General features: G+C 41.3%; 3 protein-coding genes across 8 annotated transcripts in view; 1 reads left to right on the plus strand and 2 right to left on the minus strand.

The window, feature by feature from the left end:
• Positions 1–2,298: 2,298 nt before the first annotated feature.
• On the minus strand, positions 2,299–26,034 carry CDCA2 (cell division cycle associated 2). Of its 5 annotated transcripts, none has more exons than XM_058194633.1 (12): positions 25,705–26,034; positions 16,198–16,669; positions 14,806–14,939; positions 13,654–13,768; positions 13,186–13,376; positions 12,108–12,198; positions 10,547–10,746; positions 10,351–10,414; positions 9,487–9,557; positions 7,905–8,012; positions 5,803–5,992; positions 2,299–3,799 (listed from the first exon to the last, which is right to left on the minus strand). In XM_058194633.1, the coding sequence occupies exons 2-12, from the start codon at positions 16,568–16,570 to the stop codon at positions 2,892–2,894; spliced, it is 2,445 nt and encodes an 814-aa protein (XP_058050616.1). In that variant the 5' UTR covers positions 16,571–16,669; positions 25,705–26,034; the 3' UTR covers positions 2,299–2,891. The 5 variants fall into 5 exon arrangements, with proteins under 5 accessions (XP_058050616.1, XP_058050614.1, XP_058050615.1 ...); XM_058194631.1 differs by having other exon boundaries at positions 16,198–16,673; XM_058194632.1 differs by lacking the exon at positions 25,705–26,034 and adding an exon at positions 20,472–20,794.
• Positions 26,035–26,406: 372 nt separating this feature from the next.
• Positions 26,407–50,900, plus strand: KCTD9 (potassium channel tetramerization domain containing 9). Its single transcript, XM_058194675.1, has 12 exons — positions 26,407–26,454; positions 34,249–34,370; positions 38,116–38,159; positions 38,245–38,341; positions 39,451–39,509; positions 41,067–41,195; positions 42,506–42,573; positions 43,300–43,395; positions 44,658–44,807; positions 47,338–47,443; positions 48,808–48,941; positions 49,088–50,900. The coding sequence occupies exons 1-12, from the start codon at positions 26,407–26,409 to the stop codon at positions 49,202–49,204; spliced, it is 1,170 nt and encodes a 389-aa protein (XP_058050658.1). The 3' UTR covers positions 49,205–50,900.
• A 19,763-nt stretch (positions 50,901–70,663) lies between these two features.
• Positions 70,664–71,816, minus strand: part of DOCK5 (dedicator of cytokinesis 5) — a 180,050-nt gene continuing 178,897 nt past the window's right edge. For both annotated transcript variants that reach the window (XM_058194703.1, XM_058194702.1), the window contains exon 52: positions 70,664–71,816. This exon is cut by the window's right edge and continues 2,884 nt beyond it. The gene's annotated coding sequence lies outside the window, so the exon portion shown is untranslated.

Raw genomic sequence — 71,816 nt, forward strand, 5'->3', positions numbered from 1 at the left:
ACAGCATCCATAAAACTGAAACGCAAAAGGTGAAATGATTTAAGGTAATGTGCATTTCAGACAATCAGAACTGGAAAGGAACACTACGTTTTGAAATGACATGTATTTATTTTCTGTCTTCTGGTAGCAATAAAAGGCTCTGGGGGTCATTGACTGCTTAACCTACGAAACTAAAATATGCAGAAACTTTTTTTTTTATTATTAAAGACAAATATCCTTCCCAAGTCTTCTGAACTGGAAATGTCAAAACTTGATCCCCCACAAAACTAGAAATTAGGAATCAGAGCTATGTTTTACTGTTCTAAAGGCAGCTCCAATCCAAGCAATGCCAAGCTTCCTGGACTGGTAAATAAAAAAACAGTAGCACATCTAGCTCCGTGTACAATTGTAGTGAATCAGGGTGGTGATGAGAAGGTAGCAGATGGAAGAACTTTGATCATAAGTGCTACAAGAATAGCCTCATATCACTTCTAGTAGAGCAAGGGAGAAAGACATATTCTATCTTCGTTAACATTATATACAAAGCAACATGTCCAACAGGGCAGGGGTCTCCAACCGTGGTCCCTTTAAGACTTGTGGACTTCAACTCCCAGAGACCCTCAGCCAGTGTTGCAACATGTCCAACAGGGCAGGGGTTTCCAACCGTGGTCCCTTTAAGACAGCGGTTCTCAACCTGTGGGTCGCGACCCCATTGGGGGTCAAATGACAATTTGCCAGGGGTCGCCTAAGACCATCGGAAATATGGGAAGTATACTTGCGAGTCAAAGAATCGCGCTCCAATGGTTGACTCCACAAGCCAGCTGCAGGCTCTTCAAATCACTAGCCGAATTCGGCTTCAGGCGCGATGAATTAAAAAAGAGAGAAATCTTTGCTCTGATGTCTCCCTCTCAAGCCAGCTGCAATCACTCCCAATCGCTAGCCTAATCTGGCTTCAGGTGCGATAAACTTAATAGGGGAGGAGTCTCCACTTTAATGCCTCCGTCCTCAAGGCAATCGCAAGCAGTTCAGATCGCTAGCCAATACGGCTTCAGGCGCGATAAATTAAAAAAAAACCAGTTTGCCGCTTTTTTCCCCCTTCTGCGGCTGCTGAGGCGCTGCCTAAAAAATAATAATTTTACGGTTGGGGTTGCCACATCGTGGGGAATTGTATTAAAGGGGTCGCAGCACTATAAAGGTTGAGAACCTCTGCTTTAAGACTTGTGGACTTCAACTCCCAGAGTCCCTCAGCCAGCTTTGCTGGCTGAGGAACTCTGGGAGTTGAAGTCCACAAGTCTTAAAGGACCAAGGTTGGAGACCCCTGCAATAGGGTATTTTACAGATATTTCCAGCAATTGTGAAGTCTGCTATTTAAGGCTTAAGGGAAATATAATCAAAAGCAGTATTTTTTAACTTTAGTGACTTTAAGATGTGTGGACTTTAACTCTCAGAATTCCCCAGCCAGAGTACTGACTGAAGGATTCTGGGAACTGAAGTCTACACATCTTAAAATGGCTAAGGTTGAGAAGCATTGATCCAAAGCATGCTGGCTGGAGAATTCTGGGAGTTAAAGTCCACACCTCTTAAAGTCGCTAAAGTCTTAAACATTTCTTCTTGCCACTGTCCCGCAAAGAAATAAGGATTATGTGGATTTTATTTTTATTTCTTCATATTCAACAGTAGGTGTGAAAAGAGAAAATCTCATTGATATAACAAGTCAGGCAAAAAGAAACCGGGATCTAGTAAAAGGTTTCCTGTTACTCTTTAAACCCATAGCGAGCTGCGTTCAGATCTTGCTGAATTGAAGCCCAATGCCAATCTGGCCCCTGCTATTTTATTTCTCAATGCATTTCATGTCTGTATAATCAACATTCTCCATCTAGGAATAGCTTTGAGGTTTCTAGGTGATGAAAAAAAGGAAATAAGAATAAACCAAAACAGGGGGGAAATAGGCCAAGCATAGCTAAACTCATCTATAGCAAATGATCAGCTAGAAAGTATAAATTAATTTCTCCTCTAAACATGCCCCTGCTGCTTTTCATTCTAGTTTAGCCAGAAAATACTTAATCACACTTTAGCTTATACGTCAGTCTGGTTGCAATTCAACCCAAGTGATGTCTTTCTCCTTAGATGTCTACTAAGTCAACAGTCGCGTTAAACGGGGAGCTTAATTTCTGAAACTGATGCTCAAGACAATTAGAACAATTGCCACCTTGATTGCTACAAACCCTGCCCTGCTTGGAAAAGGATTAAAATACATCTGTATTCACCTAAGTTTTGTCACTTCACTAGTATTTTTTTTTTAAAAAGCAAAAACAAAACTCCCAGTGTGATTATATATAATGCTTTTCACAAAATTAAAGATAAAATCACTCTTTAAAAAGTGGTTAGAAACACCGTCACTACAGATGCATAAAACTCATGCACAGCTATACATCTTGAGAAAGGAGGAAGACAGAACACTTGGGGTTGCCCTGCCACCCAAGAGTTGTAGCACCCAAGATGTTCTTTTAGTACTTTAAAATGTCCACTTCAAAATGTTTGGAGACCTGTTTCCAGTGATATGGGCTTGATTTTAACTCTTATCCACATTTCTGGAGGAACTCCATTCAACAGTCGGTAATAAGAACCACACTTCCTACAACGGATCAGTTTTCCAATTACTTCTGAGTAAAATCTATTTGATTGCCATTCCTTTCTCCGTTTCTGTTTTTAGTTCCCTTAGTTTTTCTCTTTACTTCTTTTTGGAAAAAACAATGGAAAGGGAAGAAGTCAAAGGGTCTATGCATTCTTTAAAAATACATCTGAATGCTTTGTGAAACTTGAATGCTTGAATGCTTAAAAGCTTTGTGAAACTTGAATGGCTCAAGCAAACTCTTTCACACATTCCCCTTTTGGACAGCGTCAATCTTAATTTAAACAAGAGTAGGTTGATTCTGTAAGAATGTACTCATTTCAAAGTTTTTCCGATAGTGACAATCACTTTTGTAACCCAGACTGGCTCTTCTATTCCTTTGAACGTTGACGGTGACACCTTGATCTTTTTCAGCATTTAATGCACAGAAGCTCCTTCTTCTTTTTGGTCCATAAGGGCTACTCGCTGCATGCTTTGATTCTTGAGGACCAGCAGATGACAGCCTTTTGGGGACTTTGCAAGAGATCTCAACCCAGGCCAGGCCCACACCTTCTGCATCTTTCAGCCCCCTCATGCTGCGTCTTACTTTTTTTGTTACATTCCTGTTTTCCTCAAAATGGTTTAAGAGTGCAATGTCATCTGCTGTCCAAGAACAAGGTGGCAACCCGCCCAGGTTTCCACCAGGAACTCCAGTGCTGTTTCCAGGACTTTTTGACTCAGCGCCCTCGGTGCTCAGAAAGTCTTCCATCAATCTTCTGCTGCTTTTTGGGCTCCTTTCAAAGTTCACCCCGTTGCTTTCACTCATTACCTCCGTTGCAAAATCTACAGTGAAAAATGAATTTTCTTTAGCCTTGATATTTTTACTAGGTCCACAGATGTTCAGTAACTCCACCAGCTGCATTTCTGTCCGACCTGACAGACAGTCGCTTCCTACCACCTGTTCATTTCCATTTAAAGAACTCTTCAGTTTTTCAGGAGAGATTTTTTCAGACACGCATCCAGGAAGCCATTGTTTTCTATTGTTCAGAGCAAGTTCTTGAAGCTGAACGAATGAACTAGCTAAGCCGTCTTCTTCCTGAGGGCTAGAATGTTGATCATGGCAGTCCACTCCTACAGTGTAAGGTAGACTCTTTTTGTCTTCAGCCGTTTCGTCGATAAACTTAGCATGCAGGTCACTTAAAGAATCGTCTAAAACAAAGTTTCAAATGAACAAGTCAGAATGTGTTGTCATCTAGTTGTACTAAACTAGATTTAACACAAGGTACTCAACCCCATTGCTTTAAAGACGTTTTGTCTTATAATATCCTCCTCCTAGCTATTTTTACCACTGGCTATGAGAGTTTAACATGCTATATTCTCCTGTTTTTACCAAAGTCAGTTCGTTGCAATCCAGCCCTTTTTGAAATAGCTTCCTGACTTATGTCTTCCTTGTTTACTTTGCCTCTTTTTGAAATATTTTATTATCCTAGGCAAGCAGTCCTGGGTCATTCAGTACTTTACGTTCATTTACTAGTGAATGTAAAGTATATAGAGGGAGTCCTTGACTTATAACTATATGTTTAGCGACCATTCAAAGATACAATGGCACTGAAAAAGCTGCTTACACCCAGTTCTCACACTTACGACTGTGTCCTTACAGTCATGTGATTAGGATTGGGATGTTTGTCAACTGGCATATATTTTTGATAGTTGCAGGGAGGTTACACAATCACCATTTGCAACCTTCCCAGACCGGAATGGGACAATTGTCAAAGCCAACTCGCTGCAGCCAACACGCCATGTTTTGTGACTCCAGCCCCTGAACATGTCCTCATGGAGGAGAGTGACTCGGCGAGTGAGGGAGAGGAGCCAGCAAGGCCTCCCTCACCAGGACCCTCCTCACTGGCACCGCCCCAAGTTCCAGCTGCAGGCCAGGAGGAGGAGCTGACAAGGCCTCCCTCTCCCGCACCCTTCTCCTCCCTGGCAACGCCTCAAGTCCCAGCTGCTGACGATCAATCCTGGATTGATCCGAGGCAGTGACGAAAAGATAAGAGTGCACAGCAGAGGAAAAGGTGTGGCAGGCTCAGAGATTGCTGAGTAACTGAGCCACACCCCACAGGGTATAAAAGTGGGTGGAGCTGCCATGTGGCCCTTGTGACGGACAAAAAGGCTACCAAGGGTGCACTGCAGCTTGGTTGTTGGAAGGTTAAAGGACTTTGTCAGTGAGTTTTGGCAATGGATCTTGGACACGAGATAACGGACTCAGAACTTGGCAGGTCTTTGCACGGTCACTGCCAAGTATTTCCTCACCTGAAGAAAATCAGGTCTGTAGCAAATAAAAAGACTGGGAGACACGCGTCTTGTGTTTGCTCTGTGAAGTGGGGAGGGGGACATAACACCATGGGCCAACTCACCATGGGACAATTTAACAATTCTATTGACTTATTTAAAATATTTTTTTTATTTATTTTTGCCATTCACATTTCATTCTGTCCCTCCTTTTGCATCCTTTCTTTCATGATTCTATTCCACCGTTTCTTTGATATTAGTGTAACTCCTGTCCCGTAGTGAGTTGGCCGCAGCGACTTGTCATAGACCGTTCCCAGACAGCATCCAATAAGCAACGTCAATAGAAGAAGCCAGATCTCCTTATCAGCCACATCAAAAAAGAGCAGTAAAATCAGGCTCAGCCATGGGATGACTCTTCTACAACTGCATCACTTAACAATACACTTCTAATTCTAATTGTGGTGATAAGTCAAGGTCTACCCGTAATGCATATGGCTGAGCTATTTTTAAATAGACTGGCCAACACATCCTAAGATTTTGTTGGTGGAAACAAATTTGCTTATATTACAAAATCTCCATTACCTATGCATATAATTCACGTTTGTTTGTTTTTTTCTTTTCTTTGCTAAATGAAAATCCATGATGCTTAGGAGAAAGATGCATTCTGAAAAATACTCTGACAACACAAACAGCATAGACAATTACTATTTATTGTATATCTAAAACTGTCGTCAGTAGTAGTTCTATTGCAATTGCAATGAATTATAATGCCCACCCACACTAGATAGAATTCTAGTTCCCGTCTCTGGCGTTTCATTATTTTAACCTTGTCTGTGATCTATTCTAACATAGCAACGGGAGGAGCATTGTTAATCCACTAGTTAAAGAAAAGATAAAGAAAGGCAGCCTGTAACTTTACATACCTGAGGTGAAAACGTTTAATGTTGGTGTATTTGGATAAGAAAAACAAGAGGATGCATTTTCTGATATTTCTAGGATAGGACTTAAGAGAGGTTTCTTCGATACTCTCTCGCGCGGCCCGTAAAATACTTTTTGCTCCTGTTTTTTCTTCTCTCTCCTCCTCTTTTTCCCCGCCACTTTGGGTTGGACAGCCTGAAAATAAATGGGAAGACACCCCATTAATCCAGTGCTAGTCAATATTTCTAGGCACTTCGTTATGGATTCAGAAAATAAATTTACATATGAAATCATGTCATGAAGTGGCTTGGCTTTTTATCTTATTATTATTATTATTATTATTTATTAGATTTCTATACCACCCTTCTCCCGAAGGACTCAGGGCGGTGTACAGCCAAGATAAAAACAAACAATACAATATACAATTAAAACAAGAATTAAAAACTTATTACACAATTGGCTTAAGACTTTAAAAATGTTTAAAATTCTAAAAACCCATTAAAATTCATAATATAAATTTAAAAACCAACAAAATTTAAGCCAGCCCCGCGCGAATAAATAAATGTGTTTTCAGTTCGCGGCGGAAGGTTCGAAGGTCAAATATTTGGCACAAACCAGGGGGAAGTTCGTTCCAGAGGGTAGGAGCCCCCACAGAGAAGGATCTTCCCCTGGGGGCTGCCAGCCGACATCTTGCTTTCTTCTTAACCTTATCACAATAAGGATTAATATAATGCACAGTTCAGTTGACTTGAATTGTAGCAAGGGATATAGATAATAACAGAAGATAATAAATATATTATCTTCCTGTAGATAATACAGGTAGTTCTCCACTTACAACTATAACGGAGTATGGCAATTATTATGACTTTTTTTATGGTGGTCGTTAAATGGATGTGGCAGTCATAAAGCGAACCCCTTATTTGCTACACTTACTGTTTTTTGCTAAATCGGAAGTAGCTGGCAATTTCTGACAAAAACATCATAAATGGCGGTCAAGTGATTGCAGGGCTCTGCAAATGGCCATAAATGTGGGCTGGTTACAGGGTCACCAAAATGCAATCAAGTGTCCATATGGGCCCCTCTCCCCAATGTCTTTGAAACTAGGTCATAGTTTGGAGTAGCTCATTGTGACTTTGAATGGTTGCTAAATGATAGAGTGTATAGACAGAGCTATATTTGTAGAGCGCCAGTTTGGTTCAGTGGTTAAGGCTAGAAACCAGGAGACTGAGAGCCTATGGAGATTCTCAGTCATCCAGGTCATGGTTGTCCCAAACGTGCTTTTTCAAGAGGGAACTGGATTTTTTTCTTTGATGACGGTTCGCTCCTCATCCAAGAAGCTTCTTCAGCTCTGACCGGATGGTGGGGAATGGAAGGATTTATACTCCTTGCAGACGGCTGGTCATTTGCATTCTTTTAGCAGGTCGTTAAGGTCACCTGGAGGTTTATCTGTGTGGTTATCTGTTGTAGAAGTTTGTATCCTTTCAACAGGTCCAAGGCTCCACACCCATTTACACCACTCAGGTGACCCTGAGGACACAGATAAACCTCCAAGTGGCCTCAACGACTCTCTAAAAGAATGCAAATGACCAGCTGTCTTCAAGGAGTAAAAATCCTTTCATTCTCCACCATCCGGTCAGAGCTGAAGAAGCTTCTTGGATGAGAAGCGAACTTGTCTTCAAAGAAAAATCCACAAAGCCCAGTTGCCTCTTGAAGAATAAATAATAATAATAATAATAATAATAAAAAAACCACCTTTGAGATAGGAGACTGAGAGTTCTAATTCCATCTAAGGCCGGCTGGGTGACTCTCTGCCCAATTCACCTCACAGGTTTGTTGTTGTGGAGAAAACAGGAAGAGGAAGGAATGTGAGGTATGTTTGCTGCCTTGAGTTACTTATGAAATTAATAAAGGTGGGAGGTAAACCAATAAATAATCAACAAAGTGTTTAATAAATGTATTTTTAAAAAAAAAACTGACCTAGGACAATGTGTGAAGGCAACCATCACAAATACCACTATGAGAGTCGCCTTGAGATGAGATGGACAGCAAATAAGTCAAACAAGCAAACGACTATAAACTACATACATCAATAATGTAAATTACTTACTGGATTTTTTTTGGATTTGGTTGAAGTTTTGGCTTTCTGCAATTTGCTGACCTGATTCTGGGCTTCAGTTTTGATTGCAAGATTTTTTTCTTCTGCTTGCACTACACACTATTGGAAAATATCTGTATTAAAACACAGGGCCTGCTACTGTACGTAAACGATATCTTACATACGGAACTATAAAAACAGGAATGTGCAAAGAAACAGTACCATGCAACTTGGAATTTTCAAAACAGAAGAGATATGCAGTAGATTTCACATTCTCATCTATTGAACGTTTGCCAAATAGCCTTAGTGAAAAATAAATAGAGGTAGTCCTAGACTTAGGACAACAATTGAGCCCACAATTTCTGTTGTTAAGTGAAACATTTCTTAAGTGAGTTTTGCTCCATTTTATAACATTTCTGGCCACCGTTGTTAAGTAAATCACTGCAGTTGTTAAGTTAGTAACCCGGTTGTTAAACAAATCTGGCGTCCCCATTGACTTTGCTTGTCAGGTCACAAAAGGGGAGCACATGACCCCGGGACACTGCAAGTGTCATAAATATGAGCCAGTTGCCAAATATCTGAATTTTGATCATGTGACCATGGGGATGCTGCAAAGGTCGTAACTGTGAAAACCGGTCATAAGTCACTTTTTTCAGTGCTGTTGTAACTTTGAATGATCACTAAATGAACTGTTATAAGTCGTGGATTATTTCAAACAGGTATCTGTAAAGAGAATGGAAACTTCCAACAAAGCTGTTCATTTATATCTTTTAATCCAGCGGTCACCAACTGGTGGTCCATGGATCACTGGTGGTCCATGAGAAAATGTTGGTGGTCCACAGAAAAATTATTTGCATTTTTTTATATTGCAGGGGTCCTCAAACTACAGCCCCTGAGCTGACTATATGCAATGAACATTTGTGCTGCTGCAGAGAGTCTCCCCCTTCGGGGTCTTCTTGTGTGGGTCAGAGGAAGAAAGAAATTCCGACTTGAGGTCTGCTTCAGCCTCCTGGTGCAGGGCTTTGGGCGAAGGCTGGAGGGAAGTGCCACTGGTGGCAAAGAGCTGGAGGGCCTTGTTCCAGTGGGACTGCACCATGGCCTGGAACTGGCTGACTATCTCAGCCTGCTGAACCTCCAGGCACTGGTACCTGGCCTTGCCCTCCTGCAGGTCTTCCCTCTGCTTAGAAGCCTATGCTCATAGTCCTCAGTGAGGTGCTTCTGCTGAGCCTCCTTCTCGGCCAGATCCAATTTGAACTGAGTCAGCTGTTTTAACAACCCTTTCTTGTGGTGGCTGCTTAGCTCCAGCAACTGCTTCCTGTTGGGGCCCTAAGGAGCCCAGATGAGGAGGCGAGGAGTAGCTGGGTGGGGAGGGGCAAGTAGAGGCCGGCGAGACAACCCTTGATGTGAATGACAGTGAGTTGGTCACACCCACCCAGTCACATGACCATCTAGCCATGCCCACCCAGCCAGTAATTAGGCAGTTTATATTAATGGTCCATGGGATTTAAAATTATGAACTTAGTGGTATCTGAGATTTGAAAGGTTGGTGACCCATGTGTTAATCAACTTGTGAAATATTCCTTTTTATTTATACCTTCCTTTTAGCCGAGTTTCGAGTGGTTCTAGTCAAAGGAGCCTGACGGTCAGGAGAATTAGTTTTTCTTTCTAAAGATGAACAAAAGTTAAGTCAGACACAAATCTTTGGCTCTTATTTCAGCAAGATGTATGGTAATTGCTTTATTAGAAGCACGTGCAACTTATTTTTAAAACCCAAGAATAGTTTGAAATAATATATTTTTAAACCAGAAAAAAAGAGAATGCAAAAATTACATGGGCGTAATGGCTGGGAAAGATCAGCATAAGAAAATAAAGTTTAACAGATGCCTAAGGCACATGTGAGAGGCAGTATGGAGTAATGGTTAAAGCACCAGACTAGAGACCAGGAAATTGTGAGTTCTACTCCCACTTTCGGCATGCAGCCATTTGGGTGACATTGGGTCACTTTCTAAGCGCTAGGAAAAAGGCAATGGCAAACCACTTCTGGAATCTTGCCGAGAAAACTGCAGAATTTTGTCAGACAGGAGTCAAGTGATTCGTAGATATCACAAACACACACGGCACACACTGTATGCACATGGCACAGCACAACACAAAGCAGAGGCTATTCTGTGAGACAAATATTGCTGCTAAGCTATTTCAACACCAATAAGCAGTTTCTAAGTTACTGTGCAGAAGGTAGGCTAATAGAGTTATCTGTTTAATCAATCAATTAGCTGTTTAAATTGCCAAAGGAATTCAAGGCAGTATGCAATAATAAAAAATAAAATAAAATAAAAACACTCTGAAGGAACCTGACCCTATGCTGTTTAGGGTTTTATATATATTAACACTAATATTTAGAGTCTAGCAGACCGATACTAAAATACAAATTGTAAAAAATATAGGAACACATCTTCACCTTCAGGTTCAAAAGATCCAGTACATATCGGTGTGGCCATTTCCCCTGGTGATTCTTGAAGATCCTTTAACAAGCAAGCAACATTTCAAGCATTAAGTTCTTGAGAGACCTGAAGAAGGTTCTTTAATTGGTTTCAAGGTATTTGTTGAAGATTTGCCAGAGAAAATAAACGTATAGTTAATAATTAAACACCAACCTTCAAGCCTTCTGCTACGATTTTGACTGGTGTTTTCTTCAGAACTGAACGAAGGGAATTGGGAAATGAATGGCCTTTTCCCACAGGTGTAATGGGTGGTTTGCTTTCATCAAAGGTTTCCAAGCTCTGCGTTTCTGAAAACCGAACTTTCTTACTGCTGGGTTGAGAGGTGTCGCTTCTGCTCAATTCTTTGTCTTCACCTCCACAGTACAACAAAAACCACATTGCAAGCAATTATGACAACACTTAGTCAACGATAAGCCACAAATAACTCCACAGAACATGTGTCCATTGCTAAAATAAGGTTCTCCCTTTCCTCTGCAGCTTATAAGCAATAATGTGCTTAAAAATTTGTGATCAGCCTTCAGGCTGCATTTAAATTCAATAACAGTAAACAACTTTTGGACTCAGGTGACTAGAATTTAGTGGGCAGCTTCCATCAGTGACTACAGAGTAGTCCTCGACTTAACAACCATCTGTTTAGTGACTTTTTGTCAACCCTGAAGTGAACCTGGCTGGAGCCATCTTGGAGGATCAGGGCTGCCACACAATGGTGGGAGGGGGAAAATAGTTAGATGGGGTTTTGTAGCCAAAACAATAAAGTTTTCCTGTGGGAACCAAGGACATTCTGACAGGTGGCTGGCCAGAGGAGGAATGAAGTAACCAAGCAACTGGCCAGCACCTTGATTGGACAACGGGACCAGTGACTTGGGGGAAAGGGAAAACTTTTATTTTTTAATTAGGTGAAAGCCGCAGGAAATTTCAGAGTCGGCTTTCATCAGTTGTGCCAATATGATGTATCCAATAAATTGTTCTTTGAGGAACTCTCCTTCCTTGGAGTTTTGTTTTCTATGGGTGCATTACTTGGAATGCTGACACTTTTGAAGTTACGATACTGAAAAAAAGTGACTTATGATCATTGTCACACGACCGCTGCAGCATCCCTATGTGATCAAAAATAACAGGCGCTTGGCAACTGACACATATTTGTGACGGTTGCATGGGATCCCCTTTTGCGACCTTCTGACAAGCCAAGTCAATGGGGAAGCCAGTTCACTTAACAATCATGTTACTAACTTAACAACTGCAGTGACTCACTTAACAAATGTGGCAAGAAAAGTCATAAAATGGGGCAAAATTCACTTAACTGTCTCGCTTAGCATCAGAAATTTTGGCCTCCATTGGGTTGTAAGTCAAGGACTACCTGTACACGAACATTTAATTTAACTAATTTGTTGTTATTAAGTAGCCATTTCTAATCGGGCGTTGCTGAAGATATTGATAGGAACAACTGCAGATGTTGTTCAATATATTTGGAAAATGGACTGTTTCTAAGAATTGGTGGGATGCATTAACTTAGAAAGATAAGTCAGCATTCAAAACTATTTGTGAACCATTCTCATATTTGTGGCCAATATTACAAAAACACAATTAATGAGATTTGCTATAAAATCATTCAAAAAGGATACTACAGTATTGTTGTCTTTGCTTTCAACCAGAAAGAAAATCTATACACCTTTTTATATTAAAATAAAGCCTTAACATGCAAGTTCATTCTTACCACTCTCACTCTTTGATTTGCCCGTACTTGGAGTAGCTAACAAAGATACACGTGTAGATTCCACAGCATTCACTGGTGAGACCAGAACAGCCTGAGAACACACAAGTCAAGTTTCTATTCTGACACATTATTTTAGTTATGATGATGAAGAATGGTCATCTTTGGGGTTTGGGGATGTAGCCGTTCAAAACAATGCAGAAAAATCATTGGGGTGGGGAAATAGAAAGGCTGCTGTGCTACCAATCCATTCACTGGTTGTTTGGCTTCTAAGATTAAGGCCATAGGAAAACTTAAGAAAAGGAAATTAAAATCTGCTTCATTTCCTACACTTAGATTAGATCAGTGTTTCTCAATTGTGACAATTGTGACAGTTCTGGGAGTTGAAGTCCACACCTCTTCAAATTGTCACAATTGAGAAACTCTGGATTAGATTAACAGAGTTGGAAGGAGCCTTGTAGGTCATCTAATGCAGGGGTCTCCAACCTTGGCAACTTTAAGACTTGAGGACTTCAACTCCCAGAGTTCCTCAGCCAGCTTTGCTGGCTGAGGAACTCTGGGAGTTGAAGTCCACAAGTCTTAAAGTTGCCAAGGTTGGAGACCCCTGATCTAGTCCGACCCCCCGCCCAAGCAGGAGACCATACACCATTTCTGACAAATGGCAATCCAATCTCTTCTTGAAAGCCTCCAGTGATGAAGCGCCTACAACTTCCAAAGGTAACTTCTGTTCCATTGGTTGATTGTTCTCACTGTCAGAAAATTTATCCTTGTTTCCAGATTGAATCTCTCTTTGCTCAGTTTCCATCCATTATTCCTTGTCTGGCCTTCGGGTGCTTTGGAAAACAGATTGACCCCCTCCTCTCTGTGGCAGCCCCTCAAATATCAGAACACTGCTATCATGTCTCCCCTGGTCTTTCTCTTGCCCAGTCACTGTGTTTTAGTCTCCAGTCCCCTAATCATCCTAGTTGCTCTTCTCTTCCATGGAGTAACTGAGACTACATCTTTGATAGACTGAAAAGAAACACAGTTGGCAAAGACATACAACGCTACCTAACTCTATAGAGATATCTATAATTCGTACCTTAGACATAACATTTGTGCCAGACAGAAGGGGTTTCCACGATGAAAATCTGGGACTGTGCATCTGGGTATCTACTGATATAACATCTCCATTCATACATTTATCATTTAAATTTTCTTCAAAAGCGTTATTCGTATCCTCCGGGGACCATGTCTGGCTCAACGTTGATTGCTCGTGCAGTCTTGTGTTTGCTGCATTCAACACAGATATAAACCTTATTAAATAATATCCATTGTAAAGGACTGAGGTTTTTCCAGCGATACAAGCTTCTACAATGCAACATTCAGTTTCTCTCAGTGCAATATCCTTCACCTCCCCAAAAATAAATAAATCGTAATTTAAGCCAGAAAACCAACCCCCCCCCCAAACACCACCACAGTTTGGTTAAAATATTCTGTACTTCTTTAACAAATTGCTGTTCAATAATAAAATGCTTCTTATAACTGAGATTAGATGTGGGTTACTTACAAGTAGAAGGAATATGGACTGCCTTTTCTTCAGTTTCTTCAAGGGCTTTAAATGAAGATTGGAAGGCAGATATTTTGTCCTTCAGCAACGTGTTCCAATGTTGACAAGGGCTGGACTGCCCAAAATACAAGGAAATATCCAAATAGGTATTATTACATAATAGTTTTTCTTTTCCCCTACTTCCCCATGGTATGGCAAACTTGAGAAGTCTCTAAATAAATTTACTTATGTTGAATCATATAGAGCAGGGGTCTTCAACCTTGGCAACTTGAAGACTTGTGGACTTCAACTCCCAGAATCCCTCAGCCAGCAAAGTTGGAGACCCCTGATATAGAGGGTTTGCCTTATATACAACTAATCTAAATATTTAAGTTTTATTTCAGTAGTGTCACATTATTTCTTACTCAAAGTCTGTTTTATATACATATACGTCTATGTATGTAATATTTATGATAGATTTTAAAACAATTGTTGGTTGATAAACTACATTTCGCTGGCTTCATCTACAACATTAAATTGTAAGCCATGATATACGGATCTCTAAAATTAGATTCATATGCTATTCTAAAGGAAAATTGAACAAACCAAGTTATGGCTTAGTACAAAACCCAAATCCAGCCAGTAAAACATAAAATGCAGTTAGATGCTCCAGGACTTTTGAAACGCCTTTCAGTTCCAAAGCAATACTCCTGTCAGCACCTACTTGGAAAAGGGAATAGGGTGAGACCTCCTGCATGGAAGCAAATACACCATCGCCACCCAGTGGCAAACTGTAAGTTTAATAATCCATCAATATCTGAATTTACCTCTTAAATCAAAACTCCAAAACTAGATCCCTGTGTTAATGTCAGCAATTGAATCGTCAAAGCATGGTCTTCTCAGCACATACTTTTAGCCTATGCTACATTTCAGAAATGAATCAATACTTCTCACAAAGCTTCTGAAACATTTTGTCAAAATAGCCAAACTATTTTTTCCCCCCAACTGGATCCGATTCTATCATCCATGTCCAATGTGGATAGGGTTACCTGATCTGGGCTACAAAAATCTATTTCTTTTTTCTTTCCTATCTAGCAGTTATCTGGAGTTTGCCATCCCAGATATTAATCTTTGCTCATTTCAACCAAACACACTTTTGCGCATCACACTTACTTGTGACAAAGTTTCTTGCGCCTTCATTCTCCTTTGCCAAGCACTATATTTGATGAGAAAATCATTTTCTGGAGAACCTCGTGCTCCTATTGTAGACCGTCGTCTTAATTTTCTCAATACATGCTTGAATTCCTCTAAAACAAAGGCAGGCTATAAGAAACACCCAATGAAGATAACACAGAAAAAGCAACTCGAAAACCCACTTTCGTTGAGGGAAAACCTTTAGTATTCTTCTTCATTTCGGGATGATAAGAGTTAAAATACCCACAACAACACAATCTTACTAATTTTCCAAATTCAGACACTCTTATGCTGTGGGTCTCTCTGAATTTAGGTGTTTGTTTGCAGGCATTTCAATAGCTTGCCCTGCCAGCGAGATTAAGATTAACTCTGGACAGACAGTCAGCATTTCAACTGGCCAACTATTAGCATTTTAGATCAAGCCAAATCTTAAATTAAGCCGAACTGCTACAGCTGTGATGGCAAACCTATGGCACGTGTGCCACAGGTAGCAGGTGGAGCCATATCTGTGGGCATGCGAGCGTTGCCCTAGCTCAGCTCCAGTGTGCATGAGCGCACCGGCCAGCTGATTTTCAGCCCTTCCAGGCCCACCGGAAGTAAGGAAACGGGCTGTTTCCGGCCTCCAGAGGGCCTCCAGAGGGGAGTGGGGAAGGCTCTGGAGCCTAGGAAGGGCAAAAAAAAAAGGGCTTACTGGGCCCACCATGCCATTGTGTGCCAAAAGCAGGGGGAGCGCAGGGGGGTTGTGCGTGTGTGTGTGGGGGGGGCGCAGAACGCATTGATTTATGGGTGGGGGCACACATACGCGCAACCCCCATGCGCTCCCCCCGCTTTTGGCACGCGACGGCAAAGAGGTTACCAATCACTGTGCTAGAGTTTAGACAATTAGTGGAAACTTGGTATACAGACAGAGCAAAACAGTAGACACATAGAGATAAACCACATTCACATGCCATTCAAAAGGGAGAGTTAAAACACCTAGAAAGGAAACGAAGAACACTAGACAACATTCCTCACCCCCCTCAGAATCTGATTAAGGATCAGCACCAGACAATCAAGCAGAAAAACATCCTCTAATCAAGGAGCTTCAAAAAAAGAAACTGCACCCTCATTGGCAGGGCAAGCAATTGAATATGAAAAGGCAGCAAACCCCACACTCACTCGCACTGATGACATTACCCAATTGGGTAGTAAAATATCTGCAAGCAAGCAACCGAGCTCCGAGAGCACAAAGGACCGCACAGTTCATATTCTTTTCTATTGGAATCCTAATTCCGCTGCATGGCAGAGGTAAAGTTACGAATATACTATTGTTCAGAATGCTAGCTGCTTGATGGTATTTTCCTACCCATCCCTGATGTTCATAATCCTTACCTTTACTCTGGCTTGTAGAAAGCTCTGGGTTAATTTTATAACCAACAGCCGTACTGTCAGACAAGCCTCTATATGGTGTAACTTGGTTGCTTGCAATTTCAACATTTGTGTTCTCTCCCGATTTCCTCCTGGGAGTTGTTAAATCTTCTGTATCATTCATGACGATAGGGTGATTGTTTATCAGGGTGCTTCCCAAACTCTCACACACGGCACTGCTTGTACACAAGATTGCTGCTGGAGCATCCGATGAACCACTTTTGAAGAGAGAGTCCATTTCCTTCATGCTATTGATTGGGCTTCCATGCCCCAAATACAAGTTGCACTGAGTATTGGAACACTCGAAAAGTACCTTTTTAATATTCTGATTCTCCATTGGGAATGCCTTTGCTGTTGCCAAGTCATTGGTGATATTGCTGCTTTCTTGACAAATAGTTTGGTCTTAAGCAATATTGTACTACAGAAGTCTGGATATCTTTCTTTTGAAAGAAAGGGATAATGTTAGACAAGGCAGATAACTAGTCATTTGCCTGGTTACCTATACAGCACATGATCTGCTCCATGATTAATAGTCTTCAGAAGTCAAAGTTCAACAAGACATAGAACAAGCACAATGCCCCTCCTTTCTTTTTACTCTACAGAAAACCTCTCCAGGCAGAGTCAAAGTTTCCAAAGCTTCCTTCTATGGGCCCAGATCCCTTTTGCATGACAATTGTCTTGTCCCCTGTTCCTGTCTCCCAAACCAGACCGGGACATTTTAAGGCTCCCAAACCACATTGATGGGCTGTCTGCTTAAATAAAGCCAGATCATGACACATACTTGAAAGTAAGTCCGGAAGACTGTAATTGTGGAGTCTGTCTGGCAAGAACAAAGACTGCTAACAACAACAACAACAACAACAACAGTAGTAGTAGTAATAACAACAATAATAATAATAGTAATAGTATCAGAGTTGGAAGGGACTTTGGAGGCCTTCTAGTCCAACCCCATGCCCAGGCAGAAAACCCTGCACCATTTCAGACAAATGGCTATCTAACATTTTCTTAAAAATTTCCAGTGTTGGAGCATTTACAACTTCTGCAGGTAAGTTGTTCCACCGATTAATTGTTCTAACTGTCAGGAAATTTCTCCTTAGTTCTAGGTTGCTTCTCTCCTTGATTAGTTTCCACCCATTGCTTCTTGTTCTACCCTCAGGTGCATTGGAGAATAGTTTGACTCCCTCTTCTTTGTGGCGACCCCTGAGATATTGGAACACTGCTATCATGTCTCCCCTAGTCCTTCTTTTCATTAAACTAGGCATACCGAGTTCCTGCAACCGTTCTTCATATGTTTTAGCCTCCAGTCCCCTAATCATCTTTGTTGCTCTTCTCTGCACTCTTTCTAGAGTCTCAACATCCTTTTTACATCGTGGTGACCAAAACTGAATGCAATATTCCAAGTGTGGCCTTACCAAGGCATTATAAAGTGGAATTAACACTTCACGTGATCTTGATTCTATCCCTCTGTTTATGCAGCCCAGAACTGTGTTGGCTTTTTTAACAGCTGCTGCACACTGCTGGCTCATATCTAAATGGTTGTCCACTAGGACTCCAAGATCCCTCTCACAGTTTTCACATATTATTCACAGGTAGTATTCTGGGTAGTTAGAAAGCTGATAAAAGTAATGAGTTGGGCAACTTGCAGGCCTCAGCTAAAAGTTAGGAATAGAGATGGTCTGCAGCAAATAAGATAACTCCAGGGGCATTCATTAGCCAAGCCTTAGGAATAGGGACAGCTAGAGACCAATAGAACAAATTGTAGAATTATTATTAAAATATTTATTAGATGATATTTCTTATTATTCCGCCGTCTTCTTGAGTGAAAATGTATAAAGCTTTCTCAATCCTTTGTTCTTGGCTGTCTTGGCATTTTGGCCACAAGCCCTTTTCCTTGGGGTACCCCAATAATAAAAAAGCAATCAAAACCTGCACCTCGTATCTGGCATCCTTCATTGGCCTCGGCACCAGGTTTTCAGATCCGAATTGGGGACGACAACATCCAGCCCTTTGGCTGCTCCTGTCAGGCCCACATGATGTCATTTGGAAATTAGAAACCAACTGAAAATAAGCGTGACTGTCATGCACGCAGTACAAACTTGCACTGCTTTTATTTTGCAGGTGACTTTTTTTTCCAATGTAGGTATGTGCATGCATGCATAAATAAATAAGGGACGAGGTGGCTAAGATGCTGAACTTGTCAATCGAAAGGTCGGCAGTTCAGTGGTTCGAATCCCTAGTGCTGCATAATGGGATGAGCTCCCGTGACTTGTCCCAGCTTCTGCCAACCTAGCAGTTCGAAAGCACGTAAAAAAGTAGAAAAATAGGGACCATCTTTGGTGGGAAGTGTTGTGACCCAGGCCCAAGTAGGTAGTAATAAACTTTATTCGAACAGCTGGGAATTACTTCATTCCCAGCATCGTTCAACTCAAAGTAAAACAAATGCCTCCCAACACAAATTCCTCAGTTATCTCAGAAACCTTAGTCCAATTAGGCAAACTGCCAAAGGCCCTTCCTGGCAAACGTCCAGAAGCCACAAAAACAAAGACGTAGACAAAGCAGAAGACGCAGCTACAACGTTGTTTTCTGGCAAAGCTCAAATGCCACTGGGAGGGTCCAATCATCTCCTGGCCTTACTCCTGAGTCGTCCTCTTTGCTTGAGCTGCTCTTGCCTTCTGGCAGCTCTTCTCATGCGTGCATTAGGAACAGGCTCCTCCTGTTCCTCTGCCTATCATTCTCTGGAGGCTCTGGAGTGTGCCCCTCACTTCCCGATGGCCCTGGCCCCACCTCAGCCTCATCACTGTCCGACTCCGTTGGCAGCTCCGTAGGCTGCTGACGGACCACAACAGGAAGGTAACAGCGTTCCGTGCGCCTTTGGCGTTGAGTCATGTCGGCCACATGATCACGGAGGCGTCTTCGGACAGTGCTGGTTCTTCGGCTTTGAAACGAAGATGAACATCACCCCATAGAGTCGGGAACGACTAGCACATATGTGCGAGGGGAATCTTTTACCTTTACCTTGTAGGAAGTTAGCACCCACCCCTCTCCTAGCAGAATGAAATATTTTGGAGGATATTGAATAGATGAGAAATGGAGAAACCTGTTTTAAAGACAAAGCAGCTTCCTGCCTTCTCATACCTTTGTCAATGGGCAATTAAGGCTTCAGCCAAGCTCACTCAATCCCCCCACCTTTGTCAATGGACCATTATTTGCAACACCATAGGACTCATCTAGCAACAGAAACTCACCACATGGCAAGGCTCAGGCAAGCTTGAGAGACAACCTACAATGTTAACTAAGACCCCTAGACCACCTGGGAGTTTGACAACCAATCAGGGTACATTTCTTATACAGGAACAGGAAACACCAAGGTGGAGCTCCACAGAGAGTATAAACTCAGGCACTCAACATCCCTTCAACCCTGGATATTTCTTCCAATATGCATGCCTACGCACCTTCCCAGCCTTGTTGGAGTCCCAGTTTCCCCTGGGAAAATTAATAGCCCACACTATCTCACAGACCAGCGGTCTCCAACCAGCAAAGCTGGCTGAAGGACTCTGGGAGTTGAAAGTCCACAAGTCTTAAAGTTGCCAAGGTTGGAGACCCCGTCACAGACCTTTGCAACCAACCCTGAACCAAGAAGGTGTGGCTCAGGCTGTAAGAAGCCTGTTATTAAAACACAGCAGCCTGCAATTACTGCAGGTTCTAGTCCCACCAGGCCCAAGGTTGACTCAGCCTTCCATCCTTTATAAGGTAGGTAAAATGAGGACCCAGATTGTTGGGGGGGCAATAAGTTGACTTTGTAAAATATACAAATAGAATGAGACTATTGCCTTACACACTGTAAGCCGCCCTGAGTCTCCGGAGAAGGGTGGGATATAAATGTAAAAAACAAAAAAAGGTGTCTAAGCTTCTGCATCTAACCACAACTCCCCTCTCGCACATCTGCGGTGTGAAACGTGCATTCCCCAAGAAAGGAAGGGGCTTTGCTTTCTCCTCTTTAGGGATTGTCTGGCGTATGCAAGGAATGCCCGTAGAATTACGTGTTTTCTAAGCTTGGGCACTTTAAGATGGGTGGACTTCAACTCCCAGAATCCCTCAGCCAGCAAAGCTGGCTGGGGAATTCTGGGAGTTGAAGTCCACCCATCTTAAAGTGCCCAAGCTTAGAAAACACGTAATTCTACAACTTCGCTATTATAAATTTAATCCTTCGAAACTTTCAGGGCTGCTGTTGAGCTTACCGTAAATATGCAAAAGGTGCGCTAAAGCAACAGGATCCGACGACTTCGGCGCTAACCAACTGCCGCCGGCGGGCCTCCCCTCGCGCCCTTCGTTCAAAATTTTTTTGGCTTCACAGCTTGCCAGAGCGGTATATCCCTCCGCCGCAACGAGGCGGCGTCTCCTTCTCTCTCCACTCAAAACGGAGTCCGAGAGACGGCCCACCGGCCTCAGATACGAAACCCCCACTGGCGATACCTGCCCTCTCCTCCGCTGCCGAAGGAGACAAATCAAGGAAGCCAGTCGCGGACTATTTTTTTCCCCCTTCCTCACCCTGCCTTTGGAAGAAATCCCGGCCCAGCGGATGGGTTGTTCGTCCAAGAACGGTTGGAGGATCACGTGATACCAGCCTGGCCAATGAGGGAGCGAAGCGAGGAGGAGGAAAAAGACGAGGAGGAGGAAAAAGGCGAGGAGTCTGCCGCGCCCGTTCACCTGCCCCGCCCTTCTCCGTAAGCCCCGCCCTTTCTGCTTCTGAAAAACAAATCGCACGGGCGGGGACCGCCTCCCGAGCCTCGAAGTCCCGCCCAACCTCGTTTCCTTTGAATCCGATTGGTCAGAGGGGAAAACAAGCAGCGGGAGGATTGGTGGGTGGGCCTGTTGGTTAAGGACGCCGCTCTTCCGGGTTTGTAGCCAGGCTGGGACAAGCAACTCCAGAGGGAGGAGATGAAGAGGGTCACCCTGTTTGTTAATGGCAGCCCCAGAAATGGGAAGGTAAGGCGCTTTTTTTTTTTTTTTTTTGCAAAAGGACTGGCCTTCCCTCTTTTTTTTTATCCTGGGTGCATCGGGGACACCACGAGGTCTCAGATCCCTGGAGGGACTGCAAGAGGGAAAACAGCCTTGCAGGAAAACTGCTGGAGCTGCAAATGGAAGTTTCCCCCCCCCCCCCGGGAATCCTAGGGTAAGCTTCCATAGGAGCAATTCCCATTGGATTTGATGAGAGTGGAAGTGCTCCGAAGGATGCAAAAGAGAGGTCCAAGTTTGGCTGCTTTTTAAGACTTTGTGGACTTCATAACAGCAGCTAAGATTGCGTTTGCTAAAAATTGGGAAAAAATGAGAAATTACCCTTTGCAAGATGAAATGATCAGGAAAATAATGGAATGTGCAGAAATGAGTAAATTAGAGCAGGGGTCACCAACCTTTCGGACCTCAGGGACCACTAAATTCATAATTTTAAATCCCGAGGACCACTAATATGAATTTTTAAAAAAGATAAATAGTATTTAGTGCAATATAAAAAATGCAAATAATTTTTCTGCGGACCACCAACATTTTCTCGCGGACCACTGGTTGGTGACCACTGAACAGGAAGATAAACAATACTATAAGATATGGGATTTATTTTATCAATGGCTAGAAGGAAGAATGTGCTAGAAAAGATTTGAGAAAGGTTATTATAAAGGAAAAGACAAACATATTGAACTAAATTCTGGGCCTGGGTACTTACGGGACCGCCTGCTGTTACCTCATGCCTCCCACCGACCCGTACGCTCACACAGAGAGGGACTTCTCAGGGTGCGGTCCGCCAAACAATGTCGGCTGGCGGCCCCCAGGGGAAGATCCTTCTCTGTGGGGGCTCCCACCCTCTGGAACGAACTTCCCCCGGGTTTACGCCAAATACCTGACCTTCGGACCTTCTGCCGCGAATTGAAAACACATCTATTTATTCGCGCGGGACTGGCTTAAATTTTACTGGTTTTAAATTTTCTATCATTAATTTTAAGAGGTTTTTTAGTTTTATATATTTTAAAGTTTTTAGGCCAACTATGTAATAAGTTTTTTAATTTGCATTTTAATTGTATATTGTACTGTTTGTTTTACCTTGGCTGTACACCGCCCTGAGTCCTTCGGGAGAAGGGCGGTATAAAAATCGAATAAATAATAATAATAATAATAATAATAAATTGATACATGGTGATGAAATGAATGATGTAATTAGATAAAATACTAATTTGGGGAAACTTATATGAGATGAGAGAATTAAATGTTATAAGGTAAAGGTTCCCCTCGCACATACATGCTAGTCGTTGTTGACTCTAGAGGGCAGTGCTCATCTCCGTTTCAAAGCCAAAGAGCCAGCGCTGTCCGAAGACGTCTCCATGGTCATGTGGCAGGCAGGACTCAACGCCAAAGGCGCACAGAACGCTGTTACCTTCCCACCAAAGGTGGTCCCTATTTTTTCTACTTGCATTTTTACGTGCTTTCGAAACTGCTAGATTGGCAGAAGCTGAGACAAGTAACGGGAGCTCACCCCGTTACACAGCAACACTAGGGTTTCGAACCACTAGGGATTCGAACCGCCGAGTTGCCGACCTTTCGATCGACAAGCTCAACGTCCTAGTCCCTGAGCCACCGCGTCCCTTTTGAGCCACCGCAATGTTATAGCCATTGGTTAATTAAAGGATTAAATGATTAAGCTACTTGGATAGATATCAGATATCCAAGTATAGCAAGATTAGATAAATTAAAGAGATATATATGTTGAAATTGTAAAAAAGATCTGTAATCAGCCCATCAACACACTGTAATTGGTTTGAAGATGCTTTTATGTTGGTATGTTTTTAAAAATAAAAAAATCAATAAAAAAAAAAAGACTTGTGGACTTCAACTCCCAGAATTCCCCAGCCAGCCATGGCTGGCTGGGGAATTCCTGGGAGTTGAAGTCCACAAATCTTGGAAGCTGCCAAAGATGGGACGCTCTTTGGAGTAGCGCTTTCCAGCGCTGATATAAAAGGCTTGCGACCAACCAAGGTCTACTTTTAGCTTCCTTTGGGGTTCTTCTCCCCCAGAAATTTTAGAGCTTGCTTCCGCCAGGCTTGCCTGGAATTCCACCCCACCCTTCTCTGAGCTGGCCACCTTCCCAGAAAGAGGATGAGGAAGTCTCTCTTTGCAAGAAGAGAAATCTAGGTAGGATGGTTTTTGGTTTTGTTTTGTTTTTTGGTTTTTTGTGGGAGGTGAAGGTGACTGGCTTTGCTTTTTTTAAAAACAAAAACACTTTATGATCTTGGCTACAGCCTTAGGATTTCTTGGTGGTCTACTATCCCCCCCCCCCCCAAGGATTTTACCACCTCTCAACTTGTTTGGAATTTGGGATTAATCAGATGAGGGCAGCCACCTGATTTGGCAGAACCTGGCACTCCCATTCCTGGTTTCACACTCCTATGAAGGGTGATGAAATGTGTGGATGCTTCAAACGGTGGTTGATGTGTGAGAGAGGTTAAAGGAATTGAGAGAGTATACACTTTTTTCTAAGATATATAATACATATTCTAGAATTGATTATATTTTTCTTTCTAAAGATTTGTTGAATAATGTGGATAAGGTAGATGTGGAATTTTAAAGATTCTGATCATGCAGAAGTTATGGTGGACTTAGATTTTAATTTTGAGAAAAAGAAGCTATTGGAGATATGAGAGAAATTGTATAAAATGAAAAGGATAAAAATGGATACTTAAAAATTGGAGGAAAGTTGGAGATTAAATGATAACGGGAGGTTAAATTTGAAATTGTTTGGGATGCGATGAAAGCGGTGTTTAGAGGGAGAGTATTAAATTATCAAGTAGGAAATATAAAAATTATAAAATTAAAATGGAAAGAGATAAAATAAGATTAAAGAATTGGAAAATCAATTTTGCTTACTAAAGAAAAAAAATTCTTCAGGAGCTTAATATGTTAAGAAATAAAATGATAGAAGAAGATACAGAGTTAGTAAAAGAAATTTGAGATTTTAAATAGGAATTTTTGAATTTAGTAATAGAAATTCTAAATTATTGGCAAAGATGGCGAAAGATAAAAGAGAGAAGAGAGAAATTGGAGTTTTGATAGATGATAGAGGTATAAGATGTTATAAAAAATTAGAGAAATGTGAAGTGGTTAGAAACTTTTTTCAGAATCTATATTCAAAGAAACCAATTAATTGGGGAAAATTGCAAAGCTATTTAGAAAAGTATGTGGTGAAAATTGATCAAACATATAAGGAATTGATGGAAGAAGATATAACACAAGATGAGATTAATGGAATAATACAAAAATTAAAATTAGGGAAAGCTCCAGGTGAGGATGGATTACCTGTTGAGTTTTATAAAGAATTTAAAGAATTAATAATACCCAGACTGCAAAAATTATTCAATGGAATATTACATCGTGGGCAAGTACCTTCCTCATGGAATAGAACGGTCATATCCCTAATTCCTTAACCAGATAAAGATATACAAAGGATTGACGCCTATCGCCCATTTCTTTAATTAATCAGGATGCAAAGATATTTACTGCTATTATAAGTAATAGATTAAATAGATTTATAGATAGATATTTAAGTTATAATCAAGTAGGCTTTGTGAAGCGTAGATACATGAGTGATATTGTTAGAAGAGTAATAAAATTTATAGATGTAGCTGTATATAAAGGTGATAAAATAGGTATAGTATGATTGGATATTTATAACGCTTTTGATTCTGTACAATGGGAAACAATTAAAGTAATCGTGGAGGCTTTAGGCTTTGGTAATAAGTTTATACATGTTATTTCAAAATTGTACCAAAAGAGCAGTGCAAGAGTGAAGGTGAATGGAATATTAACTGAAGAGATAAAATTAGAAGCTGGTACGAGACAAGGATGTCCCTGTCCCCAACATTATTTTTATTGGCTATGGAAATATTGACAAAATGATAGAAAAGATGAAGAATTAGAAGGATATAAGGGTATAAGATAAATTTGTATGGATGATACTTTAATTATTTTGAAAAATGTAGAAAGATTTGAAAAGATATATAAGCATTTGATAGAATTTGAAGAAATGACAGGATTGAAAGTAAATTGGTCAAAGTCAGAATTATTGATGGATAGTAATGGTAATGAGTCTGAGAATATGCAAGAGCAATTTGGGATAAGGATTAAAACACATTGAAATATTTGGGTATAGTGCTTTCACAAGAAAGGAAGGGGCTTTGCTTTCTCCTCTTTAGGGATTGTCTGGCGTATGCAAGGAATGCCCTAGAATTACGTGTTTTCTAAGCTTGGCCATTTTAAGATGGGTGGACTTCAACTCCCAGAATCCTCAGCCAGCAAAGCTGGCTGGGGAATTCTGGGAGTTGAAGTCCACCCATCTTAAAGTGCCCAAGCTTAGAAAACACGTAATTCTACAACTTCGCTATTATAAATTTAATCCTTCGAAACTTTCAGGGCTGCTGTTGAGCTTACCGTAAATATGCAAAAGGTGCGCTAAAGCAACAGGATCCGACGACTTCGGCGCTAAGCAACTGCCGCCGGCGGGCCTCCCCTCGCGCCCTTCGTTCAAAATTTTTTTGGCTTCACAGCTTGCCAGAGCGGTATATCCCTCCGCCTAAACGAGGCGGCGTCTCCTTCTCTCTCCACTCAAAACGGAGTCCGAGAGACGGCCCACCGGCCTCAGATACGAAACCCCCACTGGCGATACCTGCCCTCTCCTCCGCTGCCGAAGGAGACAAATCAAGGAAGCCAGTCGCGGACTATTTTTTTTCCCCCCTCCTCACCCTGCCTTTGGAAGAAATCCCGGCCCAGCGGATGGGTTGTTCGTCCAAGAACGGTTGGGAGGATCACGTGATACCAGCCTGGCCAATGAGGGAGCGAAGCGAGGAGGAGGAAAAAGACGAGGAGGAGGAAAAAGACGAGGAATCTGCCGCGCCCGTTCACCTGCCCCGCCCTTCTCCGTAAGCCCCGCCCTTTCTGCTTCTGAAAAACAAATCGCACGGGCGGGGACCGCCTCCCGAGCCTCGAAGTCCCGCCCAACCTCGTTTCCTTTGAATCCGATTGGTCAGAGGGGAAAACAAGCAGCGGGAGGATTGGTGGGTGGGCCTGTTGGTTAAGGACGCCGCTCTTCCGGGTTTGTAGCCAGGCTGGGACAAGCAACTCCAGAGGGAGGAGATGAAGAGGGTCACCCTGTTTGTTAATGGCAGCCCCAGAAATGGGAAGGTAAGGCGCTTTTTTTTTTTTTTTTGCAAAAGGACTGGCCTTCCTCTTTTTATCCTGGGTGCATCGGGGACACCACGAGGTCTCAGATCCCTGGAGGGACTGCAAGAGGAAAACAGCCTTGCAGGAAAACTGCTGGAGCTGCAAATGGAAGTTCCCCGGGAATCCTAGGGTAAGCTTCCATAGGAGCAATTCCATTGGATTTGATGAGTGGAAGTGCTCCGAAGGATGCAAAGAGGTCCAAGTTTGGCTGCTTTTTAAGACTTGTGGACTTCATAACAGCAGCTAAGATTGCGTTTGCTAAAAATTGGGAAAAATGAAATTACCCTTTGCAAGATGAAATGATCAGGAAAATAATGGAATGTGCAGAAATGAGTAAATTAGAGCAGGGTCACCAACCTTTCGGACCTCAGGGACCACTAAATTCATAATTTTTAATCCCGTGGATCACTAATACGAATTTTTAAAAAAGATAAATAGTATTTAGTGCAATATTTAAAAAATGCAAATAATTTTTCTGCAGACTACCAAAATTTTCTCGCGGACCACTGGTTGGTGACCACTGAACAGGAAGATAAACAATACTATAAGATATGGGATTTATTTTATCAATGGCTAGAAGGAAGAATGTGCTAGAAAAGATTTGAGAAAGGTTATTATAAAGGAAAAGACAAACATATTGAACTAAATTCTGGGCCTGGGTACTTACGGGACCGCCTGCTGTTACCTCATGCCTCCCACCGACCCGTACGCTCACACAGAGAGGGACTTCTCAGGGTGCGGTCCGCCAAACAATGTCGGCTGGCGGCCCCCAGGGGAAGATCCTTCTCTGTGGGGGCTCCCACCCTCTGGAACGAACTTCCCCCGGGTTTACGCCAAATACCTGACCTTCGGACCTTCCGCCGCGAATTGAAAACACATCTATTTATTCGCGCGGGGCTGGCTTAAATTTTACTGGTTTTAAATTTTTTATCATTAATTTTAAGGGTTTTTTTAGTTTTATATATTTTAAAGTTTTTAGGCCAACTATGTAATAAGTTTTTTAATTTGCATTTTAATTGTATATTGTACCGTTTGTTTTACTTTGGCTGTACACCGCCCTGAGTCCTTCGAGAGAAGGGCGGTATAAAAATCGAATAAATAATAATAATAATAATAATAAATTGATACATGGTGATGAAATGAATGATGTAATTAGATAAAATACTAATTTGGGGAAACTTATATGAGATGAGAGAATTAAATGTTATAAGGTAAAGGTTCCCCTCGCACATACATGCTAGTCGTTGCCAACTCCAGGGGGCGGTGCTCATCTCTGTTTCAAAGCTGAAGAGCCAGCGCTGTCCAAAGACGTCTCCATGGTCATGTGGCAGGCAGGACTCAACGCCAAAGGTGCACGGAATGCTGTTACCTTCCACCAAAGGTGGTCCCTATTTTCTACTTGCATTTTTACGTGCTTTGAAACTGCTAGATTGGCAGAAGCTGGGACAAGTAACGGAGCTCACCCGTTACACAGCAACACTAGGGTTTCGAACCATTAGAATTTGAACCGCCGAGTTGCCGACCTTTCGATCGACAAGCTCAACATCCTAGTCCCTGAGCCACCGCAATGTTATAGCCATTGGTTAATTAAAGGATTAAATGATTAAGCTACTTGGATAGATATCAGATGGATGTATAGCAAGATTAGATAAATTAAAGAGATATATATGTTGAAATTGTAAAAGATCTGTAATCAGCCCATCAACACACTGTAATTGGTTTGAAGATGCTTTTATGTTGGTATGTTTTAAAATAAAAATTCAATTAAAAAAAAAAAGGAAGTTTGAAATTAGAGCAGGGGTCACCAACCTTTCGGACCTCAGGGACCACTAAATTCATAATTTTAAATCCCGAGGACCACTAATATGAATTTTTTAAAAAGATAAATAGTATTTAGTGCAATATAAAAAATGCAAATAATTTTTCTGCGGACCACCAACATTTTCTCGCGGACCACTGGTTGGTGACCACTGAACAGGAAGATAAAAAATACTATAAGATATGGGATTTATTTTATCAATGGCTAGAAGGAAGAATGTGCTAGAAAAGATTTGAGAAAGGTTATTATAAAGGAAAAGACAAACATATTGAACTAAATTGATACATGGCGATGAAATGAATGATGTAATTAGATAAAATACTAATTTGGGGAAACTTATATGAGATGAGAGAATTAAATGTTATAAGGTAAAGGTTCCCCTCGCACATACTTGCTAGTCGTTGCCAACTCCAGGGGGCGGTGCTCATCTCTGTTTCAAAGCTGAAGAGCCAGCGCTGTCCAAAGACGTCTCCGTGGTCATGTGGCCGGCATGACTCAACGCCAAAGGTGCACGGAATGCTGTTACCTTCCCACCAAAGGTGGTCCCTATTTTTTTTACTTGCATTTTTACGTGCTTTCGAAACTGCTAGGTTGGCAGAAGCTGGGACAAGTAACGGGAGCTCACCCCGTTACATGGCAATACTAGGGATTCGAACCATTAGGAATTTGAACCGCCGAGCTGCCGATCTTTCAATCAACAAGCTCAACATCCTAGCCCCTGAGCCACCGCAATGTTATAGCCATTGGTTAATTAAAGGATTAAATGATTAAGCTACTTGGATAGATATCAGATGGATGTATAGCAAGATTAGATAAATTAAAGAGATATATATGTTGAAATTGTAAAAAAGATTTGTAATCAGCCCATCAACACACTGTAATTGGTTTGAAGATGCTTTTATGTTGGTATGTTTTTAAAAATAAAAAATTCAATTAAAAAAAAAAGACTTGTGGACTTCAACTCCCAGAATTCCCCAGCCAGCCATGGCTGGCTGGGGAATTCTGGGAGTTGAAGTCCACAAATCTTGGAAGCTGCCAAAGATGGGACGCTCTTTGGAGTAGCGCTTTCCAGCGCTGATATAAAAGGCTTGCGACCAACCAAGGTCTACTTTTAGCTTCCTTTGGGGTTCTTCTCCCCCAGAAATTTTAGAGCTTGCTTCCTCCAGGCTTGCCTGGAATTCCACCCCACCCTTCTCCGAGCTGGCCACCTTCCCAGAATGGGGATGAGGAAGTCTCTCTTTGCAAGAAGAGAAATCTAGGTAGGATGGTTTTTGGTTTGGATTTTTTTTTTGGTTTTTTGTGGGAGGTGAAGGTGACTGGCTTTACTTTTTTAAAAAACAAAAACACTTTATGATCTTGGCTACAGCCTTAGGATTTCTTGGTGGTCTACTATCCCACCCCCACCAAGGATTTTACCACCTCTCAACTTGTTTGGAATTTGGGATTAATCAGATGAGGGCAGCCACCTGATTTGGCAGGACCTGGCACTCCCATTCCTGGTTTCACACTCTTATGAAGGGTGATGAAATGTGTTGTTCGACTGATCTGGAGGACATGAGAATATGAAAATAGAGGCATTGGCTGTATTATTGGCTGGCGTATCTGACCTTCGAAAATCTTAAGGGCACCAGAAGGAAAGAAAAATCTTTGTGAGCCATCTAATTCCTGTCCTCACCTTTTCAGACTAGCTACGCATAGTCTTCTTAGTAGGTTTCATTGCAATTTGATGTTTAGCCCACAATAAAGTAAACTAGTACTTATCCTATTTCTTTTCTGGTGATTGCATTGCATTTCACTCAGCAATGACCTTCCGATTAGAAATAAGTATTTAAAGCATTTTTGATGCACAGTGCTGTAGAACATCATGTTACATGGAATCCACAAAATAAATGGTTGCTTTGATAAAAATGCAAACCGTCAGAACTGTGATGTACAATAGTGTCAACTTTTTGATTAAAACCTCTTTCTTCCCCCAAAGGTGCTATTAACTGATGCTGATTGTTAACAATTTAAATTTTGCCCTTCTACCTGGTGGGTACTCAGTAACGGAATACCAATTATTGCAAAAGGAAGAAAGTTTGCATTCATACAACACTCTTAACCTATTAATAAATTTTTCTGCATTTTCACAATGCATAAATTAAATGGACTGGTGCATGCAAATCGCAGAGCCACAGGAATTCTAGTTTAAACATAATGTATTGTGCAGATACAGCCACTACATCTTCTAGTTCTCCTAGTTAGGAATATTTTGTACCCTTAGCCAGAGTTGAGCCCTCATGCAGCAGGCTTAGTTCCTTCCCTTGTTTGCTTACCCTCATTCCCTAAGCGCTGCTGGATTAAATATACAGGATTATAAAGACTGCACTGAATTATCATAGGTTTAATTAATAGAGGATCATAGTTTAGGAGAAGGGAACAGGAGGAATTGCAGTGGGATGACGGACAATTTGGCCTAAGATTCATTTATTTAGGTCAATTTCCTAACAGCAAATTCTAGATTAGCCTATTACAGTATGTCTTAGAACTGTGTGGGAAATTAGCCAGTGACTTGGCTGGTTGTGTGCCAGTAAAAGTCCCTTTCACATTAATGAAAATGCAAGCTTTTATTTAAAAAAGAAAAAAAAAAGAAAATGCAAGCTTTGCATCACTTTTTCCTGGACCAAGGAACAGGCATAAATTAATGAATGCCGTACACTTATAAATCTGTTTGGAGACATGCTGTTTTCTCAGGACTTAGTCTTTAAAAGGTCTCTGTCAGCACCCAGCTGTACAAATAACCTGTGTAGGTTTATTTGGATAAAATGGAGCTAGGCTTCCTCCCAAAATATTTTCTTCTTCTTCCGCACACTGTTTTTAAGGAGAAGAATGCAGTTTCACATTCAAACAATATTGTGACGCTTTGCTCCATCTTCCCAGTGCAGTGAAAAATTCCAAAAGTCTCTAGCTCATGTGTCCCCTGGTCCTTCTCTTCACTAGACAAGCCCTGCCCAGTTCTTGCAAATATTCATCATACGTTTTAGTTTCCAGTCCCCTAATCATCCTGGTTGCTCTTCTCTGCATTCTTTCTAGAGTCTCAACATTGTAGGATCTGATCTAGGTCAGTCACCAGGACCAGAGGTTTAGTCTTCCGAGCTTTCGATGCTGGAGCCCATCCTCAGGAAATTTCTCTCTAGCAAAGTATGTGCACACAAAGGCTATTTTTGTGTGTGTTGTATTTATATAATGCCTGGTTGTGTGTAGTTCTTTAGCTGTTGATTGGGCTGCTGTTTGTTGGCTGTGGTTTCCTTTTGCAAAGGAAATAACAGCCAACAGCTTAAAAGTCAGCCATCAATACCCCATCAACAACTAAAAAGCCATACACAACCAGGCACCATATAAATATCACACAGAGAACATCACACATTCTGTTAGAGAGACGTTCCTTGAAGATGGGCTCAGAAAACTAAACCTCTGGTCCTGGTGACCGAACCAGATTGGATCCTGCAGCATTAATCCTTGGACACGTCCATTTGCCTTCAGTCCCAATAAATTGTTGTCATCTTGATTGCTAGCCTTTTCATTCTTACTGTGCCAAATACAGCCAGATTCAGCTTGTTGGGTAAGTACATGGTTGAATTTCCCCAAGATGCTAAATCATAACTCCCTGATTAACAAGCCATAATGATTGAGATCCCATGTAAACATGCAACCAACCAAACGCCCTACTACAGGTCAGCACAGTATACAAGAATCTGTCCTAGGAACTCTTGAGTTGTTTACTGGAGTATAAGTAATTCATAAGATTTACTTCTTTGCTGTCATAATCTAATAATAACAAGCAGGAATGAGAAAAGCAATATCGTATGGAGCAGGGGTCTCCAGCCTTGGCCTCTTTAAGACTTGTGGACTTCAACTCCCAGAGTTCCTCAGCCAGCTTTGCTGGCTAAGGGACTCTGGGAGTTGAAGTCCACAAGTCTTAAAGGGACCAAGATTGGAGACCCTTGAATTAGGTAATTGTGTGAAAACTTATTGCAATGTCTTAAAATACAAGACTTCCATCATTTTTTTTAAAAAAAGTTTAGCAGTAAGGTTCATTCCATAAAATATATTTTTTTAAAAAAACTTGAAGGGGGGGTGGGGGTTAGGTTATTTGTAGCTCTTCTTTCCTCAAGAAATATTTCAATTCAGATGTGCTTTACACCAGCTAAAAGAGAAACAGCATCTTGTTTGTCACTGACATAATGCACAGCTCGAGCCCCGATCAATTTTTAGGACAGGCGAAGAACTTCTGGAGAACTTTGCCACTTGAAATTTCCCAGATATTCCTCTCGGTTGACGTTTGCTCGTTTTGATGGAGTGTGGACCCTGGAGGGCTGGCTAGGGAATGGTGGGCCGATCAAAAGTTTTTTCTTACTGCTGTTTCTGCTCATTCTAACAACAGGTGGCAGGGCTGTGATTGGGAACAGGTATGGAAACTCTGGATTATAAACAGTGGACGACTGGGGATTTATTTATTTATTTATTTATTTATATATTTTTTATTTCGTGCATCAGATCAGCCAGCACCTGTGGAGCCCTGTTCCTTTGGGTTTATGAAGTGACTGGCGTTTTAAAATGATGATCTTTGACATATGAATCTGTGCTTTACCTAGTTGGGAATGGAAAACAAATGACAAGCGCAGGATGTGGTTTCCCATCTGCGGTCGAGAGACGCACAAAATAAAACAGGAGCCGTCCTCCATCTGCCAGGAGCGTCCACCGAAGTTATAAGCATCAATATCGGAGGACATAAATGTTTAAGGAAAGAAAAGAGAGAGAAAATTATCTCCCGTGATAAAAGCTGGAGAATTCCATATGAGGCGATTAAATCTCTACCGTCCCTTCATCTAATATTGATGTGGCCTATTAGCAGTTTTGAAATCATTGTGTCTTCTGATTGCTTAGTGGCCCAGCTTCCTTCAATTAATAATGGGACTGTTCTGAACTCATTTGTAACGCGGAAGAATCTTCCCAATTTGGAAATACTTCCACTGGTTGCTTTTATCAGCTGCACAACGTATTTATTATGTACAATACTCTGCTTTTTATAGCAATAGCACTTAGACTTACTTACTTAAAGCGCTTTACAGTGCTTTACAGCCCTCTCTGTGCGGTTTGCAGAGTCAGTATATTGCCCCCAATAATCTGGGTCCTCATTTTACCCACCTCGGAAGGATGGAAGGCTGAGTCAACCTTGAACCTGGTGAGATTCGATCTGCCAAACTGCTGGCAGTCTGTGATCAGCAGAAGTAGCCTACAACGTTGTACTCTAACCACTGCACCACTGTGGCTCCATGGTCAATATATATAATCAATTCTGGATATATATATTTGTTTTCTGAGGTTTTCGCTGTGTTTATAGGTCTTTGTTATTGCTTTGCTTAAATAACCAAGTTGCCAGTTCCAATTGTAGACACTAAACAAGGACTACTACAGTTTACACAAACCCAGCCAATTGTGGCTTATTACTGAAAACTGAAACAAATAAATCACATTGTGATGGCAGGATGCACAAACTCGACCCCTTAATTCTGCAAGATAATGCCATGATGCTGTTTGGATCCAATACGAATCTAGAAATTGACTTCATTTAATGGAAAAGGTATTGGTAGCATGACCGTTCTCCAAAATGCCTTAAATATATTAAATTTCAAGTGTAGATAAAACTATTTCCTTGTTGCAATCTACATTGTGGAAACCGGGAATGAGAAAGAAGCACAGATTTTTCTAAGGCTGATCCCCTTCTTCAGGGGAGAAAAATGGCGCTAATTTACCCCAGGCTGACTTCGAGGCAGATCAAGAGCACTGCACAGCGCATGGATGTGCATATTACGGTAGTATAAAATATAAATGGATGAAAAATCTAGAGCAGCTAACTGTGTGTATTGAATGAAAAGACTAAGTTTCTCTTATAGGTTGTGGCTGTTTATGGAACATTGTCGGATTTGCTTTCTGTCGCAAGCAATAAGCTTGGAATAAAAGCAACCAGTGTCTACAATGGAAGAGGTGGACTTATTGATGACATTGCCTTAATTAGGTAAGATCACCTTATATTGGAAATGTGTTCATTATAGGGCGAAAAATGCTTGGAAGTTGGAATAAAAGCTGATTCCATATTTGATGCCATATTTGTTGCACTACAGTAGAGTTCAATGTATTGATGTTGAAATGGCCATGAACCCCTTCCCTACAAAGCCATCAACAGGGATCATTTTATAGAGAATATATTATAGCTCCATCTTCTTCTGTAACAGATGGAAGACTGTCGTGTCCCACTCCTCCGCTGACGGCCGGGTCAGGGAAATGCACAGCACATGGATGTGCATATTACGGTAGTATAAAATATAAATGGATGAAAAATCTAGAGCAGCTAACTGTGTGTATTGAATGAAAAGACTAAGTTTCTCTTATAGGTTGTAGCTGTTTACGGAACATTGTCGGATTTGCTTTCTGTCGCAAGCAATAAGCTTGGAATAAAAGCAACCAGTGTCTACAATGGAAGAGGTGGACTTATTGATGACATTGCCTTAATTAGGTAAGATCACCTTATATTGGAAATGTGTTCATTATAGGCTAAAATGCTTGGAAGTTGGAATAAAAGCTGATTCCATATTTGATGTATATTCTTGGTTATTGGTTTTCTGTTATAAATGGTTTTCAGCCAGCTTCTGCAATCACACATTGCTCCCAGAAGCACGAAGCTGAAGCCTGAAGATGACGAATGAGACTTCGTCGAAACGTCGCCAAGACACTTCCAATTTTACGCGGGAGAAAACCCGAATAACCAAAGACCTACATATATATATATCACTCTGTCCAGTGGTGAAATCTAAATTTTTTTTACTATTGGTTCTGTGGGTGTGGCTTGGTGGGCGTGGTGTGGCTTGGTGGGCATGGCAGAAGAAGGATACTGCAAAATCCCCATTCCCACCCCACTCTGGGGCCAGCCAGAGGTGGTATTTGCCAGTTCACTGAGCTGCTCAAAATTTCCACTACCGGTTCTCCAGAACCTGTCAAAACTGCTGGATTTCACCCCTGACTCTGTCCCGTTTCCACCACTTCTGAATTGCTGAGATTCTGTTTTTAAGGTATAGTTCTGTGCACATTTACATAAAAAAGATAAATCACTCAGTTTGCAGATGATACTGTGTCAAAACCGAACAAACCACATTGAAATGCAGGTAATCCTGTTTAGCGGCTGCCTCGTTTAGTAACTGCCTCATTTAGTGACCGTTTGAAGTTATGACAGTGATGAAAAAGTAACTTTATGAACAATCCTCACATTTACCACCTGGGCAGATCTGGGAAAGTTGAAATAAGTTCATAAGCAGAGTTGCATTTCACTTTGTTATTGCTTTGCTTAAATAACCAAGTTGCCAGTTCCAATTGTAGACACTAAACAAGGACTACTACAGTTTACACAAACCCAGCCAATTGTGGCTTATTACTGAAAACTGAAACAAATAAATCACATTGTGATGGCAGGATGCACAAACTCGACCCCTTAATTCTGCAAGATAATGCCATGATGCTGTTTGGATCCAATACGAATCTAGAAATTGACTTCATTTAATAGAAAAGGTATTGGTAGCATGATCGTTCTCCAAAATGCCTTAAATATATTAAATTTCAAGTGTAGATAAAACTATTTCCTTGTTGCAATCTACATGGTGGAAACCGGGAATGAGAAAGAAGCACAGATTTTTCTAAGGCTGATCCCCTTCTTCAGGGGGGAAAAATGGCGCTAATTTACCCCAGGCTGACTTCGAGGCAGATCAAGAGCACTGCACAGCACATGGATGTGCATATTACGGTAGTATAAAATATAAATGGATGAAAAATCTAGAGCAGCTAACTGTGTGTATTGAATGAAAAGACTAAGTTTCTCTTATAGGTTGTAGCTGTTTACGGAACATTGTCGGATTTGCTTTCTGTCGCAAGCAATAAGCTTGGAATAAAAGCAACCAGTGTCTACAATGGAAGAGGTGGACTTATTGATGACATTGCCTTAATTAGGTAAGATCACCTTATATTGGAAATGTGTTCATTATAGGGCGAAAAATGCTTGGAAGTTGGAATAAAAGCTGATTCAGGGATGCCATATTTGTTGCACTACAGTAGAGTTCAATGTATTGATGTTGAAATGGCTATGAACCCCTTCCCTACAAAGCCATCAACAGGGATCATTTTGTAGAGAATATATTATAGCTCCATCTTTTTCTGTAACAGATGGAAGACTACCAAAGAGAGTTCCAACCTAGAACTAAGGAGAAATCCGAATTAACCAGTGGAATAACTTGCCTTCAGAAGTTGTGGGTGCTCCATAACTGAAGGTTTTCAAGACGAGACTTGTGGTATAGGGCTTCCTAGAAAACCTCCAAGGTCCCTTTCAACTCTGTTATTCTGTATTCTTCCATTTCCACTCTTCCCTCCTCTGTTCCTTCTTGCTTATGTGATATGGCCACTTTGCAGACCTCCATCCTGGTATGGCCTTTAGCAACCAAAATGTTGGCCACCCCGGTTTAAATAACAGTTTGTTGAGCACGTCATGGCGTCCCATTTCACATACAATATTCAGCAACGTAATGTGCTTGCCAAGCTATCCTGGTTTAATTGAATGCCATGTCCGAGGCCAAATCTAAACAATCCACAATGGTGGCATGGCTCTGTTTTGACATCTGAAATGCCCACTCTGCAAATCATAACCCCAGCCCCATTCAAGCCATGATTTGATTCTGATTTGGAAATGACCCAAGATTAGCTAAAAAAAAAAGTTCAGTGAAGAATTCAGAATTACTGTGAACTAAGAATAGGCAACCTGATGCCTTCCAGATGTCCAGAAATATAATTTCCATGCTGGTTGGACATGGTGAGAGCTGTAGTCCAAAGCATATGGAGGGCATCAGCCATTTATCCTTGTTGCACAGTCTGATTACAATAAATGAAAAAAGCAGAGGAAGGAAAAGTCTGCGCTTCAGAGTCAAATTATATGATTTATATAGCTTCTCATCTGGGACAGGATAGTATGTGGATTCCATTGTGTAATGGTTACAAATAGGTTTGCATTCCATCTCTCCTGGCCAGAGAATTGCTATCCCATTCTATAGTTTGTCTTCTAACAAATAATTTCTATTGAAAGGGTTTGTTTGTTCCGCGAGTCCTATGCTTATTGAATTTGTTGGGAAGTATGCCGTAAACAAAGCCTCATTACCAGGGTATCTTTGCATAAATATGAATCTTGACTCTCCAGCTTGAGTCTTTAACTTTTCAACTTCCCCAAACGTGAATGTCATTGCATTTAAGGAATTTGGATCAAAACCATCTGCAAAAACAATTGGATTTAGAGCATGGAGAGTTTGTTAATTTATCAATGTATTTATTTTTCCTGACACTAAAGCAGTGGAGTGTACGAAAACAAAAATCAAACTCTGAAAAGGGATGGTTTTAGATAGTGGTGCTCATTTCCTCTTTTGAAAAGAAAGGAAAAAAAACCCCAGACTTGGTGATTTCACGTTTTTTAAACTTTTCTTGCTCAAACAAGTCTGATGTACAGACTACCCACAAATGACTATTGCATAAAATAACTAGCTCAAACTCCTTTATATGAAGCCACTTAACATGGTTGAATTGTTATCTAGATCTCCATCACTTAAACCATTATCATAATGCAATCAAAGGATCTAAAACCTTGAAATCTGGAATTAACAATTACTGTTTTCCAAAACATTTGTCGGGCTTATTCTGAATCCCTGGTTTTCTTTCTCATTTCCTTCAATCTATAGAGATGATGACGTTCTTTTTGTATGTGAAGATGAACCATTCATTGGTAAGTACACCAGGTTGTTTTCCTCCTGAAGAACAGGAAGTCTAAAGTTGTTACTGTATGTTTGATATTCTTTCCATGTTCATAGATCCCCAGAATGACATCAGCTCTCTAGAAACATTAACAGGATCTCATTCAGATTGGATAACGCTCAATGTAGGAGGACGGTACTTCACAACTACCCGGTATGAGTCTTTTTCCTTATTGTGAAGTTCATCCTTGGAAAGATAATATTGCTAAGCATTAAATGTTCGGTTGAGATCCGCATATGTGGGACTGATTGGGGTAGATTGTAGGGGTGATACCGAAACATAAATTTATCGTATTTTATTTTATATATTAAATTATTGTATTTTATTCCAATTTCATTTTAAACTGGTGTTTTATTCCAATTTCGTTTTAAATTGTATTTTATTCCAATTTTGTTTTAAATTGCATTTTATCCAATTCCATTTTAAATTATTTTTTATCAGATGTTAGTAATAATTTGTTTCTGTAACTCTGCACTTTGATATAGCCCAAGGGCTAATCAATAAACTAAGCTTAGTTAAACTAAACTAAAGGTTAAATGCATTGTTTATTAATAAAGCTGTTGACAACTTTTGGATACAGTGGTTGGATTCAGGCTTCATTCTAAACTGTAGGGCTGTTCATGTAGCATGATATGTGAAGGCAGTTGTTAGTTATTATTTATTTAATTTATTTTATTCATTAAACAGCATGATATGTGAAAGCAGTTGTTAGTTACTATTATTATTTATTTATTTATTTTATTCATTGAAGATGAAACTCAGTCAATTGAACATTAAAAAATCAAATCAAATAAATAAATAAATAAATAAATAAATTCAAAATTTTTATCAAAAATACCATTGACTGGTGCTAATGGTTGATACAAGTTGTTGTTGTTGTTGTTGTTGTTATTTACAACCCAGACTAAATGATTTTTCAACCATCCATGATTTTAAAAATGCTGGTTTAATATGACATTGTCTTGGCTTTCTCTATTTTTTTTAATCAATTCCATAAATTAAAGGTTCAACCAACATTTCTCAATCTGGTGTAGAACCACATTTCCCATTACTTAAGTCAAAATTGGGACCCAATTTGCCTGAAAGATAAGATAACCTTTATTGTCACTTCTATTTGTGGAGATAAAAAAGAAAATAAATAAATATAAAATACAAATAAATAATAAATAAGCCATATGTGTTTTTTTTAATCCCACCTGAATGCTACTCCAAATGACAAAATGGCCAATTTATTCATTAATTTCTCTACATTTCTTTCTTAGGAGCACTTTGGTTAGTAAAGAACCTGATAGCATGCTGGCTCACATGTTTAAAGATAAAGGTTGGTATGAGATACATATGTGAAAGCTCTATCCAGTACTCAGTTTGCAAATCCATGTCATATAAATAGAATAGAATAGAATTCTTTATTGGCCAAGTGTGATTGGACACAGAAGGAATTTATCTTTGGTGTATATGCTCTCAGTCTACATAAGGAGAATAAAATACATTCATCAAGAATAAAAAGATACAACACTTAGTGATAGTCAAGATTACTAATAAGCTATTAAATAGTACTAGGAAACAAATAAAAACAATTGAAATATAAAAATAATTGAAAGATACAAGCAACACGGTTATAGTAATAAGTGGGAAGAGATAGATACTAGTAAGGAAGAGAAAAAGAATAGTAATATAGTCTTAGTAAATTATTTGACAGTGTTGTGGGAATTAGTTGTTAAGCAGAGTGATGACATTCAGGGAAAAACTGTTCTTGTGTCTAGTTGTTCTGGTGTGCAGTGCCCTATAACGTCATTTTGAGGGTAGAAGTTTTCACAGCCCTTTTTGACTTGTGCAGTACACAGGTCCTCAATGGGACGCAGGTTGGTAGCCATTGTTTTTTTTTTCTGCAGTTCTAATGATCCTCTGAAGTCTGTGTCTGTCTTGTTGGGTTGCAGAGCCAAACCAGACAGTTATAGAGGTGCAGATGACAGACTCAGTAATTCCTCTGTAGAACTGGATCAGTAGCTCCTTGGGCAGTTCGAGCTTTCTGAGTTGGCGCAGAAAGAACAGTCTTTGTTCAGCTTTTTTGATGAGTTTTTGATGTTAGGTGTCCATTTTAAGTCTTGAGATACGATAGAACCTAGAAACTTGCAGGATTCTACTGTTGATACTGTGTTATCTAGTATTGTAAAAGGTGGTAATATAGGAAGTTTTCTTCTACAATCCACCATTTCTATGGTTTTGAGCTCATTGGTCCCAGATGGCCCTGGCCCCACCTCTGCCTCGGACACAGAGCCCTTGTCTGGGCCTTCCGCTGACTCCAGGACTGGCCCATGGGCTCCCCAGCCTCCTCACTGTCTGACTCCGCTGCCAGGTCTGCAGGCTGCTGAAGGACCACAACAGTGTGGAGTTCTAAAAATTGAAGTCCATCCATATGGAGATACTCATAAAGCAGAAAAGAAAGTTTTGGTCAGATTATAAGTAGTGTGTTAGAATCTTTTCTGCAGCCTCCAGAGCAACTCTTCAGACTGGGGCCAAAAATGTTATTCCATTGCACGGAATTGGAGGAGTATTAAGTTCACTTCTTAAAACCACGACTACCATCTTATTACCCTGGTCCTGCCTGCTTTTAGAAGGTAAATGTAGTAGAACCACCAGCAAGCCAACCACGTATTTCCAGTTTAGAGGATGTCCTTTCCTCCTTATTTACTCTGTCCTCATTCTAAATTTGTGGTGGCAACCAGCAGCACTTAAGTCTAATTTCTAATCTTGGCTACAGATGATCCATTTTAGCTGCTGGGGACGGATGGAGATGAGGAGGGTGAGAGATGGACTTATCTTAGGACGGGTTAAGGAAAGCAATTTTTTTTTAAAAAAACGTGTCCATCTGCAACAGATGCTTGGGGAAACAAGAGAGATCACAGTGGAGCTTTTCTGATTGACCGAAGTCCGGAGTACTTTGAACCGATCTTAAACTATTTGCGCCATGGACAACTAATTGTGAACGACGGCATTAATTTGTTAGGTATGTATTACGGCCTATAAAACATTTTGTTGCCTTGGTTACAACCATGCTTGTTCCCAGACAGTTCTAAAGCCAAGCTTCTTGAATAGAACCCAGGTTGTGAAAAATCTCACACAAACTTTGGCCGTTTGGTACAATCTTAGAGGGACGTGATGGCTCAGTGGCTAAGACGCTGAGCTTGTCGGTCGAAAGGTCGGCAGTTCAGCGGTTCGAATCCCTAGTGCCGCGTAAGGGGGTGAGCTCCCGTTACTCGTCCCAGCTTCTGCCAACCTAGCAGTTTGAAAGCACTTAAAAAATGCAAGTAGAAAAACAGGGACCACCTTTGGTGGGAAGGTAACAGCATTCCGTGCACCTTTGGCGTTGAGTCATGCCGGCCACATGACCACGGAGGCTTCTTCGGACAGCGCTGGCTCTTCAGCTTTGAAACGGAGATGAGCACTGCCCCCTAGAGTCAGGAACGACTAGGGCGAGGGGAACCTTTACCTTTACAATCTTGGATTTCTCCAGTCCTAGTCCCATGCCATAACCAGTACACTGTACTATCCTCGTTCAAGTCACAATGATTTGGGCCAGTCATTCTTTCTTTGCCCAAACTGATAGGGCAAAATTGGAGGAACAAGTATTAAGTAAATGGCTTCTTAAGCGCTTCAGAGAAAAAGTAGGATTAATCAGTCAACAATTGGGGAAACAGAGGTCGGGGGATTTTTAATCAAACAGATCTGGAAAAGGGATTTAAGAATAAGATGACTAGATAGCTTTTGTTGTTAACATGTTGATGCTGACCTGGTTTGCAATAAAACAGCAGACCGCATGAAGCTGGGGGAGTGGTGGAGTGGCCTAGAGATGGAGCTCTTGCTTCACAATCAGGAGGCTGTGAGTTCAATCCTAGGTAGAGGCAGATATTTCTCTCTCTGGGCACACTGGGAATATATCTGCTGGAAAAAAAACTCCACATTGGCGATAGGAAGGGCATCCAGCCAGTAAACACTCGGCTCCATTCAGTTGCCCAGACTCCATCCCTCAAGGGATTATGGGGTCATTAAATGAGGATGATGATGAGTGCATGAAGCTGGGGAACTGTGGCTTACAGTTCATCTTCAAACCATTGTTTCTCTTTAAGTACTAAATCATGGTTGATATCTAATATTAATTGTGATTGAAACCGGTCCTGGCAAAGGATCTTGGCCCAATGAAACTTCCTATAACCTGCATTCCTATAACCTGCATAGAGAGCAGGAAGGTTGAGTGGTGAATCTTGTCCTTATTCTTAACTATTGCTAGCTTGTACTGTGTCGCTCCTCTTATGCTAGGTATCTTAGAGGAAGCGAGGTTCTTTGGAATTGACTCACTAATTGAACATCTTGAGCTAGCAATTAAGGTAATGCTAATTTTTGTATCTCCTTCCTTTCTGATCATTCACCTTTGTTTTGGTTTTTCTGTTACATTTTGGTTTTTCTGTTACCTTGTGCCATGGAAATGTTTCTACTACTTAAAAACAAAAACAAAAAAACATTTTGAAGACATTTTTTTAGAGAAAGAAATCTTTTCTTTTCTTTTTTGCACTTTGTATTTTTCTTTCTTTCTTTTTTTGATATTACACGGTATATTATCTTTTAGCATTGTTAGAATCCCTAATTTAAAAATAAAAAACTGTGAAAAAGTGAACAAAAGCCAGTACCATTTAATTGACAATGTTCTCAGTGGATCCCACTCAAGTTAGTTATATCATATATGGCTTAACTTAATTTCAACTTAATTTTCTTGTATGTCATAAAGTGCACTCTCAAATTGCCGCACCATCCTAACTTGGCAATTTATATTGCTTTGTTCTTCAGACATAGACATTAATGGGCTCAAGCATACAGTGTAGCCAGAAGATGCAAATTAGCAAAAAACCAATGATTTCTAGATGTGATTTAGAGGAAAGAGACAGAATTAGATGTTAACAAGCCTGCAAGGTCAACATCCCCAAAGATTTTCTGTGGATAGTAAATATCCTTTTTGAAAATGCCTCGAATATCCCCACACTGCTGTATATCGCCCACTGTGAAGCTATTCCATCTTGTATTGTTTGGGCCTAAGTACTTCTTCCCTTCCTTGACAGAATTCCCAACCTGCAGAGGACCACTCCCCGATTTCCCGGAAGGAATTTGTCAGGTTCCTCCTTGCAACCTCAACCAAGTCTGAGCTACGCTGTCAGGTACCATGATTGTCACTGAAATTTAAAAAAAAAGAAAAAAAAAGCTTGTCTTTAGGCAGCCTTGGATAGCTCGTAATGCAATCCCACAAGATAATAAAAATGTTGAAAGATTAAGGCAGTTTGCTTATATACGTTAACTACGCTTTATATTTTATATGCAGCCCATTCCACCTCATTCGACGCAACCAAGGGGAAATAAAAGGTTGGACAACCTGCTTTAGAGTAGCGCCCCCCCCAACCTTTTGGGGACCAGGGACCACTTCCGTGGAGAGGGGTTTTTCCACTGGCCGGAGAGAGGCATGATTTTGCCTGCTGCCTGCAACCCACAGATGGGGCTTCCCTTGTTTGCATGGCCCGGTTGCTGGCCTTCCAAGGACTGGAGCTGGTCCATGGACCCCTGCTTTAGAGGAGCCTGGATCACATTATTCTTGCGTTTCTTGAATGGGATGTTTTTATCGTTTAAAAATGTTTTCATAAGATGTTGAGTCTCTAGAAAGAACACAGAGAAGAGCAACCAGGGTGATTAGGGGACTGGAGGCTAAAACATTGCAGGATAAACAGCTGCAGAAACTGGGCCTGGCTAGTCTAGTGAAGAGAAGGACGAGGGGAGACACGATAGCAGTGTTCCAATATTTGAGGGGCTGCCACAGAGAGGAAGGGGTCAAGCTATTTTCCAAAGCACTTAAAGTCCAGACAAGGAAAAATGGATGGAAACTGATCAAGGAGAGACTCAATCTGGAAATAAGGAGAACTTTTCTGACAGTGAGATCAATCAACCCATGGAACAGAAGTTGCCTTCAGACATTGTGGGAGCTTCATCCCTGGAGGCTTTCAAGAAGACACTGGACTGCCATCTGTCAAAAAGGGTGTCTCCTGCTTGGGCGGGGGGTTGGACTAGATGACCTACAAAGTCCCTTCCAACTCTGTTAACCTATAATCATATTTTTAATTGCAATGTACGTTCAGAAGTGTAAGCCACCCAGAGTCATTCACTGAGGTAGGTGGCACTAGGAATTAATAAATGTTGAGTGCACTTCTCCTCTGGGATAGGTTAAATGCTTTGACTTTTAAGCAATTGCAATTTGTGAGCTGGATTTTGCCATCATTGCTACAAAATGTAGATAACAAAGGTGACCCCAAAGTTGCCCTTTCAGAAGGGTTGTTTTGAGCTTGATCTAACCATGCCAGAAGTGGAACAGTTGTTTTGAACTCAGATTCTTTGTGGACTAGGTAACCTGACCCGCTGCTCTCTTCTTCTCCAGGGGTTAAATTTTAGCGGAGCAGACCTCTCTCGTTTAGATCTCCGGTACATCAACTTCAAGATGGCCAACTTGAGCCGATGCAACCTGGCCCACGCGAACCTCTGCTGCGCAAATCTTGAACGGGCTGATCTTTCTGGATCTGTTCTAGATGTGGGTGTTATTTGGATAAGAACAAAACACACTTGCAAACTTTAGGCAAAACAGATTAACCACTCCATCTGATGAGTGGTTAGCTTTGTCCCATAGTTGGCACCCTGTTTCCCCCAAAATAAGACATCCCCTGATAATAAGCCCAATCGGGCTTTTGAGTGCATGGCAATAAGGCCAAGCGCTTATTTCAGGGTTCAAAAATATATATATATAAGACAGGGTCTTATTTTTGGGGAAACGCGGTATGGCTAAAGTAGTTAGCACCTCCTTTGAAAAAGACTAAAAAATGACTAGTAATGACACTTGTCAATCACAGCAAATGCCCTACCTATCAGTGCGAAGAATGCTATGTCTCACATAACTAGAACAGCGTCTAGTTATCTACCTGGTGACTGCTTCTAGCTCCATGTCTCTACTAATTTGGATTTATTTGCAAAGGCATACCAAGAAACAGAAGAGATGGAACATACCGTACTTCAAGGGTGTTCTGTTTCCTTCCCCCAATACTCCCAACAAAGAGTCAGTCAAAGGCCTTCTTTTCTAGTTTATTTACATCAATAAATGTTCTGGCCACGTCTACCCATGCGCCTGCCGAGTTTCTGGAGATAACTAGGAAATTATAGATAAGGCCAGAGTTACTTACTAAGATATTCTTCCCTCCATTGATACAGTTTGCAAATTCAGTGCTTTCCGCCTCCTGCTTTTATAGCCTATGTGGGTGTCACTCCGTAACTCATCATTCTTTGACTGTCCCAACGCCTCCTCTGCTGCGCGCGCCAGTCACGTCTGCGCAGTCTTGCATCAAGCCAAAATTGTTCTTGGGGCGTTGCCAAATCAGAAGAAGGCCCAGGGGAATCAGGCCTTGCCGGCCCCTCCTCCTCCCCTTGGGTGGGTGCCAGAGAGGGAGAGGGCCCAGGAGAAGCAGGCCTTGCCAGGTCTTCTTCCTCACTTTCTGAATCATCCGAGTCCAGGAGTTCGAGTCCAGGATCCTGGGTCACAACAAGGGGTGTCGAACTCAAGGCCCATGAGGCTACCCTGGAAACAGCGAAGGACTGGCCTGTGGCGCCACTGCCAGTGAAAATGGAGCTAGGGAGGGGCCGCACACAACACTTCCAGGCTCCGTTTTCATCCAGGATGGCCTGCAGCCTTCTGCCAGTAAAAAATGGAGCTTGGGAAGGCAGCGCTCCATTTTTGCTGGCAGAGGCCTGCAGGAGGCTGTCCCGGCCGAAAAACGGGGCCCGGGGAGGGCTGCTCTGTTTTTGTTGGCAGAAAGCTGCAGAGGGCTCCACCCTGGTCAAGTTCCCCCCGCCCTCCTGAGCAGTGAAATTGAGTTTGACACCCCTGCTGTACTTGATCAGGGCCGGGATAGCTCAGGCAGTAGAGAAGCCTGTTATTAGAACACAGAGCCTGCAATTACTGCAGGTTCGAGCCCGGCCCAAGGTTGACTCAGCCTTCCACCCTTTATAAGGTAGGTAAAATGAGGACCCAGATTGTTGGGGGGGCAATAAGTTGACTTTGTAAAAAAAAATATACAAATAGAATGAGACTATTGCCTTATACATTGTAAGCCGCCCTGAGTCTTCGGAGAAGGGCGGGGTATAAATGTAAACAAAAAAAAAAACTTGGTATGATGGACTTGAAAAAATGAAAGAGATTATTAACCATGAAATGAAGCAAGAGGCGAAGTTTTCAGAGTTTAGGTAAAGTTGAAGTCCCATCTAGACTGTAACTTTGTTGCTGGCAATCCTGATGATTTATTATTATTATTATTATTATTATTATTATTATTATTTAAATTTTTATACCGCCCTTCTCCCGAAGGACTCAGGGCGGTTCACAGCCTGGTAAAAATACAAAATAATACAATATACATACGATTAAAATATAATTAAAAAACTTATTGAATTGGCCACGGTTAAAAATTTAGAATAAAACCCATTAAAAAAACCCATAAGTTTAAAAACTAACCCAGTCCAGCGCAGATGAATAGGTGAGTTTTAAGCTCGCGACGAAAGGTTCGGAGGTCCGGAAGTTGACGGAGTCCTGGGGGGAGTTCGTTCCAGAGGGCGGGAGCCCCCACAGAGAAGGCCCTTCCCCTGGGCGTTGATATATATATTATATTGATATATTGACCATCAATTGTGTTGTAAATGTTGTACCTTGATGAACGGATCTTTTCTTTTATGTACACTGAGAGCCTATGCACCAAAGACAAATTCCTTGTGTGTCCAATCATACTTGGCCAATAAAAATTCTATCTATCTATTTTTAGGTTTAGGGGAAGATAAAGTTCTTTATCTAAAGTTCTTTACCTGAAGAGTTTAGATAAAGGCAAAGCCCTTTAGGTAAAGCACTGTGATTTGACACCTGCAGATTCTGCTAACAAAGACTGTGGAATGTTCTTCACTGGAGCATTTTAAGCAAATACGATCAGCCCAACATCTGTCAAATGTAGCCTGCAGATTTCTAGATCAGATGAAACGTGGCTTCTTTTTCATCTGTTCCTCTTGTTTTCCTCTTTCTTTGGCAGTATGCCAACCTCCAAGGTGTAAAGATGTTGTGCTCAAATGCAGAGGGAGCATCCCTGAAAAGCTGCAATTTTGAAGATCCTTCTGGCCTTAAAGCTAATTTGGAAGGTAAACTCCACCCGTCGAGCCTTTTCTTTTTATGTAATGCAGTCAGTGTAGTTCAGGAAATGACTGAATGTGTCTTTGTGATCATTAAAGGTTGATTGTTAAAATCGAAAGGAAATATTAATCAAGTCAGCAGATGACATGATGAAGAAAAGTTGCTTTCAGGAGAAATAACTCAGAGCATCTGCCTATGTAGATAATTGGTCCATTTTAAATGAGCAGGAAGCAGAGAAGGAAAACAATGCTAGCTGAAATCCAAAACAGCTTACACACATTTAACAATTAAATGATGACTGAGCATGTTGCATAGAATACATTTTGGATACCACAATTGCTAGGTTTTCGTGGCTCTGCCCCATTTCTGACCCCAGGCATAAGTAGATTTGAAAAAGAAAAAGAAATATGATAAAATCCAATTCACAAATATTGATTAACCATCCAGCTAGCATAACATGTACTGTTGCAATTCATAGCCTCTTCAACCATTTCTGAATGGCTATGACTTCCATTACTTATACACCTGCACTTTGATTAATAATAAGGCAGGACCTGGAGACTGCAGAAGAGAAGAGAAGGAACTGAAGCAGATAATAAAACATAAAGACTTGCAAATAGAAATAGAACAACTGTGACAAAAGCAAAGCAAAGATAGTACTAATAGTTATAGGCTCTGTGGGTACAATCCTAAACCAACTGGAGCACAAACTGAACACTGTCGGCATTGACAAATTCGCCATCAGTCAATTGCAAAAGGCAGCTATACTCAGAATAGCTTACATCCTGTGACGATATCTGTAACGCCATCAAAGGTCCACATAGGCCATCCCAGGTCCTTGGGAAGGACTTGATAGGCTGGTAAAAATGCTAAATCCAGTCTGAGCATCCGTCTGACTTAAGCAATGAACAATAATAATACTAACAATATCAGCCTACCCCAGCTATTGGGAAGGACTTGATAAGTGAATAAAAATGCCAAATCCAATCCAAGCATCTGGCTGACTATCCGACCAGCTATAATATTTGATTAAATTTGTATGCCATCTGGCTCTCAATGACTCTGGGTGGCTCACAACATTAAGTAAAGAAATTACAATAAAATAAATAAAACAGAAACATAAAATATGGCGAACTTTTATAGTTGGATGCCTTTGTTAATAATGGCGCCCTAAGGTTTTTGTGATTGCTGTTTACTGGAAAAGGAAGAAGGGACATGACAGAGTTCAGTTTGTGTATATTATTTCCAATGATTCAATCAATATCAAAGTTAGCATCTTCTGCTATATCTTGTAATAGGATGCTAAAGGGACTAGTGAGAGAGAATGGAAGTTCTACCTCTTTTTTGATGGGCTTGGACTTTGTGGCTACAGGTGCTAACCTGAAAGGTGTTGATATGGAAGGAAGTCAGATGACTGGCATCAATCTCCGAGTTGCAACTCTAAAGAACGCAAAATTGAAAAACTGCAATTTGAGAGGCGCAACCTTGGCAGGAACCGATCTGGAGGTGAGATCTCCCATCTTCTGATTTTTGATGGACCCCGGAGAGTTAAAACAAGGGATTGATTGGGAGTTCCCTTCAACTTTAAAAGCCACGCTGCTTTGTAGGCGAGTCATCCAATATCCAGCTAATAACTTCCTCTGTTGTTTCAGAACTGTGACCTGTCAGGCTGTGATCTACAAGAGGCCAACCTGAGAGGGTCGAATGTGAAAGGAGCCATCTTCGAAGAGATGCTGACACCATTGCACATGTCTCAGAGCGTCAGATAGGTTGCCCTGCTGGAAACTCTTGGTGCTCAAATGAGGGAATGACGTTCCTTCCGCAGTGTGTTTTTCTCAGCGGTATCTGAGAAGCTGCTGCTGGATGGAGAGAAGGACCTTCTCTTGTCTTAGGTATAGGAATAGCTATTGAATCCAGTTGGGACAAGAAGCTTGCTCATAACTCCCAAAGACATTGCTCTCTTGGCTCCTACCTTGCTTTAGAACGCTCCTCTAGAAAAAAAATATTTATGAAAGCACAATATATGCAATTTATATTTATTCAACTTCCAATGAGGGTTTTTTAAAACATGACCAGTTCAGCCCCGATTGGTGAAACTTTTAGTTACAGTGGCTTATGAAATGTAGGAGTGGGAGGAATTGGAAGGTCAAAAGGGATCCAGATTTGACTCTTCTAGCTGTATTTCTTAAAAAGAATCATCCTGGATACATTTGGAGTTTTATTTTAAGCCTGTTTTGCACTACTAATTTAAAATAGCTGGGCTGCGAATACTGTACGCCTGGGTTCCTTGATTTAGGACAGTGTCGTAAGTATTAATTGCAAAAGGGGAACACTCGATGTTCCATTTTTAAGGTCTGCTGCTCATCCCTAATAATCAAGAATTGAAGGTGCAAATGTAATACAGAGGCTCGTGTGAGCCCTGAATTGCTAAGTTGTACTGTTTTTTTATTGTCACTAGACCTACAAGCCTTGTGGACTAGAAACATTAGAAGTGAGCCAATTGCTCTTATATCAGCATTGGGGAAGTACATCCTGAACATTTTAATAGGCTGGTATTATTACAGGCTTCCGTGACAGTGAATAATGCCCCAATTTTCTTGGTCAAAAGTTGAGCGATATACCCTGGGGGTCCTGGATAAAATAGGGAGCAATCAGGGACGCAGTGGCTCAGGGGCTAGGATGTTGAGTTTGTCGATCAAAAGGTCAGCAGCTCAGCGGTTCAAATCCCTAGTGCTGCTGTGTAACGGGGTGAGCTCCCATTACTTGTCCCAGCTTCTGCCAACCTAGCAGTTTCGAAAGCATGTAAAAATGCAAGTAGAAAAAATAGGGACCACCTTTGGTGGGAAGGTAACAGTGTTCTGTGCGCCTTTGGCGTTGAGTCATGCCGGCCACATGACCACGGAGACATCTTCAGACAGCGCTGGCTCTTCGGCTTTCGAACGGAGAGGAGCACCGCCCCCTAGAGTCAGGAACGACTAGCACGTATGTGCGAGGGGAACCTTTACCTTTACCTTAATCAGAAATAGTTCAGGTTACTTTACATAGTGATGTAAATCTAGTTTGGTTAATATAACCTCCATACGATTACAACCAAGCTCAGAGAGCACCAAGAACCGCACAGTTAGTATTCTCTTCTGTCAGTACTAGGAAATAAAGGGCTAGGAACATACACAGCCAAAAGATGCCCAGAAAATCTTGAAATGTTATGAAAAAAGGAAAGCCCCTATAATTCACATACTGTATTGTTGCACACCACCCTTGCATTTTTTTTTAAATGGAAAAATAATTCTACAAAGTCTCCAAAAAGTGGTCGAGACATTCGGCTCTGTCCTTCCAGTTATGCCAGTACGAAACAAGGAACACCTCAGCAGCCCTTCATGCCAAGAAACAAAACAGGGTTAACTTTATTTAACCCAGGGGTCTCCAACCTTGGCAACTTTCAGACTTGTGGACTTCAACTCCCAGAATTCCTCAGCCAGCAAAGCTGGCTGACGAATTCTCGGAGTTGAAGTCCACAAGTCTGAAAGTTGCCAAGGTTGAGACCCTCATTTAACCCAATCCAGATATCACAATGTTAAGGTTTGATCTTAAACGTACGTCCCTACCTCACTCTCAATCCTTTTTATGTGCCTATGCAAATAAAAACATGAACCACCTTCATAGTTTTATAGGGGAGGGAGAAATTGAGGAATAAGCCGTGTTTAAAATTGCAAATGGAAGCTAATGTTTCAACGGTCTATAAATCTGGAACTGTTGTTACATGCTTGGGTTGCCGTTTTCATCATTCATTGTCATTAGCCAATTCACTGGGTTTGTCGAGAAAGGTAATTTAATACCACCGATATAAATCTGGCCTTGCAGATAAACAAGTTTCAGCTGCAACAGAAATAAGATTCCAGCTATATTTTTCCTGCTAGAATATAATTAGGGGACACGGTGGCTTAGTGGCTAAGACGCTGAGCTTGTCGATCGAAGGTGGCCAGTTCCGCGGTTTGAATCCCTAGTGCCGTGTAATGGGGTGAGCTCCCGTAACTTGTCCCAACTTCTGCCAACCTAGCAGTTTGAAAAGGTGTAAAAATGCAAGTAGAAAAAATAGGGACCACTTTTGGTGGGAAGATAACAGCGTTCTGTGTGCCTTTGGCGTTGAGTCATGCCGGCCACATGACCACGGAGACATCTTCAGACAGCGCTGGCTCTTCGGCTTTCGAACGGAGAGGAGCACCGCCCCCTAGAGTCAGGAACGACTAGCACGTATGTGCGAGGGGAACCTTTACCTTTACCTTAATCAGAAATAGTTCAGGTTACTTTACATAGTGATGTAAATCTAGTTTGGTTAATATAACCTCCATACGATTACAACCAAGCTCAGAGAGCACCAAGAACCGCACAGTTAGTATTCTCTTCTGTCAGTACTAGGAAATAAAGGGCTAGGAACATACACAGCCAAAAGATGCCCAGAAAATCTTGAAATGTTATGAAAAAAGGAAAGCCCCTATAATTCACATACTGTATTGTTGCACACCACCCTTGCATTTTTTTTTAAATGGAAAAATAATTCTACAAAGTCTCCAAAAAGTGGTCGAGACATTCGGCTCTGTCCTTCCAGTTATGCCAGTACGAAACAAGGAACACCTCAGCAGCCCTTCATGCCAAGAAACAAAACAGGGTTAACTTTATTTAACCCAGGGGTCTCCAACCTTGGCAACTTTCAGACTTGTGGACTTCAACTCCCAGAATTCCTCAGCCAGCAAAGCTGGCTGAGGAATTCTCGGAGTTGAAGTCCACAAGTCTGAAAGTTGCCAAGGTTGAGACCCCTCATTTAACCCAATCCAGATATCACAATGTTAAGGTTTGATCTTAAACGTACGTCCCTACCTCACTCTCAATCCTTTTTATGTGCCTATGCAAATAAAAACATGAACCACCTTCATAGTTTTATAGGGGAGGGAGAAATTGAGGAATAAGCCGTGTTTAAAATTGCAAATGGAAGCTAATGTTTCAACGGTCTATAAATCTGGAACTGTTGTTACATGCTTGGGTTGCCGTTTTCATCATTCATTGTCATTAGCCAATTCACTGGGTTTGTCGAGAAAGGTAATTTAATACCACCGATATAAATCTGGCCTTGCAGATAAACAAGTTTCAGCTGCAACAGAAATAAGATTCCAGCTATATTTTTCCTGCTAGAATATAATTAGGGGACACGGTGGCTTAGTGGCTAAGACGCTGAGCTTGTCGATCGAAAGGTCGGCAGTTCAGCGGTTCGAATCCCTAGTGCCGCATAAAAGGGTGAGCTCCCGTTACTTGTCCCAGCTTCTGCCAACCTAGCAGTTTGAAAAGGTGTAAAAATGCAAGTAGAAAAAATAGGGACCACTTTTGGTGGGAAGATAACAGCGTTCTGTGTGCCTTTGGCGTCGAGTCATCCCGGCCATATGACCACGGAGACGTCTTCGGATGGCACTGGCTTTCCAGCTTTGAAACGGAGATGAGCACCGCCCCGTAGAGTTGGGAACAACTAGCACATATGTGCGAGGGGAACCTTTACCTATATAAATCTGGCCTTGCAGATAAATAAGTTTCAGCTGCAACAGAAATATTTTTCCTGCTAGAATATACAGTAATTAGGGAATCTGATCTCTCTGGATACCTTGGACTGTAACTCATCAGCTCCACAGCAGCTTGTGGCTGTATGCAAACCCTTAACCTGTGCATATTTCTAGCTGAGTTACAGAAACAGAAGTAGTGGATTTTCCTGTTAAAAGTAACCAGAGCAAACATGATTTAAATGGGCTTAGAAAATGTGATTGGGACCACAAATCACGCTAAGCTGTGGGTTTGTAATGCAGCTCGAATTGAAGAATTTGTATAATAACACACGCTCAAGTCATGCAAACCAGATCATGGTTTACAAATTCCCTGGGCTGCCAATACAGAACATTTCAATGCTCTGTGGGCCTAAGCTATAGCCAGATTGTACACCCCCAGATATAAATGAAACTGGGCGAGCGCTTACCTTAGACTTAGAGCTACATTCAACATCAAAATGTAGAGACTGAAGGAAATCTCCGACTAATCAGATAACGGCTCCAGAATGACATCCTAGAAAGGGGCTAAAAATCTATACTTTCTCCACTGTAATTGCATTTGGAGGAATTGGCCCATCAGTTCCTGGCTGGGTGAGGCTAATGGACACTATAATCATCTGGTCTGGACTTCATTTGATATGTGCCTGCAGGAAGGATCCATTGTACTTCACACAGTTTTTCATTCAGTTTGTGGATGGGGAAGGGAACTGTCGTGTCCCACTCCTCCGCTGACAGCCGGGTCAGGGAAATCCGAATCAGGCGTGCCTCTGCAGCTCTGCCCAAAGTCCTAGCAAAGTCCTCAGAGCAGGCAGGAGACCAGTAAGTGACTTCAGCAAGATAAGTTTGACTTTGCCTGACTCAGAGACTGCCAGAAAGCAGATCCTTTATATAGGCCATGGGGTGTGGCTCCATGACTCAGCACTCATTAAGGCCTGCCCCTCCCTTCCTTCTGTTGCCTCCGCCTCTCCAATCTTCTGATGCGAGGGTCACTCCAATCAGCTGTTGGAAGTAAACTTTCCTCAGGCTCACATGCTGTGGAGGAGGGGGAGGGGTCTAGCTGCTCCGTTTGCCTGGGCATGAGCTAGGGCTGGGGCCGGGGGATGCTCCCTCCTCTGCAGCCTGCTTGGGCATGGAGCCAGGGCTGGGACTGGGAGGTGCCCCCTCCTCTTCAGCTTGTTTGGGCATGGAGCCAGGACTGGGGCCGGGAGGCATACATTCCTCCATGTTCGGGAGCAGATAAGCAGACCCCGGCTGCGGTGAGAGCGGACAAGACACAACAGGAACTGGGTTGGGAGGCATGGGAGTACTCCAGCTAAACAGAACCAAGAGGTTGAAATAGACACGGACTTTTCATTACATGGTTACATGGAGTATTTGTTTTATTTAGGCACGCGTTAAAAAATGATGGGAAAAGCTGCTATCTGACGATGGGAATGTGAATAAGGCCTTTTTTCCCCCCATGCTAAACCACAAATGGAAGCTGACTGAATGATGCCTCTCATTCAATTCCCCCCCACCCCCCCAAAAAAGGGGAGATGATTAAATTGGTAGGGCTTGGTGTCAAACTCCCGTCGTCACATTGTCGCTTGACGTATCACAACTTTTTCCCCCCTTCGCTAAAACTGGTGGGCGTGGCCAGAGTGTGATACATCTGGCCCCACGGGCCACGAGTTTGACACCCTTGACTTAGGCGAACTGTCCTTTTGTGACCCTTGAATGAAAAGCTAATAGCAAAGGTTCTTATGAATTATCAATCTTCCATATGGTGTAAACTTTGCTTTAGTAATTTTGAGTGGGGTTTTTTTTGAACTGGGTTGATCTGTCTGCTTGGATATAGGATATTGTAACAACAACAACAAAAAAAAAACCCTGGTGCTTATAATTTCACCAAAGTTTTTAAAAAGGAGCGTGGGGAGAGAAAGAATGACATTGTTTGAAGGATACCAAACTTAATTTATGCAAGAATATATAATGAGGATTTTCAAGTTTGAAGAAATCAGATTTGTGGTGATTTGATATTGATCAATGCTAAATTGATGAAGAAACGGATTTAGCTATATTTCTCCTCTCCTGCCTTTCTATTAAACACATATCTCAGAAAGGAATAAGATCTTCTATTGCAGAATTCTATTTTCTTAATTCTCTGTAAGTTCTAGCTGTTTTGTTGAAGCTTGTTTGTCTTAAATAATCACAATGTGTTCACCTATGCATAAGAGACCTTCATGACTTCCTTGATCAAACCATGGAATATACTCCGTATAAATAAAGAACATCAGAAACTTGCAAGCGTTTGTCTGTGAATTTGGAAAGTAACACTATTTAGGCTGAGGTTGGGAAGTTTAATCGATTAGTCCTTGGATGTAAAAGTAACTGGATATTTTGCAATTAAGGGTATTGAGGGAGGCTTCTGGAATTATAAAACTTGGCAACAGTTTCCTCTGATTTTGCAAATAAGTCCAATTTTCCAATATAAAAATTCAAAATTTACATACTCTTTATACTCCAGTTTCTCAAGAAACATTTCCAGTTATCTCTTTCAAATTTTAGTTATTTTTAAATGTATTTTGTTCCAAGATTATCCAAGTGTGTTGGATGTGTTCACCGCCTTGAGTTATTTGTAAAAAATAAAAATAAAGACAAGATATAAGCAAATAAGTTATAAATCTGTATGATTGAGATGTCATCTCAAGGACCCCTTCAGCTGTGGAATGAAGCGAACAAATGTAGCCAGGGTTATCGTTGCATAACTCACCTGGCCATCCAACCAATTCAGGCAAAATACACACAGAGCATTATGCAACCAGTATCTGACTTGCTTATGACAGCCCCCTTTTTCTTTTAATTGCAAATAAACGGCTTTCACAGCTTGAATTTTCACTGCCCCTGTAAGAGTTCTACAGGAGTCCTTGCCAATGCAGTGAAATTAAAGTAAAAAATACATTAACCTTTAACAAATCCTCATGAAATATTTTCTGCAAATTACCCTTATCCATTAACATCCCAAGGAAACAGGAAGGAAACGCTGAAGTAAATTACAGTAAGCCTGTATAAAATCTCAGAGGCGTGCAGCGTAATAGTCTTGCTCACATCTAAGACGCAGTTGACAATATTTTAGAAGCTAATTCTCTTGAACGCTCTACGGTAGTTGATTATAGCTCTATTATTTTTTCATTTATTTGTTATTTCACACCTAGTGTGGTGGGCCAAAAACCTTCTGGAAGACTTAAAAATCTGTAGCTTCTAGAACCATGATGGCAAACCCTTGACGTTCCCACATGCCTGCCTGCGTGCCGGAAGTGGCACGTGAAACTATCCTGCGAGGTATGCGCGGCCCCGCTGGCCTTAATGTGCGCGGGAGCGCTGATATCCAAAAGAGCAGTGGTCCATGCACGAGTCGGCACCCAAACACCCGGATACCAGCATGGAAACGCCCCTGACGAACAGCTGGCCATTGCGCATGCGCGCAACATCAACCCAAAGTTTGGGTGCCAGCCTGCGCCTGTGTGACTGAGTAATTGAAATGAAGTCATTCTCAGCTGTTCTAATAAAATACGTTTGTTTAGGACTGATTGTGTCTGGTAATAATTATTTGGCCCTTGGTCACAACACTCATAGAATAGAATAGAATAGAATAGAATTTTATTGGCCAAGTGTGATTGGACACACAAGGAATTTGTCTTGGTGCATATGCTCTCAGTGTACATAAAAGAAAAGATACGTTCATCAAGGTACAACATTTACAACACAATTGATGGTCAATATATCAATATATCAATATAAATCATAAGGATTGCCAGCAACAAGTTATAGTCATACAGTCATAAGTGGAAAGAGATTGGTGATGGGAACTATGAGACGATTAATAGTAGTGCAGATTCAGTAAATAATGCACGGTCACTCACGCCCTCGTGACGTCTCGCCTGGATTACTGTAACGCTCTCTACATGGGGCTCCCCTTGAAGGGCATCCGGAGGCTACAGTTAGTCCAGAACGCGGCTGCGCGGGTGATAGTTGGAGCCCCTCGTGGCTCCCGTATAACACCTATCCTGCGCGGTCTGCACTGGCTACCTGTGGCTTTCCGGGTGCGCTTCAAGGTTTTGGTGACCACCTTTAAAGCGCTCCATGGCATAGGGCCGGGTTATCTACGGGACCGCCTACTGCGACCAGATACCTCTCACCGACCCGTGCGCTCTCACAGAGAGGGACTCCTCAGGGTGCCGTCAGCTAGGCAGTGTCGTCTGGCGACGCCCAGGGGAAGGGCCTTCTCTGTGGGGGCTCCCGCCCTCTGGAACGAACTCCCCCCAGGACTCCGTCAACTTCCGGACCTTCGAACCTTCCGTCGCGAGCTCAAGACACATTTATTCATCTGTGCAGGACTGGCTTAGTTTTTTAGATTTTAAATTTAGAGGGGTTTTTAAATTGATTTTAATATCTATATTTTTACTTTTAATTAATTGGGCAGTAGAATAAGTTTTTTAATGATTGTTTTAATTTGTATATTGATGTTTTTATATGCCTGTGAACCGCCCTGAGTCCTTTGGGAGATAGGGCGGTATATAAATTCAAACAATAAATAAATAAAATAAATAAATAAAAATAGTCTGACAGTGTTGATGGAATTATTTGTTTAGCAGAGTGATGGCCTTCGGGAAAAAACTGTTCTTGTGTCTAGTTGTTCTGGTGCGCAGTGCTCTATAACGTCGTTTTGAGGGTAGGAGTTGAAACAGTTTATGTCCAGGATGCGAGAGATCTGCAAATATTTTCACAGCCCTCTTCTTGATTCGTGCAGTATACAGGTCCTAATGGAAGGCAGGTTGGTAGCAATTATTTTTTTCTGCAGTTCTAATTATCCTCTGAAGTCTGTGTCTTTCTTGTTGGGTTGCAGAACCGAACCAGACAGTTATAGAGGTGCAAATGACAGACTCAATAATTCCTCTGTAGAACTGAATCAGCAGCTCCTTGGGCAGTTTGAGCTTACTGAGTTGGCGCAGAAAGAACATTCTTTGTTGTCCTTTTTTAATGATGTTTTTGATGTTAGCTGTCCATTTTAGATCTTGCGATATGATAGAACCTAGAAATTTGAAGGTTTCTACTGTTGATACTGTGTTGTCAAGTATTGTGAGAGGTGGAAGTATGGAAGGGTTTCTCCTAAAGTCTACCACCATTTCTACGGTTTTGAGTGTGTTCAGTTCAGTGTGTTCATGATTCAGTTAGGGCTTCCTTCAGGACCCTGACACCACACAGGGTTACTGCAGGGATACAATATAGGAATGAGAAAAGGTAGAATATAAATCATGGAACAGATATAAAAATACAACACATTTATAAGATAGGAACAGAAGATGATGGTAGGATCTTTGGGAATGCTTCTGAGAAAGTTTTTTCCTGCACCCCTGGACTCAAAGGTTCTATTTTTGATACCCAACTGTGAAAGCACCACTGCCACTATCGTTCCTTCCCAAGGAAACAGGAAGGAAACGCTGAAGTAAATTACAGTAAGCCTGTATAAAATCTCAGAGGCGTGCAGCGTAATAGTCTTGCTCACATCTAAGACGCAGTTGACAATATTTTAGAAGCTAATTCTCTTGAACGCTCTACGGTAGTTTTGATTATAGCTCTATTATTTTTTCATTTATTTGTTATTTCACACCTGGTGTGGTGGGCCAAAAACCTTCTGGAAGACTTAAATCTGTAGCTTCTAGAACCATGATGGCAAACCCTTGACGTTCCCACATGCCTGCCTGCGTGCCGGAAGTGGCACGTGAAACTATCCTGCGAGGTATGCGCGGCCCCGCTGGCCTTAATGTGCGCGGGAGCGCTGATATCCAAAAGAGCAGTGGTCCATGCACGAGTCGGCACCCAAACACCCGGATACCAGCATGGAAACGCCCCTGACGAACAGCTGGCCATTGCGCATGCGCGCAACATCAACCCAAAGTTTGGGTGCCAGCCTGCGCCTGTGTGACTGAGTAATTGAAATGAAGTCATTCTCAGCTGTTCTAATAAAATACGTTTGTTTAGGACTGATTGTGTCTGGTAATAATTATTTGGCCCTTGGTCACAACACTCATAGAATAGAATAGAATAGAATAGAATTTTATTGGCCAAGTGTGATTGGACACACAAGGAATTTGTCTTGGTGCATATGCTCTCAGTGTACATAAAAGAAAAGATACGTTCATCAAGGTACAACATTTACAACACAATTGATGGTCAATATATCAATATATCAATATAAATCATAAGGATTGCCAGCAACAAGTTATAGTCATACAGTCATAAGTGGAAAGAGATTGGTGATGGGAACTATGAGACGATTAATAGTAGTGCAGATTCAGTAAATAGTCTGACAGTGTTGATGGAATTATTTGTTTAGCAGAGTGATGGCCTTCGGGAAAAAACTGTTCTTGTGTCTAGTTGTTCTGGTGTGCAGTGCTCTATAGCGTCGTTTTGAGGGTAGGAGTTGAAACAGTTTATGTCCAGGATGCGAGGGATCTGCAAATATTTTCACAGCCCTCTTCTTGATTCGTGCAGTATACAGGTCCTCAATGGAAGGCAGGTTGGTAGCAATTATTTTTTCTGCAGTTCTAATTATCCTCTGAAGTCTGTGTTTTTCTTGTTGGGTTGCAGAACCGAACCAGACAGTTATAGAGGTGCAAATGACAGACTCAATAATTCCTCTGTAGAATTGGATCAGCAGCTCCTTGGGCAGTTTGAGCTTACTGAGTTGGCGCAGAAAGAACATTCTTTGTTGTCCTTTTTTAATGATGTTTTTGATGTTAGCTGTCCATTTTAGATCTTGCGATATGATAGAACCTAGAAATTTGAAGGTTTCTACTGTTGATACTGTGTTGTCAAGTATTGTGAGAGGTGGAAGTATGGAAGGGTTTCTCCTAAAGTCTACCACCATTTCTACGGTTTTGAGTGTGTTCAGTTCAGTGTGTTCATGATTCAGTTAGGGCTTCCTTCAGGACCCTGACACCACACAGGGTTACTGCAGGGATACAATATAGGAATGAGAAAAGGTAGAATATAAATCATGGAACAGATATAAAAATACAACACATTTATAAGATAGGAACAGAAGATGATGGTAGGATCTTTGGGAATGCTTCTGAGAAAGTTTTTTCCTGCACCCCTGGACTCAAAGGTTCTATTTTTGATACCCAACTGTGAAAGCACCACTGCCACTATCGTTCCTTCCCAATCTTCTAAACAGATAGAGGAGAAGACCAAGACTTTTGAAATCAACCCAATTGCTCATTAAAATGGCTTCCCCATTAAACTATTAAAATCGCCTGGATTTTAGCACGTCTCAGTTTGCATGCCATCCCTCAGGAAACCTTATCCGTGAAGATTCTCTGTCATCTAGGCAGAGTTGTCTGGAAGCTGAACCAGTCTGAAGAAGTTACTTGGATAAGAAAAGTCCAGTTGCCATGACTCATTTTCCAGACTCAAGAAAAGTGGTTAGGCTTTTAAAGAGAAAAGATCAATGTTGTTTTACCAGCTAGCCAGGAAGGACATCCAAATCCTTTCCCCTCATTATGACTTAAATAAGGCCACAATTACTGTCAGCATGAGACAAGATATGAATGGGGCTTCCTGGGGCAAATGCGTCAAGAATGGGGAAGCGGCATATTTATAAGGCAAGGAAGCACATTATCCCACACCTAAGAAGGTCTCAGAGAAACCACTTCCATCGTTGACCATCAATCAGGTAACATCTCTATAGGATATGCACAATGCATGTTGGCATCTTCAATAATAACTATTCAGAGAAACACGTTAAGATTGTTCTTTATTTGTCTGCATTAGCAGAGCTCCTCCTTGGTCTCCGGATTGTGACAAAATGCAGAAGATAAGCTTCTTTCTGTTGCTCATCTCTTTATCAACATGCTTTGCCCAACATTGGTCATATGGCTTCCAACCTGGTGGGAAGAGAAATGTGGAAAACCTAAGAGACTCCTTCCAAGAGGTAAGTTAGCTTTTGGTAATTTCAATCACATGATGATGCGACGTTTTGCCATTTATGGTGGTCTTGTAACAAAGCAAAGAATTGTTGGAGTAGGATTTGCATCTTAATACAGAAGATTCTTAAAGTGAATATAAAGATAAATCCAGAGACATTTCTTTTAGCCTTAATGGATAAAGAACCTGGAAAAAAACACCTGGCACTTTGATGTTATATATGCAGACAGCAGCAAGAATATGCACAAAAATGGAAGGATACTTTGATTCCCACAATGGATGAATGGCTGCAAAAGTTGATGGAGTTGGCAGAGATGGCTTAATTGACTGCTTTGGTTAAAGAAAAGAATGCAATTAATTTTGTTTCTAATTGGAAACCCCTTTTGGACTTCGTGATTGAGGTGGGGGAAAAAAATGAAACGTTGATTTTGGGTTTTGCCGATTAGATAGATTTATTGTTATAGAAATGACTAGCATGTAGTCATTTCTATAACAATAAATTATTATGTAAAAGTAAAAAGCCAAGGTTGTATGTTATTACCTTATTCTACTATGTCAAAAGGAGTCAGAAGTCAATGCTTTTTTTCGCCTTTTCCCTACACTTTTTCCTCTTCCCCTTTTCCTCCCCTATTTTCCTGTTATTTTTCTTTTTCTTTGTGTTTCTATACTTTATATTTTGATGAACTAATAAAAAAATATTTGAACCACATTATGTGATATGTTGGACCCATCACATGATAAAATTGGATTGTTTCGGTTCCCTGAAGCTCAGGGAAGCTTCAGATACTAATTTATAAGGATCAGAACTATTGCTGGAGGGGGCAACTAACAATGTGAGCCAGTTCCCCCATCTAGAAATATCTCTGTGGTCAGTTTCTGGAATAGGGCAACTAAACACCGGCTTTCTTCTATGAGCTTTTTCCTTTGGAAAGTCTGTCAGGACCAGAGGTGGGTTTCAGCAGGTTCTGACCAGTTCTGGTAGTGGAAATTTTGAGTAGTTCGGAGAACCGGTAAATACCACCTCTGACTGGCCCCGCCCCCATCTATTCTCTGCCTCCCGAGTCCCAGCTGATTGGGAAGAAATGGAGATTTTGCAGTATCCTTCCAACCCAAAACTGGCTTTCCATCATTTCAGACCATCCCTTGAGTCTTTTTATCCTCCAACGCAGATTGAAAACGAGATGGATAAAACTGGGGAATTGCAGCCCTTTGAATGCAGCGTGCCACGCCAGCGTTTCACACTCCGAGGATTGAAAGAGGTTCTTAACAGGTGCGCTCTCTTTTAAATGTTATTTTCAACTTTGCAGTATTTCCCTGTTCCACTGATTTAACAACAGCAGAATGTAACTGTCAGCCCCATCAGGTCGAACAGACTAGGAAATCACCAAACTACCGAATGCTAAAACTACTTGTCTTGAGATAAGACGGTAGAAACCGAATCTTTGCAAATCTGATTGTGTTGTATCCCCTCCCCTTCTTATACTCTTGTGAAATAGTGAGATGCATGTCTGAATCTCTTCTGGATATTTTCTGTTTGTAGAGGACCTGACAGGTTTTTCCCTTTTGTTGTTTTGCTAATGGAGCTAGTTTCTCTCCATCAAGGTCACCTTCCTTGCTCTCTACAGCAGGGCTCTCCAACCTTGGCAACTTTAAGACTTCCGTGTACATGAAGGCCAGCTGACCAGTTCACGTGTGTGCATAGGAATGTGTATAGGAATGAGGAAGAGGAGCCAGCGAGGTCGCGTGGGATGGTTCTGCATGCCACTTCTGGCATGTGTTCCATAGGTTCGCCAACACAGGTCTAAACTATTTCTCTAGTCTCGGAGAAGGAGAAACAAATAAAACTAAGTCTTAAGTTCTAAGTTACCTAAATTAACTAAAACAAAGACTAAGTTAGGGTGGCGGCCTAGCAGTTAAAATGCTGGGCTTGTCAACCAGAAGTTCAGCAATTCGAGACCCAAGCACCACATGACGGGGTGAAGTCCTGTTCTTGCCCCAATTCCTGCCAACTTACCAGTTCACACGCATGCAAATGCAAATAGATAAATAGGTACCACCAGGAAAGATAACAGAATTCTGTGCACCTTCAGCATACAGTCATACTGGCTACATGAGCACGGGAGCATCTTCGGACAATGCTGGCTCCCTCTGCTAGGAAAGAGAAATGACCGCCACACCCTAGAGTCAGACACAACTAGGCAGCGGAAACCATTCACCATTTTTAAAACAGTTCTTCAAAGTAACCACTGAGCATGATGGGAGAAGTACAGACGAATGTGAAAAATGGCGATTCTTTCAAAGCTCAGAAAAATTCTTACCTTTTTTTGATCCTGCCTCCTAAGGATTTTGAAAAAAGACAGACCAATCTGGACATTATGTCAGACAGAGAAGGAAATGCTATTGCCTGATTTACTTTTTTATTTCCCTGTTACTTTTTCCTCCTTTCTTCCTTTCTTTCTTTCTTTCTTTTTGCATCTGTTTCTGTTTTAAGTCTGTCAACACGGAGCTGTAATAGTTTTACAATACTGAGAAAACCGTTGATACTTCGCGCAAGTATTAAACGTTCAAGACGATGTACTTCAGTGAAAATCATTTTGAAATGTCGAATGGGCATTGGGAAAAAAAGATTTTCAAAGTTTAAAAGATTTTAAAATGTATCTCTTGTAAATGATCATCCATGTGTATTTCAGGCAAGTCTAATTGAAGGAGAAAAGGGGCCAATGAAGATCCAAAGCGACCCAAATCCAAATGAAAAATAAAGCAGAATAGAATCCTTGCGAAGCAAACATTTAACTGCAACATCCGACTTAAGTATGCGGTAAACCAAACCAAGAGAGAGGGGGGGGAATCTGGTTTGCCATTGTATTATTGAGCGTCAAATAAAATGTCCTTAAGCTACCTGCCAACAGACTGCAATTCTCTCTTGGGAAATGTAAACACACCTATGTTGATTTGGCTGAGTCAAAGATGCTTATGATTGCTTGCAGGTTACTTTCCTTATTTGATCTAGGACAGGGGCCTGCCAACCTTGGCAACTTTATGACTTGTGGACTTCAGCTCCCAGAATTCCTCAGCTAGCACGTGCTGGCTGAGGAATTCTGTTTGATGTATAGTAACATGGGAAAAATATGGATTCGGGCTGCTAGCTGCACAAGCAAAAGCTTTTAGCCACTGTCTTCCAACATCTTTGAAGTCATTCAATTCCACTTGATAGCAGCCCGTACCTGTTAATATTCATTCAGTAACACTAACAGAGTTGGAAGGGACCTTGGAGGTCATCCAATCCAACCCCCTGCTCACCCTGTACTAGGGATTCGAACCGCCGAACTTTCTGATTGACAAGCTCAGTGCCTTAGCCACTGAGCCACCTAATCAGGCTTTGCAGTGCTTCTCTCACTCAAGAATGCAACTGATATAGCAATGGCAGGTCAATTCAGCAACAATCCCCACTTTTTTCTCACATTCTTAATTACTTAGTTGATGAAGAGTTTTAATAAATCAAAAAAGCTTATTAGGTCGTCTAATAAAAGGAAGTTGCCTTTGTGGATTTTTTTTTCAGGCTTAGCAATGTCAACTTTGCACATAGTTCTCCCTTCAAGACTTCTTAATCTTATTCCCTAGAACCCTCATTCTCATTCAGGCATTTAAGAATGCTTAAACTCAAATTCTAAATTTTTTTTTTTTTTAAGAAACCACTCCCTTTAATGCTGGGTTGTCTTGAAACAAGAATAGCAATAGCAATAGCACTTAGACTTACATACCACTTCACAGGGCTTTACAGCCCTCTGTAAGCGGTTTACAGAGTCAGCATATTACCCCCAAACAATCTGGATCCTCATTTTACCGACCTCGGGAGGAAGGAAGGAAGGAAGGCTGAGTCAACCTTGAGCCTGGTGAGATTCAATCTGTCAAACTGCTGTTTTGAACTGCCAAATTGCAGGCATCTGGCAGTCAGCAGAAGTAGCCTGCAGGGCTGCCCTCTAACCACTGCACCACTGCAGCTCTTTTATGCAATAGACCAAATTTTGAAGGAAGCGTACAATTTAAAAATTTTAATCTTCAGAACCATACAGTTTTGATTCGTACAACTATCACATAATAGCTACATCATAACAGAAAGCAGGGTATTTTTTTTTTTAAAAGTCCAAGTTAGAACTTTTTTTAAAAAAATGTCAAATCCAAAACTGATAGATACGTCACTTGCTGCTTCCAGATTTGGCATGAACTGCAAGAAAAAAAAAGATACTCCACCTAAAACAGTTACTCTACTTTTATCAATCGTTGCTTCCTTATTAAAAGAAATGCTGACACATGCAATTCCACAATAAATCATTTGAATGGAGGTGTACCTATACAAAGACAGGCAAACAAAGATAGAATCATGTTTTGTTTTAATATTTTCATTTACAATTATAAAAATAAATAAGGCCAGTCTGCTGCAATAAATCCTGTACTGAAAATAACATTTTAAAGTAGTGGTCAGTCGATAGGCACAACAATGTCATGATGCTATAAAACCAGCCAGATCTACAACCTCGTGCTTCCAACATTACCAGATCTTTGGATGTGCCCTTTTGGATCACAGAAAAAAAACTTTTTCTCTAAGGAAGCTGTTACCCAACAACCATTAATCTTCCGCACTAACTCTTGTGTGTAGAATTACTGTCTCTGTTGCTAAATGTAGACCACAAATACAACAGTTCAGGAGGTAAGATAAACCTACAGGGTGCCAGGTTTGAGAGAAGCTTTAATAACGTTCTCGGACGTGGGATACAAAAGGAGTGTAGGCTTATAAGTCAAACGCTGTAGAAATCAGCTGCTTGCACAGAGATTATGTGGGCCTCTGTGGCTCAGACTGGTAAAACAGTCTGTTATTAATAGCAGCTGCTTGCAATTACTGCAGGTTCAAGCCCCACTAGGCCCAAGGTTGACTCAGCCTTCCATCCTTTATAAGGTAGGTAAAATGAGGACCCAAATTGTTGGGAACAATAAGTTGACTTTGTATATAATATACAAATGGGTGAAGACTATTGCTTAACATAGTGTAAACCACCCTGAGTCTTCGGAGAAGGGCGGGATATAAATGCAAATAAAAAAAAAATTCCTATGTAGTTGTTAAAATATCAACACGGTAAAACTGAGCGTAGCTGGCATATATAAATTTCAGCTATTCCCTGGAGAATTAGGTTTTAAAACTTTATTTGTGTCCTCTTAGACCTCTAGAAAGCTCCGGCACGACTTCCAAGGTGGTTATCTAACCAGATCATAACCTGCTTAAAAGCTCAGCAAGTCTGCTTCATCATTGGCTTGAGACCCTGTCTTGCCAGATTGTGCTCATCCTTTTGGTTAGTCTAGTGCAGGGGTCTGCAAACTTGGCTCTTTTAAGACTTGTGGACTTCAACTCCCAGAGTTCCTCAGCCAGCAAAGTTGAAGTCCACAAGTCTTAAAAGAGCCAAGTTGCAGACCCGTAGTCTAGTGCAATGGTTCTCAATCTTTTCTTCACCATGGACCCCCTTTAAATACCTTTTGTGGCCACAGACCAAGGGCCATGGATCCCCAAGACTTCACTCAAGATTTAAATCGTAGCATTTCTTCAAGCCTTGATGGACCCTCTGTGACAATATCATGACACCCCCCCACACAGTTTAACCACAGGTTGAGAACCACTGGTGCCTTATCGTACAGAGGGAACATGGGAAAAAGAATTGGAAGTGGCAGCTCTTCCCAGATTAGCCATTTTTCTCCTGCCCATTTTGGAAGTACTTGACATTACCCATAGAAATCCTAAACAGATCCTTAAAACCATCCAAAAAACAGATGGTTTTAAGCGACAAAACATTCATCTCCAGGCAGAAGCAATCAGGAGCTGGTATCATCTTCCAGGAACCCTAAACAAAGAAGAGAATGGAAGTTGTTCCATCATGTCTTCCTGAGGTGGGCAGAGAAGAAAACCACAGCTTTTAAGACATCTTTGCTGATAACTAGCACAGCGGGAAGTGGAAGTCTATGCAAAGCTGAGATTTTTTTCCACAGTGAGATTCAAATATTCCCACCCAGATTTCTCACAAACCCATCCAGTCTTCTCAGGGCACAGACAATCTGTTTCCCCGAAGCCAACTGGCCACAAAAGGCAGGCAGAATTTGTTTCCAATTCAGAGGAAAAATTGGCAAAGGGAAGAGATGCCAAGCTCAATCAGGGAGAAGATTCCGCAAAAAAAAAATACTGCCATCTTATGGCTTTGGATATATAAACATTTTACAGAAAAAAAGGAGACGAACGCTTCATTTTGTAGCCAAAGGGAAAAATAATCTGGATATGTATTCAGATATGTATATGTAAAAAGGGACAACAAATTACTTGCTCCAAATATGAAAATGAACGCACTGATTTAACATATAGGTAGTCCTCGACTTACAACAGTTCATTTAGTGACTGTTTGAAGTTACAATGGCACTGAAAAAAAGGGACTTGTGACCGTTTTTCACACTTACGACTGTTACAGCATCCCCATGGTCACGTGATCAAAATTCAAAAATTGAGCAAAAATTGCTTGGCGACTGACTCATATTTATAATGGCTACAGTCTCCTGGTGTCGTGTGATCCCCTTTGGTGAGCTTTCAAAAAGCAAAGTCCATGGGGAAGCCAGATTTGCTTAACAATCATGTTACATAACATAATAACAGAGTTGGAAGGGTCCTTGGAGGTCTTCTAGTCCAACCCCCTGCCCAGGCAGGAAATCCTACACTTCAGACAAGTGGTTATCCAACATCTTCTTAAAAATTTCCAGTGTTAAGAGCATTCACAACTTCTGCAGGCAAGTTGTTCCACTTATTAATTGTTCTAAATTGTTTCTCTCCTTGATTAGTTTCCACCCATTGCTTCTTGTCCTGCCCTCAGGTGCTTTGGAGAATAGTTTGACTCCCTCTTCTTTGTGGCAACCCCTGAGATATTGGAACACTGCTATCGTGTCTCCCCTAGTCCTTCTTTTCATTAAACGAGACATAGTTTATAGTTATTAACTTAAGAACTGCAGTGATTTACTGAGCAACTAAGTTGTGGTAAGAAAGGTCATAAAATGGGGTAAAATTCACTTAACAGCAAAAATTTTGGCTTCAATTGTGATTGTAAGTCAAGAACTACCTTTATACAGCGTGATGTACTAGAAACAGTAGGAGCATCAATTTCATAATTGGCCATCATACTCAGACAACGTGGTTCAGCAAACCTGGAGGTTGCAGGTTTTCTATCTTAGTTCTGAAGTTGAACTGGATTGAATAACTGTACAACAATATTCATAAATACACTAGATAAAGGTAAAGGTTCCCCTCGCACATACATGCTAGTCGTTGCCAACTCTAGGGGGCAGTGCTCATCTCCGTTTCAAAGCCGAAGAGACAGCGCTGTCTGAAGATGTCTCTGTGGTCACGTGGCCGGCATGACTCAATACCAAAGGCGCATGGAATACTGTTACCTTCCCACCAAAGGTGGTCCCTATTTTTTCTATTTGCATTTTTATGTGCTTTCGAAACTGCTAGGTTGGCAGAAGCTGGGACAAGTAATGGGAGCTCACCCCGTTATACGGCAGCACTAGGGATTCTAACCGCTGAGCTCCCGACCTTTTGATCGACAAGCTCAACGTCCTACCCCCTGAGCCTATTATAAATACACTAGCTCATTCATTATCAATGAAAAGATTTCAAATATATGTCATCAGAAAGAAATGACAAAATGCTCCATTCAATTGTCTTAAGATATAAATCAGTTCTAAATGGGAAATAGCCGACTTGCTCAAATTCTTGTAACCTCAACTTTCTCATTTCAATAGACCTGCCTAAAATGACTGTGATTTGTGCCTGAGAAGAGGATTACATATGACCCAGGCAACCTTCCAAGAACCTGAATATAATTCCAGCTCAACTATTATGACCCATTTAGAAATGGGAATTCTATTAGGATACAGAAATGTCAATGGAGATTCTCAGTCATCCAGATCATGGTTGTCCCAAAGGTGCTTTTTCAAAAGGCAACTGGACTTTCTTTGTTTTTCCTTGAAGACGTTTCGCTTCTCATCCAAGAAGCTTCTTCAGTTCTGACTGAAATCTTCAAGGAAAAACAAAGAAAATTTTGTTTCCTTTTGAAAAAACACCTTTGGGACAACGGACGCAGAAAGTTGCTTCTCCATCTAGCCTATTATGATCTACACTCTACAAGGCTTCAACTCTTGATCTCAAGCTACATCATCTGTCACTTGGTTCTTCAAAATGGTGAGACCGGAAGTTGAACTTGATAACTTGCAAATTTGCCACTAAGCTTATGGTTAGGACCTCGGGAATTGTGTTTCGCCACTATTTTGTCCTGGAGATCAGTAATTCATTTAGAATTATGTCAGGACAACAATGTTGATAAAACTGAGAAATCAATGCCACCATACATGTCAGGAGTACTTTTAACGTCATAGCTATAATAACAGAATCTTGCAATGTATTTTCCCCTCTCACTTTGTGTGAACTAAGGCTCAAGCCCCTTATCTGACTATTGTCTTGGTAGGGGCCCTTCTTTCGGTCTTTCATGGCCATATTGTATTCTTCTACAAAACACCTTGGACCAAATCGCTGGACCATCTACAGGCAAAGAGTGTGTTTTATCTCTGAAGGACAGCTGCTTCGTGAACAAGCCAAACAAGCTTCTTTTCAATGCTCCCCCCACCCTCTCTGTATTGGCCAATTAAGCAGTTTGGAGCCACACAATAATGTTAATCTTTTGGCAATTAGACTCAAAGAAGCAAACAAATTTCAACAGCTTTAATTCAATGACTTTACCTTCCAGGGGCTGCATTGTTGGGAGGAGGAAGACAGAGTCATCCCAGAACCTTGCTCATACTATAAATAGGGTTGGATTCTTACCCTTGAGAAGTTGCCCAAATAAGGGATTTCTTAGTTCTTGCAATAAACATCCTCACAAAGAATGGTATTCTTGAATCACTGTCTGTGAGGCTTCTAGTTGGAACACTGGCCAAGAGAGGCTTAATAACTTTTGAGCATTGCTAGTCATAAAAATGAGGGGATCTTTTAACTGCGTACACTAGAGCCTTTGTCAACCTGGAATGCTAAGAAATAGTAGAAAATTATCAGAGAGCAATGATGGTCAAAATAAAAGTAGAACTAATAAGTTGAGACAGAGAGTTTTTAAAGAAGAAAAGAACTATGTACAACATTAACATGTGAACCTCAGCTTTCTGGCTAGACATTTTGCCTAAGGCAAACACACCTGAATTACTGAGATGCTGTTAAGATATATACAAAATGCTGGGTTCAGTAAACAAAGTTAGCTTTACCATGGCGCATTAAATTTCGGCTGGTGGTTTCTTTGAACAGATAGTGCAGAAGTTTGAGGAATGGCAAACAGAGCCATGCATTTCTCTATAAATGCATCTTTTCTCTTGCATATCAATTAAATAGTTTGGGTCCACTCTATAATGTTAATCTTTTGGCAATTAGACTCAAAGAAGCAAACAAATTTCAACAGCTTTAATTCAATGACTTTACCTTCCAGGGGCTGCATTGTTGGGAGGAGGAAGACAGAGTCATCCCAGAACCTTGCTCATACTATAAATAGGGTTGGATTCTTACCCTTGAGAAGTTGCCCAAATAAGGGATTTCTTAGTTCTGAAGTTGAACTTGATAACTTGCAAATTTGCCACTAAGCTCATGGTTAGGAGGACCTCGGGAATTGTGTTTCGCCACTATTTTGTCCTGGAGATCAGTAATTCATTTAGAATTATGTCAGGACAACAACGTTGATAAAACTGAGAAATCGATGCCACCATACATGTCAGGAGTACTTTTAACGTCATAGCTATAATAACAGAATCTTGCCATGTATTTTCCCCTCTCACTTTGTGTGAACTAAGGCTCAAGCCCCTTATCTGACTATTGTCTTGGTAGGAGCCCTTCTTTCGATCTTTCATGGCCATCCTGTATTCTTCTACAAAACACCGTGGACCAAATCGCTGGACCATCTACAGGCAAAGAGTGTGTTTTATCTCTGAAGGACAGCTGCTTCGTGAACAAGCCAAACAAGCTTCTTTTCAATGCTCCCCCCACCCTCTCTGTATTGGCCAATTAAGCAGTTTGGAGCCACACAATAATGTTAATCTTTTGGCAATCAGACTCAAAGAAGCAAACAAATTTCAACAGCTTTAATTCAATGACTTTACCTTCCAGGGGCTGCATTGTTGGGAGGAGGAAGACAGAGTCATCCCAGAACCTTGCTCATACTATAAATAGGGTTGGATTCTTACCCTTGAGAAGTTGCCCAAATAAGGGATTTCTTAGTTCTTGCAATAAACATCCTCACAAAGAATGGTATTCTTGAATCACTGTCTGTGAGGCTTCTAGTTGGAACACTGGCCAAGAGAGGCTTAATAACTTTTGAGCATTGCTAGTCATAAAAATGAGGGGATCTTTTAACTGCGTACACTAGAGCCTTTGTCAACCTGGAATGCTAAGAAATAGTAGAAAATTATCAGAGAGCAATGATGGTCAAAATAAAAGTAGAACTAATAAGTTGAGACAGAGAGTTTTTAAAGAAGAAAAGAACTATGTACAACATTAACATGTGAACCTCAGCTTTCTGGCTAGACATTTTGCCTAAGGCAAACACACCTGAATTACTGAGATGCTGTTAAGATATATACAAAATGCTGGGTTCAGTAAACAAAGTTAGCTTTACCATGGCGTGCATTAAATTTCGGCTGGTGGTTTCTTTGAACAGATAGTGCAGAAGTTTGAGGAATGGCAAACAGAGCCATGCATTTCTCTATAAAT

Source organism: Ahaetulla prasina, chromosome 9, assembly GCF_028640845.1.
Source record: "Ahaetulla prasina isolate Xishuangbanna chromosome 9, ASM2864084v1, whole genome shotgun sequence".
NCBI classification, from domain to species: domain Eukaryota; kingdom Metazoa; phylum Chordata; class Lepidosauria; order Squamata; family Colubridae; genus Ahaetulla; species Ahaetulla prasina.

Excerpts from the sequence above, each read along its gene's own strand:
- KCTD9 (XM_058194675.1), top strand. The coding sequence starts at position 26,407 with ATGAAGAGGGTCACCCTGTTTGTTAATGGCAGCCCCAGAAATGGGAAG. Across the intron at positions 38,342-39,450 it reads CGGTACTTCACAACTACCCG|GAGCACTTTGGTTAGTAAAG; the intron begins GTATGAGTCTTT and ends TTTCTTTCTTAG. Across the intron at positions 39,510-41,066 it reads TCACATGTTTAAAGATAAAG|ATGCTTGGGGAAACAAGAGA; the intron begins GTTGGTATGAGA and ends CATCTGCAACAG.
- CDCA2 (XM_058194633.1), bottom strand. The coding sequence starts at position 16,570 with ATGGAGAATCAGAATATTAAAAAGGTACTTTTCGAGTGTTCCAATACT. Across the intron at positions 12,199-13,185 it reads GCACAAATGTTATGTCTAAG|GCTGTTCTGGTCTCACCAGT; the intron begins GTACGAATTATA and ends GTGTGTTCTCAG. Across the intron at positions 3,800-5,802 it reads ATTAAACGTTTTCACCTCAG|ACGATTCTTTAAGTGACCTG; the intron begins GTATGTAAAGTT and ends ACTTTGTTTTAG.